This window comes from Ziziphus jujuba, chromosome 6, assembly GCF_031755915.1.
Source record: "Ziziphus jujuba cultivar Dongzao chromosome 6, ASM3175591v1".
Taxonomy (NCBI): domain Eukaryota; kingdom Viridiplantae; phylum Streptophyta; class Magnoliopsida; order Rosales; family Rhamnaceae; genus Ziziphus; species Ziziphus jujuba.
The window spans coordinates 17,663,596-17,735,684 of NC_083384.1; the positions used below are offsets into that span (position 1 = coordinate 17,663,596).

At 31.1% G+C, this 72,089-nt stretch overlaps 1 protein-coding gene and 1 pseudogene across 1 annotated transcript; both read right to left on the minus strand.

The window, feature by feature from the left end:
* Window positions 1-30,635: 30,635 nt before the first annotated feature.
* Window positions 30,636-31,323, minus strand: LOC132804032 (cytochrome P450 714C2-like). Its single transcript, XM_060817913.1, has 2 exons — window positions 31,260-31,323; window positions 30,636-30,976 (listed from the first exon to the last, which is right to left on the minus strand). Exons 1-2 carry the CDS (start codon window positions 31,321-31,323, stop codon window positions 30,636-30,638), a joined length of 405 nt encoding a protein of 134 aa, XP_060673896.1.
* A 14,056-nt stretch (window positions 31,324-45,379) lies between these two features.
* On the minus strand, window positions 45,380-47,676 carry LOC107435639 (laccase-17-like; annotated as a pseudogene).
* Between the last annotated feature and the right edge of the window lie 24,413 nt (window positions 47,677-72,089).

Consider the following 72,089-nt stretch of genomic DNA (forward strand, 5'->3'; position numbering starts at 1 on the left):
GTGTTTGGAAGTGATTTCTCCTAATTTTACACACTTTTGGAACTATTCTTGTTTAAGAAGCGGTAATGAAGGAATTATTTAACTGTCTGTGTTTGAAAGTGATTTCTAAAAATTACTTCAATTAATTTTTCAATAACTATCTAATTAATATTTATATTAAATTACTAAATAGGTGATTTTTCAATAACAAAATTATTAAAAAGTGATTTTACATTTTTTAACAAAATTATGAATCTTTTTTATCCATTTGGAAGTGGTTTTAACGGACATTAATTGTTCCTTTTAGAATCACTGAATAAAAGATTTTTTTAAATAAAATCACTTAAAACGATTTTAGATTTTTTAATTTTTTTTTTCCCAAATATTGTTGGAAGTGCTTTTACTTTCTCTGCTTTTAGGCTTCTAAATATCACTTTCAATTGCACCATTAATTACAAAAATATCTATCTGGTCAAAAAATCATCAACCGTTTATTAATTTCTATTAAAACTAACGGTTTTAAGACTAATAATATAATTGCGTCTCTAAATAAGCTGATGAAGTATTGGGAAAAGTGCAAAAACTTCCCTATCATTGTTATTGGCCTTCTTCTATACTCGCTTCCTTCCATCCCATAGGATTTAATTTCTCGTGCATGGAATTGAAGCTTGGCGCCTTTGCTTCAACACCCCCAAGGACCATTGTTCTAATCTCATCAAAGCCTTAATTTCAAAACCTCTTCTTCCAACCACTGCCGCCTAAACTCAAAGTTATTCTAGTCACTGTTCTTAGTTGCCCAAAAAGAGGCTTGTGGTTATTTATTGGTTTATTTTCTCTACATTTGGAAACTGAGAAAATAAAGGGAAGAAAGCTGTAGGGGTTTTTGTTTTACATGGTAAAGCAGTTTGATGGGAAATGTAATTTTTACACACTATCATGCATTATGGTGAGTAATCCATGTACTAATGTATTTCATCAAAGTATTTGATAAATCATCCTACTTCTATATTTAATCCTTCTAAGCATGATAAGATCCTTATTTATAATTAAGCAATTAATTAATCAGTTAAACAGAAGTTATATCTCATTCAAAATATCGTTAAATTAGACTCATCTAATGGCCAAGCTCATTTATTAAATATCCTGGTCAACTACCTTGTTACAAGCAACGCGACCCAGGCATTATTTACACAATTAATTCTAAACATGCATCTGACTTATTCACCCAAAACACAAAAAAATAAAAATAAAAAAATAAAAAAAATAAAAAACATTCATCTGACTTGAGCCATGAGCATGGTTACGCCTATTGCCACACCTTCTTGACCTCATTTGTATTATGTGGCAGCATCACTTGTTCATCAATAATAAAGAAGCGTGTCAAACATTGATTCATATTTTTTTTTCAAATCAACAAATTCTTTCTTTTTATTTGGTAGATTTGAGTTTGAGGTACTGCAGTCAGAACAGGACAAAATATCGTGTATGCATATAAACAAGGGACCAAGACGTCAAATTAGAGAATTGTTAATTATTATATATATAGGGATTGTCTACAATAAGAACCGACCGCATGGTGAATTTGCGGACCAAAAACATGCCAAAATGCATAGCCATTGAATTGTTAGACTTTGACATGGATGGCACATATTTAATTGCAACTCCTGTGAGAAAAATTGCCTAGATTCCTCTTTTTATTTTTCATTTTCTTTGTCAGAGATATTCAGACATGAGCAGTGAGCCGCATTAACGCTCTTTTTCCAATTTAATGGCGAGATCAAGCTGAGCTGAGCCACATCAAGTGGATGGTAGTCTAGTAACCAAGGCACAAGAAAAGCTAGGCTCCACAGCTGCAATTTTCTTTCAGATTCTGGTGGTATGGTAACCAGGGCAAAAGAACATCACACGTCTCCATGCAATTTTTTATTTTTATTATTATTTTTTTTCAGATTCTGAAAGTGCTTTTAGATTATTATTATTATTATTATTATTATTATTTAAGATCCAAAAGCAAAAGCTAAAGAAACCAGCGGCTTTGGAACAATGAAGAGTTTGACACTCTGAAAAATAGTTTATTTCATAATACAAAAGGTGCTACTGCTAGAAAGTAGACAAAAAATACACAAGAACAAAGGGAGAAACATAAAAAGAGTAATAAGATGAAGAAGTTAAGGACAAAGAGGTAAAAATGAGGGGAGCAATGAAAGAAGACTTAAGAAGTAAAGGTAAAGGGTGAGCATATCTGAAAAATGTGTCAGAGAAGGAGATGGTCAGGTCTGCCGCTGGAATGGTGGAAGTGTGGAAGCAGAGGATGGGAGGAGAAGAGGAAGGTAGGGTGGGAATTTTGGCAACGGTGGTGTGAGCCGGAGCAAGCTGGAAGGGGAATTTAGACAATTTTTCTCACATGAGTTGCAATTAAATCTTAGTCATCCATGTCAAAGTGTAACAATCCAATGGCTATGCATTTTGGCATGTTTTTGGTCCGCAAATTCACTATGCGGTCGGTCCTTATTGTAGACAATCTATATATATATATATATATATGAGTCATTCTACAGTCAGGACCGTCCGGATAAAGTTGTATGTGAACCCATAAAAAGCAGACGCTACACAAGAAAAAAATATCGGTTTTTCTCTCAAGAGCAAAGTAGACGCTACACAAAAAAAAAAAAAAAAAAGTCAGCTTTTCTAAAAAACGCCGATTTTACATCTGCTTTGCTCCTGGTCCGCATGAAACTCTATCTGATCGGTCGTGACCATAGAATCTATATATATATATATATCTTCTTACATGGTAACCTCTTAAAACAATGCTTGCCCTAGGGATTTTAAAATTACTTCTACATGGCATATAGCTTTTTATTTATTTATTTAATTATCTTTTGTCTGAATGTGACACTCAATTATATGGGTATTGAAATTTTCTAATTTGTATGGTAGGACGATGAGTTAGCATTTAAATAAGCATGGAAGAGTTCAAATAGTTTTTGAGATCAGAAAAGGGGAGTTTGAGTTTCATCTTCCTTCTGATTCTATATAGCAAATATGGAGTTCCAAATGCATTACAAAGCTTCTAATAAACGATATTATTGTTTCGGCATTGTTTGGTTGGTGCCAAATTTGGTGGAAATCTAATATCTTTTGGAAAAGTAAATTTTACGTGTTTGAATGGTTTTTGCAGGAAGGAAAGGTGGGCGAATGAGGAATCATTTTTCCAATGATATGATTAATCTTACCCTTACTTCTAATGCATATGTTTTTAACTGTATTAATCTAAATCTTGTCTTTTTCTTAATCGCCAAACACTATGAAAGAAAATTGACTCCTTATAAACTAATTCATAAAAAAATAGTTAATTTTTCTCAAACTTTGTCAAGTTCAAAACATGAAGCCTTATTTGATTTGATAATTATAAAACTTGTAATTATGTTCTATATTTATAAAGGAAAGAATAACAAAAATCAATTCACACTTTTTTTTCTGATCACACATTTTTTTAAATTATTGGTGCTGAGTTATTAAAAGAAACTTATTATGCAAAAGAAATAATTAGCATAAACTATAATAAATAAGGGAATGAAAATAAATAAATAAATAAATAAAGGTGATAAAGAAAACATCGAGTAATGGGCATATAGTTTGTCATATTTTTTGTACTAGAAGATCTACACCATGTTCAAGATGTAAAAGCAAACCATAAATAGGGGAGTGACGATATTTGGGAGAAACAAAGAGAGTGAAATTGGATACAATGAGTGCAAAGAGTATTTTCAGTTCCACCACAGCTAAGCTCTGTCCGGGACATACTTGGCCACCAACACCAAATGGCAAGTAGGCATGAGGACACTTGCAAGCCCCTGAAACTCCATTGGCAAACCTTTCAGGATTGAACTTGTGAGGATCAGGACCCCATAATGCAAGATCTCTGTGCAACTCTAGCATTCATATCCATATGTTTACACCTTTCGAGACCAACATTTCCCCCACCTTCACATCTTCCAAGGCTTGCCTTGACACAAATATGACTACTGGGTATAGTCGCAACACCTTTTGATTAACCATTTCCATCTGCAAAAGACATTTAATTTAATTTATCAAATATTTATCAGTTACACGAAGTAGTTGTTAAATTATTATTTTTCACAAAAATTTAAGATATTAGAAAATGTATTATCTACGATGTAGATATACAATTTTCATCTTGTTAAGCATATTAGCATCGATGATGTTATGACCGCCGCCACAAACTTGCTGAACCTCTAAGCGTAGACACGCTTGCCACTCGGGATGCAAAGCTAATAGCATCAAACCCCACATTGCCACAACAGCAGGAACTTCAGATCCTGCCAAGAAGAGATTTTTCCGATTGTCTACTATATATTGATCCTCAGCAGTTGGCCCAAGCTTAGCATTCTTGACACCTTCCATGATCACTTTTAACATGTTCTCATCATGATGAGGTCTTCCAATATGTTTGTTCTTTATGTCAACGATTATGGACTTTATTTCTTTTTCTAGTCTCCACACTTCCATGTTTTTGCTGGTGGGAAGAAATCTGCCAAGGTTAAGCAGAATTATTCAGAAATTTGTAGGTCCAAACATTAAAAATTGAGTCTAGTATATTATAATGAATTAATGTAGGACAAGTTTATAGACCTTGAGAAGGGAATCCCATTGAGTATTGTAGGTGAAGACATGGCCTTAAGAAGAGCTCCATGCTTGGGGAATATGGTGTTTCCTTCTTCATAGTTGCTTCCAAACAAAATCTTAGATATTACAGTTGAAGAGAAGCTTCTCCCATAGTCATGGATAGGAAAATCTATAACCCCATCATCTGTTTGATTAATTTTTGTGAGTAAAATAATCCTCAAATCTATCAGCTATATATGTGTTTACAAGCTATTGATTAGAGAAGAAAGAAAAGGAGATTTCTAGGTTCCAAAACGACAACACTTTGCTGCCACATCAGTTAATAAATGGAAGAAAGGTTATTTCACAGCTTGCTTGTCTTGAACAGCTCCACAGCTTGCTTGTTTCGGATGTTGGAGTTGCTTATTTCACAGCTTGTTTGTTTCAGATGTTGGAGCTGCTGGGGATTAATTGAACGGACCGTTTTCTTATCTCGAATAAATAGATGGGCATTTTTCTGGTCTTCTTTTATAGAAGGAAAACAGGGGATGAAAAATAGAGAGAAATTGCAGACCCGTGTAAGCTTTGTGCAAGAAGAATCCTTTGAGTTTTAACAGCCATTCTTTCTTGTTTTTCTTTGTATTCTCAACGTGGGTTTGAGAGAGATCTTTGTGGAGATCGAAGAGTGAATGGGTGTATTGGGTTCTTGGGTTTTGGTTTTAGGAATTCTTGTGTGAATCCTTCATTAAAGAATCTGTAATATCTTGTAGACACTACATTTACATAGTGCAGAAAGCTCAACACCTGAGCAACGAGATTTTTGGCCGAACCTCGATAAATTTTGTGTGTTCTTGTTAGTATTTTTCATTCTGAAATTAGTTCCAAAATTCTACAATAGTGGTATTAGAGCTTGTGTTATAATCTTGGAGAACATTCTTCTATTCGTGTCTTTTTGCAATTTGGGTTCAACAGTCAATTCTCGGTCAAATTAATTCTGCAATTGGGTTTTCTTTTCGATCCTCAACAATGTCAGCCAAGTTGGAATTGGAGGTCTTCAACGGGGAAGGTGATTTCCTTTTATGGCATAAGAAAATGAAAGCAGTCTTGGTACAGATGAAGGTGGCCAAAGCAATTGACAACTCCTTTTTCTGAGTCAATTATTGAAGGAAAGAAGATAGAGATGGATGAAATAGCCATGAGCACAATCATCTTGCATCTTTCAGATAATGTTCTGAGGAAGGTGGATGACATCCAAACCACGGCTCAGATGTGGACCAGATTGGAATAACTCTATCTGGTAAAATCACTCCCTAACCGAATCTTGTTGCTTGAGCAATTTTTTGATTTCAAAATGGATGTAACTAAAGACTTAGATGCCAATCTTGATGCTTTTAATAGATTGATTTTAGATCTTGCTACTTGTAAGGTTGTCTTTAGTGATGAACATAATGCTGTGATATTGCTTAATTCTCTGCCAGAAACGTATAGAAAGGTCAAGAATACAATTAAATATGGTAAGGATGAGTTGTCCTTAGAAATAGTTGTGAGTGCCCTAAAGTCTAGAGATTTAGAGTTAAAATCTGAAAACAAAGGGGAAGGACTTAATGTAAAAGGTAGGAGTGTTAATAGAAGTTGGGGTCATAATGACCATAAGCAAATCTAAAGACAAATACAGGTCTAAGTCTAGGCTTAGAGGTAAGAAGTGTTTCTATTGTAAGAAAGAAGGTCACTTCATTAAGAGTTGTTTTAAGAAAAAAAGAGATGAAAAATAAAAAGGCCAAGAAAGTAGAGACTTGGCCATAGTCTCCACTAATTCAGACCCTACTGAGGTTCTCGCTATAACTTCTGAACAAAATTGCTTTGAGTGGGTTTTAGATTCTGGCTGTTCATTTCATATGTGTCCAAGCTTGGATTCCTTTCAATCCTACACTAAGTGTGATGGTGGTCAAGCGCTTCTAGGTAATAACCTGTCCTGCCAAGTTGTTGGCATTGGTTATATTCAATTACAAATGTATGATGGCACTGTGAAAACTCTTTCTTCTGTGAGACATGTACCAAGTTTAAAACGAAATCTGATTTCTCTTGGAATGCTTGATGATTTTGGTTATTCATGTAAAACTGAAAATGGTGTGATGAAAATTACTAAAGATGCATATGTTGCCATGAAATGTGTTAAAAAAAATGGTTTGTATGTTTTACATGGAAAAACTGTAATTAATTCTACTAATGCATCTGTTGGGTCATCTATGGATAAACAAATCTATGGCATAATAGATTGGGCCATATTAGTGAAAAAGGTTTGTATTATTTGAGCAAACAGGGTGCATTTGGCAAGGATATGATCAGCAAACTTGATTTTTGTGAAAATTATGTTTTAGGAAAACAACACAGGTTGAGTTTTAAGTTGAGTACAAGTAAAGCTAAATTTGTGTTAGATTATATGAATGCTGATTTATGGGGCCCTACCAAACTACAAACCCAAAGTGGAAATAGATATTTTTTATCTATTATTGATGATCATTCTAGAAAGGTATGGATTTATTTGTTGAAATCCAAGGATTAAGTTTTTACAAAGTTTAAAGAATGGAAGTTACCTGTTGAAAATCAAACTAATAAACTTGTAAAAGCTTTAAGGACTGATAATGGTTTGGAATTTTATATAATGAGTTTGATATTTTTTGTAAAAACCATGGTATTTTAAGGCATAGAACAGTAAAGCACACACCACAACAAAATGGTGTAGCTAAAAGGATGAATAGGACACTGCTTAATAAAGTAAGATGTATACTTGTGTCTTCTAGATTATCAAAATTATTTTGGGATGAAGCTGTTATGACAGCCATGCACTTGGTTAGTTTGTCTCCATCTACTGTTTTAGAGTTTAAATCCCCTGAACATGTTTGGTTTGGAAAGCAACCAGATTATAATAATCTTAGAGTGTTTGTTTGTGTTGCTTATGCACATCAATCTGAAGGAAAGCTTGAACCTAGAAGTATCAAGTGTGTTTTCATAGGTTATGCTCAAGGTGTCAAGGGATTTAGGTTGTGGGTTAGAGAAAATTTAGATTTTAAAGTCATAATAAACAGGGATGTGATATTTGATAAAAATACTATGCCTTGTAAAGTTACTAACCTTGCAGGTACACAATCTGAGAATGAATTGGAAAAGAAACAGCTCGAATTATCCAATGAGGTGGAGAACCAAGATAGTGATGATAATGATCAAGGTGCTGATGAATTAGAGAGATAGCCAGCTAATGAAGAAAGTAAATTAATTGGATCAAAGACACCAACCACATCACTTTCTCATGAAGACACAATTGAAGAGCAAATGATACAATAATCTCCAAGGTTGAATCAAAGACTAGTAGCATCACCTGGTTATTTGTTAACTAACCCTGTAGGTACTAACCCTGCAGGTACACAATCTGGGAATGAATTGGATAAGAAATAGCTTGAATTATCCAATGAGGTGGAGAACCAAGATAGTGATGATAATGATCAAGATGTTGATGAATTAGAGAGGCAGCCAGCTAATGAAGAAAGTGAATTAATTGGATCGACGACACAAACCACATCACTTTCTGATGAAGACACAATTGAAGAACAAATGATACAGCAATCTCCAAGGTTGAATCAAAGACTAGTAGCATCACCTGGTTATTTGTTAACTAACCCTGCAGGAACACAATCTGAGAATGAATTGGATAAGAAACAGCTCGAATTATCCAATGAGGTGAAGAACCAAGATAGTGATGATAATGATCAAGATGTTGATGAATTAGAGAGGCAGCCAGCTAATGAAGAAAGTGAATTAATTGGATCGACGACACCAACCACATCACTTTCTGATGAAGACACAATTGAAGAGCAAATGATGCAATAATCTCCAAGGTTGAATCAAAGATAGTAGCATCACCTGGTTATTCGTTAACTAGAGATAGAGCAAAAAGGAAAATTAAACCCAACAGGAGGTATAGCTATGCAGATTATATAGCCTATGCTTTGGTTGCATATCAAGACTTGGTAGACAATGAACCAAGGTCTTATTTGGAGGCTGTGAGATCCAAGCAACCAACTCAATGGATTGAAGCTATGAAAAAAGAGTTTAAGTCACTTCAAGAGAATAAAACATGGGACTTAGTACTAGCTCCTAGAGATCAAAAAATAGTGGATTGTAAGTGGATTTATAAGGTTAAATAAGGGATTACAAGTGCTGAACTAGTGAGGTTTAAAGCCAAACTTGTGGCTAAGGGTTTTACACAAGTGGAGGGGATAGATTATAATGAAATTTTCTCTCCAGTTGTAAAGTATGCCACAATAAAAACCATTTTGGCTTTGGTAACTCAATTCAATTGGGAATTGGAGCAGCTTGATGTAAAGACAGCCTTTTTACATCGAAGTTTGGAAGAAACTATCTATATAAAATAACTTGAAGGCTTCAAAGTTAACAAAAAGGTGGAGAGCTTGTGTGCCTACTTAAGAAGTCACTATATGGTCTCAAACAATCGCCAAGGCAATGGTACAAGAGATTTGATTCTTCTATGATAGAAGCTAGATTTACAAGAAGTGGTTTTAATAGTTGCCTATATTTTAAAGATACCATGAGTGATAGGGCTGTCTATCTTCTCCTATATGTTGATGATATGTTAGTGGCTGGTCCAAATCTGAAGATAATACAATCGGTCAAGGAGTTGCTAAAATCTGAATTTGATATGAAGGATTTAGGAACAGCAAAAAAGATTTTAGGAATATCAATTTCCAGAGATAGGAGAAAATCAGAGATGAAGTTGCTGCAAACTTCTTACTTGCAAAAGGTTATTTCAAGGTTTGCTATGGATAATGCTAAGGTGGTAAATGTTCCACTCGGAGGGCATTTCAAACTTTCAGCTGATCAATGTCCTACTACAGAGCAAGAAAAAGAGGATATGGTAAGAATTCCATACTCCAATGTTGTTTGTTCAGTTTTGTATACAATGATTTGTACAAGGCCGGATCTTGCGCATGCTATTAGTGTTCTTAGCAGATATATGGTCAATCCGAGTAAAGCTCATTAGGAGGCTATAAAATAGTTGCTTAGATATGTGAAGTAGACTTTGTATGAGGGATTGATCTATAGAGGTAATTAAGAGAGTGTTAAGCTCAATGGTTATTTAGATTCAGATTATGCAAGAGATAGGGACAAAAGAAGGTCCATTTCATCCCATGCATTTATTTTGTGTGGGAATTGCATAAGCTGGAAGTCTCAATTACAACCAATTGTGGCTTTATCAACAACAGAGGCTGAGTATATAGCAGCTACTGAAGCTGCTAAGGAAGCAATTTGGCTTAAAGGATTGCTAATGGAGTTGAAGGTGCTTGATGGAGAGGTTGTGTTATACTCTAACAGCCATAGTGCAATTCATTTATGTAAGGATCCTGTCTTCCATGAGAGGTCTAAACATATTCAAGTCAGGTACCACTTCGTTCGTGACATGATAACTCAGCAAGTTTTTAAGTTGGAGAAGATACCAACTGAATTTAATCCCTCTGATATGGGAACTAAAGTCCTACCTGTGAGCAAGTTTAATACCTGCAAAAGCTTGGTTAGAGTAGGAGCAGGCTGAACTTGGTGAGAGTTGAAGATTGCTGGGATTGTATTATAAATTTCTGCATCTGATGATGATTTGAGGATTAGGTGGAGATATGTGAGTAAAATAATCCTCAAATCTAGTCAGTTATATATGTGTTTACAACCTGCTGGTCAGAAAAGAAAGAAGAGGAGATTTCTGGGCTCCAAAATGACAACACTTTGCTACCACATAAGTTAATAAAGGGCAGAAAGGTTATTTCACAACTTGCTTGTCTTGAACAGCTCCACAGCTTGCTTGTTTCGGATGTTGGAGTTGCTTATTTCACAGCTTGTTTGTTTCGGACGTTGGAGCTGCTGGGGATTAATTGAACGGACCGTTTTCTTATCTCGGATAAATAGATGGGCATTTTTCTGGTCTTCTTTTATATATATATATATCAGATATAGAAGGAAAACAGGGGGTGAAAAACAGAGAGAAAATTGCAGACCCGTGTAAGCTTTGTGCAAGAAGAATCCTTTGAGTTTTAACAGCCATTCTTTCTTGTTTTTCTTTGTATTCTCAACGTGGGTTTGAGAGAGATCTTTGTGGAGATCGAAGAGTGAATGGGTGTATTGGGTTCTTGGGTTTTGGTTTTAGGAATTCTTGTGTGAATCCTTCATTAAAGAATCTGTAACAGCTTATAGACACTACATTTACATAGTGCAGAAAGCTCAACACCTGAGCAACGAGGACGTAGGTGGTTTTTGGCCGAACCTTCGTAAATTTTGTGTGTTCTTGTTAGTATTTTTCATTCTGAAATTAGTTCCAGAATTCTACAACAATTTTGCTTTCCCAATTATTAACTAGTGCATTTGCAGATTCCACCATTAGGTTCACCATATCTTGCATTATATAGGTTCCAAGTCCAATAGTTTCAATACGAAATTAAAATTTATCTTATACATAAAGACTCCCTGCATAGCTGAGTCCAGTAGCAAATTAAGCGACGTCTTCTTGGATAATAATCCCAAATTGAATCTCATCATCATCAAAACAATATTAGTAAGTAAGAATATGGTGACTGACCTTAATTTTGTACATGTATAGATGGGAAGATACAAATTTTCTTTGGTGGGCCCAAAGTGCACCATTTGTGCAAATGAGACCCTTGCCTAATAAAGGACCTCTATCCTACTGAAGATAAGCAGGCTTTCCCAAGTCTAACGATTTGAAGATGCTGAATTCTTTTACTAGTTTAACATCACAAACATACAATATTTGCATCCCTCCAAGGGCAAAAATGAACGTTCTTCCTGTTGTGTATTTGATAAGCTACATCAAACCATAGTTTTTCTTTTCTTTTCACAAAAAGGGCAAAAAAAAAAAAAAAGCCCTATAATTTTTCTTTTCTTTTTCCATTGTATTATTTCGAAAGAACAAAAAACAGGTCATAAAAAATTTGGCATTGAGGATGTAACAATTTAAACAAACAATTAATGAGAACAATAAATTAAATTTATAAATTAGTTAAAAGAACGAACAGCTTATAGTAATATATATTCAGATTTATTAATTATAATTGAAAGTTCTTCAATTACAATGATATCCATCACTAAAATATTTTTATATAATAATGCTAACTTTATTTTTTATTTTTTTTATAAATTGAGAACTGAAAATTTTAGCACCAGGACTTAAACCTAAAACTAAAAATCATTATTGATGGCCATTAGCATTTGGACTTTCTGAAAAAATATATAATAATGATAACCTAGAAATATATGGAGAAAAAATAAAAGCCACTACAATACCAATGGAGTACAATACCAATGGAGCACACTGCAAGTGTGGATAGAACCAATATTGATCATTTTATTACTTTTCAAAACTTTTATGCTTCAACATTCAAGAAATTGTTTCAAAAACAACATCCAGAAACATTTTATATGTATTTTCTTGATTTAGAAGATACACACATAACAGCATCCAAATATCATATTTCTAATATTAAAAAAAAAAATTAAACAAAATAGAAAGTGACATGAAGATTGAGAAATAGTAACACATGACAGAATTGACAATCCCAATGAGAGAAAAAGCATAGAATAAATAAATTAATATACCAAATTGCTTAGCCCATTGCTTTAAATATGGAAAGAGAGATAAAGAATGATCAATCGATAACTTTTTCTTGACATGGTGATTGGTTGAAGTCCGAGACAAAATCTGCTTTATTTGAGGAACATTCCCTAATAAAATGGATGGCAATGGACCATTTATCCCTTGCTTTCGAAACTTTGATCGTATAATTTAAGGCTTCACTCCTAATATATAATAAATATACATCATCATCAATAATAAAGACCCTGTGAAAACCCAAAACATGCTAGTACTTTTTATGCTAAATGCCTCTTCCATTGCACTTCAATTAATAGCTAGACAGTTGTTAATTTACCCAAAAAGGAAAAAAAAATGCAAGACCAGTTCTAGGCTAGCTAGTATTAACTATATGAAATATTCCCACCCCATATATATATATATATACTCCACACACATATATATATACATACACAAATATATATATATATATTGTATATTTAATTGACGGAGGCATAATTGATTGATAATTTAGCAAAGTTGAGCGAGAAAAAAATGTCACACACCTCTTCAATAAAGTAAACGTGAAAAATATGACGGGCCTTTTTCATAAAAGTGAAAAATGTGACGCGCCTTTTTCTTCCCTACCCCTTATCATCATCTGCTCTATTTTCCCTTATTGATGACTGGCTGAGATTCCTTTTGGTATTTTAGATAGGACATGGCCTTTTATTTATTTATTTTTGTTTTTGGCTAAAAAGATTGGACGTGACTTGTTTTTTTGCTGGTTAAAGATTGGGCATGACTTGATATTTCACCTGCTCGTCTACCTTTCGGTCCTTTCTTTTGTTTTCCCCTATTTTTTTTTTTTTGGTAACTATGCTTGTGTCATCTATATAAAGATCCTCTCCAATAATACCCACTTTTCATTTATATCAATAATGATTTACTTGTCTCTCTTTTTTTATTTTTATTTTTATTTTTTGACTTTTTTGTTCATATAATATTCACTTTTCACCTTCTAAAAGATTAATTTTACTATTTATTATTATCATCGATAATTAATAATTTATATAATAAATTTTAATAAAATCATTTAATTTTTATTATTTTGTTATTTTAAAGTTTAAGAAAGAAATTTTCTAATGGTTATATAATATATAAATTCTATTAATAATTATTTATTGGTAATAATAAATAATATTTTTTTAAAGTATACTGTTGATTTCATTTAAAGATCGAATATGATTTTTGTTTTTTTAACTAGTTAAAGATCAAAATAGTTTGTTTTAGTGGTTGAGTATTTATATTTATGTGCATCTGCTTATGTATTTTAGTTATGAAAGGGTAGGGATTTGATAGATTATATGTGGGTACTTTGATTAAAAAATAAATAAATAAAAATTGGACATCACTTGATATCTCGCTTGCTTGTCTCGTTTATTTTTTTTTTATTTTTTTTGGGCATAATTATTTGCTTGTTAGTCTAATTTATATGGATAAAGATCCTTCCCCCACTTCATTTGAAATGTATGTTTCATGTCAATTTTTTAAATATAATGATTAGAGTTGTTTTATATCATTACTATTAATTTGGAGACAATCTCATTGCTAATAGTTTAGTATTAATTTTCTTATATAATTTAGAATTAAAAATAATTTAACAACATATGACTATCCAAAATTTAATTTCAAATTGATTACTTTTAAAGAAAAACAATCCCAAAATATAATCAAAACAATATATAATATATTTGCATGATAATTATCATATAATAATGTTTAAAATTAAATAATAAATTAAATTAAAAAGCAAAGTTGGTTATAAAATATAACATATTTATTTCTCAATTTATGATAATACTAGAGTTACCAAAATATTCATTAAATTTATTAACCGAATGATTGTGGTATGTGATGTAAAAAATTTGATTGGTTTATTTTTTTAATTCATTTATCAATTTAAAGGTTCACTCATCTATATTTAGGTTATATAAATGTGTCAACCAATAATATTTTAACACTTATCATTTGATAAATAAATTTTATAACTAGTTTGATATCTATAGTGTTATTGTTGCATTTTATATATACACAACTGATTACTATTTGAATAATTCTGCCCTCATATAAGAATAAGATAATTACTTTTAAAATTTTGAATTCTAACTTAAAAAAGGTATTGTATAATGGAAGTGTACATTTGACGAGGAGTATATATTGTATATCAAGAACATGAATCTTAAAAGTTATCTTGAGATTAAATTTTATTATCTAATTTTAAACAATATTAAAAGATAGAAAAATATTATTTGTTACATGATCTTTTACAAAGCAAGAACCATATGTCATTAAGAAATTTAATTAGTTACTCTAAAAGAGTTAACTTTTTCTAATTAGGTTTTTGATATAAAAAAATTAATATATAATTAAATACGTTCAATTAGTATTTATTATCTCAACATATATATCATTTCTAATTATTTTCCATTGATGATAAATAGTAAAACTCTTTTAATTATATTTTGAGATTAATTTTTTCTTAACAATTTAATTTTAGATAGTCATATCCTATTAATTTATTTTCAATTCTAATTATATAAGAAAATTAACATCAGTCAATAACTAATGAGATTATTTTCAAATTAATAATGATAGATATAAAATAACTCTAATCATTAAATTTAAAAGATGAAGTGATATAATTTTGTTACTTTGAATTGAGATTCTACATTTCAAGTGAAATGAAGAAGATTTTTTTTTTTTTTTTTTATAATTTAATGGAGAGGGATCCTTATCGCATTTCTATATAGATATATTGACATTGTCACACCCCTACTATATCAATGCTCACACTTTGCACTTTGAATTATTTTTTCTGGTATTTTGACCACAAACTCAGCTGAACCTTGCATCCTTTATTTATTTATTTATTTTGAAATTTCTGTCAAAAGCTATAACAGAAATATATATATATATATATACATAAACAGCACAAATCAGCAATGCAAGGGTAGGACGGTCTTTTAAAATTTTCTCCATTGGCCGACAATCATCTCAACGTGTTCACATGCTTCCAGTTGAATCTGATTTTGCTTCCACAAGAAATCACAAGGGCTATTATCGAAGTGGAAATGGATTGTCTCTCATCATCAGTGTCCTTGATAGCGTAATTGCTTCCAGGAAATATAAAAAAATAAAATAAAATAAAAAAATAAAAACCGATGGCTACGTGTTTGGTAAAAATGGAAAGTTTTTGATAAATAAAAAATAAATGCTTCTAAAAAAGCTCCAAGATTGGTATTTTTTAATAAATGCTCCAGAATGAAAATGAAATAATATAAAGTGTATTAATTTAACTATAAAAATATTGCAATAAAAAAAAACTGTAAAAATACTATAAGTAACTTTAAAAGTATTTTTTATTGTGTATAATTAAACATTTACCACTTATTTTTATAAAGCATTTCTTAATAAAAATGTTACAAAAAAATATCTATCAAATTTCTAATAAATCATTCACACTTTTCGTGCCAAGCTAAATTATTCTTATACTCTTAATAAAATTAAATTCCTTTAAGTGCCCTTTTTTATCCCTTTTTCCAAAAATAATTTTTTTGAAGATTTTTTTTAAAATTAATTTGAAGTCTTGAAAGTTTTGTTACTCTTTATTTTATTTAAATTGTAAGATAGTCTTTTCAATTTGAAAAATAAAAACCCTATGTGATGATTTTAATTTGATAAGCTTTTTTAATTAAGTAATAATTTATCAAATATATTTAACTAAATGTATTAAAATATATTATAATTATCAAATATATTTAACTAAATATATCGTAATTTTTCAAATATATTTAACTAAAGGTTTTTATAACTTAAAAAAGCTTATGTAATTAAAATTATCATATAAATTGTCATATAATTTGAAAATAATTTAATTTTAGTAATGTATAAAGGTAAATTCAAACTACTTTAGGGGTGTAATGATTTTTTTCAAAGCATAAGAGACATTTTTGTATTTACTACAAATTTTAGGAGTTGTAAATGAAATGTTCCCTATATTAAATATGGCCCCAAAATTGTATCACTTTCCTTTTTAAATTTATCACCTTTAAGCTAATTAGTTATCAATTTTTTTTTCCTTAATGGAGTTTATAAAGCTTTTTTTTTTTTTTTTGGGCCTTGATTGAGTTTACAAATTCTTATTAGTTTTTTATTTTTGAAAACAATTCTTATTATTAACTTATAAGTTTTGCCTCATGTGCAATAAATTTTTATATATTACATATTATCTCTTTAACCTAACTTAATCAATCTAGTATATGTCCCAACAAAAATTAAAACCTCTTCTCCCACCATAATACAAAAACAAAATGAAATTGTTTTCTCATATTTAATGACTTTTTTATATATAATTTTTCATTTGTCTATATATAAAAAAGATTAAGTAAGTTTTTTGTTTCTTAGAAAAAAATTTACTTAGATCTCCACAAATTTACCCTTATTGCAAAAATTTACCCTTATTACTATTAGATCCCACGGCTTTAAAAAATCAATACTTAGACTCCATCTATCAGTTTTTTTTTATCATTTATTTTAATAATTAAAGGCCATATTGTATTTTTATAATGTTATTCAATTATGAAATATCAATTTTGAACCTCTTTTTTTTTTTAACTTTTAATTGTAAAAGTTAACTAAAAAAATTACAAATTGGTCTATTTTGATAAATATAAAAAAATAAATGGAGGTTAATGATAATTTCTAAAAATGTAGCATTTAAGTATAATTATATCAAAATTGAGAGATCTAAATAAAATTTACCCATAATTGAGAGATCAAATTATATCAACGTGTCAAAGATAGTCCTTTTTTTTTTTTTTTTTTTTTTTTTTTGAAATAAAAAGATTGACCGCTTGTGCACGTGATTTTTTCTAATACGGCTTTTGACAGAAATTGCAAATATGACCAATTGCAAAATTTGGCTAACTTTGGGACACAAAATACCAAAACAAATAAAAACAAAAATAAAAATTCAATGCATAGTGTAAGAACCGTTATAATTTACCAGATATATGCATATTTTGTATTTTTAGTGGAGCCTCCTTTGTCTTTGTTGCTTTAAATTAGTTTGGTATATTTTTTTGGGATCATTTTCCTCTTTAGAAAATTTACTATTGATATATATATATACAGAGAGAGAGAGAGAGAGAGAGAGAGAGAGAGAGAGAGAGAGAGAGAGAGAGTTCTTACCGATTAAGAAAAAAATATAGACTTCTCTTTATAGACTTTGACATTTTTTTTTCCAACAAATTCAAAAGAAACAAAATAGTTTATTTAGATTAAAAGAAAATAGTGAAATTGGATGACCATTTAATTTCGTTATTTTTATATTAAAAATATCAAAAATAAATATTTTACTAGTAATTATTTAATTTATTATTTAAAATATGTAAATTTCAAAATTAACGATCGTGTTTACTAATAATAATAAATAATATATATATATATATGATAAAATTTATCAAAGATTTTGAAAGATTCTCCAACCCATACCAAAGATTCATTAACCCAAAAAAAAAAAAAACAAAAAAACAAAAAAGATATCAAAGATTTGTAATGACAATTTTTATGCCTTTTTATTTTTTTTCCTTCACCTCCAGTTTCAACTCCAAGAGCCTTCAAACTCTTGGATGCATCTTCCTTTGCGCGGACAACAATTTCGTTTTTTCCTCTACGTTTTCAGATTTTCATCTTTTCCACGAGGCATCAAACCAATGCTTTCGTACAACGGTGTCCTTTGTACAGCGTTTCAATAATATAAATGTAAATTCAACAATTTGTAATTAGTTACAGGTGCATCACAAGTGATCAAAATAAAACATGTAAATTCTGTAAAATATTTAATAATAAACAATCATAATTGGTCTTTTGGTGAATTACAATTATAATTGGTCGGTTAAACTATATAATCTAATAGAGTATAAGTTTTCTTTATAAAAGCAAGGAAGGAATTGGATGGTCTCAAATTACTCTCCGCAAATGGTGGCAAAAAATTTGCAGGTATTGGAGGAACCATGCCCATGCTAAACGAAAGCATGTGCAGTGCAACAAATTTCTTTTAATTTATTTACCAAAAAAGAAATTCGTTTTAAATTTTTTTTTTTTTTTTGTGAATTATTTCTGGCTTTCCATAGGGAAACTTATGGAAAATGTTTTTTTTTTTTCCAAAGAAAAAAAAAATATTTAAAATGCCTTCATAGATAAAAAGGAAGATAGAAAATAAAAAATAAAAAGGAACTTATTTCTCACATGATTTTGTTTAGAAACAGTGTTTGATAACAGAATACCTACAATTTAGTGGAAATAGAAGACCTTCGAGATCTAGCCAAAGAAAAAAAAAATACAAGATCTTAGAGCATTTTTAAAGGCATAGTATTTTGTTATGTCCTTGCGAAAATATGGTAAACAAGTACATTTTGAGTTCTCCATTAGCAAATTATATTTTTTGCCAATATCATTTTTGTGCTAAATTTGGTACTAAATTTGCAATTGGCAAATTTTAATAATAGATCCCATTTATAATAAAGTTTGTATTGCCCACCACTATTTAATACTTATATTATTATAATTTTGCTTTTTGATTGGTAAAGTGGATCCTTTTACCATTTAATAATATCGATAATTTGATAATGCTATTTTTTCGCATATATTACTATAAAACCAATGTTAAAGTTTGGCATTGGTATGGATATTTACCATTAGAGAGCTTATGACAATGCCAAATTTTAAAAATATCAAAGCCAAAATGGCATTTGCAATTGAAGATGTTTTTAAATTAATTAAAGATATTTCTCCACCAATTGTTGACATCTATATTTAGGGAGTTGAGATAACACACTACATGAAAATTGATATCTAGCGACAGTTATTTAGCGATGCTACGAAACAAAAGCGTTTGAAAAAATAAAACTGCAATTCTAAGGTTAATGCGTCAGTAAAAATTTAATAAATATACGACGCATCCCAAAACAATCGATGTCAAACGATTGCTAAAAAAAACAACACGCGACACATCTGTGAAGAGTCGTTGAATATGCAGCTGAATAGAGTTGCTTTTAATAATGTTCATATATTTTATCTGAATTGTATTGTTTAAATGCTAGACTTACGAAAAATTATTAACCATCCACTTATCTATGTTTACATTATAACAAAATTTAATTATACGAAGTTGTTGTTCAATTATATACTTTTTCATGTACAGTTTATTCTTGCAAATCTCTTAAATAATATTTTTTTTTCTTTTTTTTTTAAGATATTGGTAACAGGCGACGCACAATGAAGACTGTGCGTCGCCTGATCTCCTTTTTTTTTGTTCTTTTTATCAATCTAATTTTATTTCAACTATAAATAACCAGTGAAAATATTAAAGTAACATAACTGAGCTCCTTTTTTTTTTTTTTTTTTTAAAATATTGGTATCAAATTAGGCGATGCACATTGTACGTCTCTAGTTAAAAATATATTACCTAAAAAAAAAAAAGGAGCTCGGTTATGTTACTATAATATTTTCACTAGTTATTTATAGTTGAAATAAAATTCGATTGATAAAAACAACAAAAAAGAAGAAGAGATCAGGGGATGCACAATCTTCTTTGTGCGTCGCCTCTTACCAAAACCTAAAAAAATAAAAAATAAAATATAAACCAGCTCAATTATATTGCTCTAACATTTTCATTGCTTATTTGTAGTTGAAATAAAATTATATTAATAAAAACAACAAAAAAAAAAAAAGCAGAACAGGCGATGAACAATCTTCATTGTGCGTCGCCACTTACCAATATATTAAAAAAAAAAAAAAAGAGCTCAGTTATGTTGATTTAATATTTTCACTGGTTATTTGTAGTTGAAATAAAACTATATTGATGAAAAGAACCAAAAAAAAAAAAAAAGGAGACTAGGCGACGCATAATCTTCTTAGTGCGTCGCCTATTACAAAAATCTAAAAAAAAAAAAAAAAAACCAGCTTAGTTATGTTACTCTAATATTTTTACTGGTTATTTGTAGCTGAAATAAAATTATATTGATAAAAAGAACCAAAAAAAAAAAAAAGTAGAACAGGCGACGCACAATCTTCTTTGTGCTTCGCCAGTTACCAATATCTTAAAAAAATAAAATAAAAAATAGCTTAATTATGTTACTCTAATATTTTCACTGGTTATTTGTAATTGAAATAAAATTAGATTGACAAAACGAACAAAAAAAAAAAAAAAAAAAGAAGGAGAATAGGCAACGCACAATCTTCATTATGCGTCACCTGTTACCAAAATCTAAAAATAAAAACTAAAAAAAAAAAGTGCTAAGCTATGTTGTTATAATATTTTCACTGATTATTTGTAGTTGAAATAAAATTAGATTGGTAAAAAGAACAAAAAAAAAAAGGAGAATAGGCAATGCATAATCTTCATTATGCGTCGCCTGTTACCAAAATCTAAAAATAAAAACTAAAATAAAAAAGAGCTCAGTTATGTTACTCTAATGTTTTCACTGGTTATTTGTAGTTGAAATAAATTTAGATTGATAAAAGGAAGGAAAAAAAAAGAAAAGGATAACAGGGGACATACAATCTTCATTGTGCATCGCCTATTACCAAAATCTAAAAAATAAAAATAAAAAAATAAACCAGCTCAGTTATGTTACTCTAATATTTTCACAGGTTATTTGTAGTTGAAATAAAATTATATTGATAAAAGGAACAAAAAAAAAAAAAAAAAAAGAAGAACAGGCGATGCACAATCTTCATTGTGCGTCACTAGTTACCAATATATTTAAAAAAAGAAAAACCCATTTATGTTGCTCTAATATTTTCACTGGTTATTTGTAGTTGAAATAAAATTATATTGATAAAAAGAACAAAAAAAAAAAAGGAAAACAGGCGATGCACAATCCTCATTGTGCGTCGCATGTTACCAAAATACTAAAAAAAAAGAAAAAAAAAAGAGCTTAGTTATGTTGCTCTAATATTTTCACTAGTTATTTATAGTTGAAATAAAATTATATTGATAAAAAGAATTAAAAAAAAAAAGCAGAACAGGCGACACACAATCTTCTTTGTGTGTCGCCAGTTACCAATATCTAAAAAAAAAAAGTAAAAAACAAATAGCTTAGTTATATTTCTCTAATATTTTAACTAGTTATTTGTAATTGAAATAAAATTAGATTGATAAAAAAAACAAAAAAAAAGGACAATAGGCAACGCACAATCTTCATTGTGGGTCGCCCGTTACCAAAATCTAAAAATAAAAACCAAAAAAAAAAAAAGAGCTTAGTTATGTTACTCTAATTTTTTCACTAGTTATTTGTAGTTGAAATAAAATTAGATTGATAAAAAGAACAAAAAAAAAAAGGAGAATAGGCAACGCACAATCTTCATTGTGCGTCGCCTGTTACCAAAATCAAAAAATAAAACTAAAAAAAAAAAAGAGCTCAATTATGTTGCTCTACTATTTTCACTGGTTATTTGTAGTTGAAATAAAATTAGATTGATAACAGGAAGAAAAAAAAGGATAACAGGCGACGCACAATCTTCATTGTGCATCGCCCATTACCAAAATCTAAAAAATAAAAATAAAAAAATAAACCAGCTTAGTTATGTTGCTCTAATATTTTCACTGGTTATTTGTAGTTAAAATAAAATTATATTGATAAAAAAAAAAGGAGAACAGGCTATGCACAGTCTTCATTGTGCGTCGCCAGTTACCAATATCTTAAAAAAAAAAATGTAGCTCAGCTTTGTTGCTCTAATATTTTCACTGGTTATTTGTAGCTGAAACAAAATTATATTGGTAAAAAGGACAAAAAAAAAAAAAAGGAGAACAGGCAATGCACAATCTTCATTGTGCGTCGCCTGTTACCAAAATCCAAAAAAAAATAAAAAAAATTAATAAAAGAGCTCAATTATGTTGCTCTAATATTTTCATTGGTTATTTGTAGTTGAAATAAAATTAGATTGATAAAAAGAACCACAAAAAAAAAAGAGAACAGGCCTGTTACCAAAATGTAAAAAAATAAAAATAAAAATAAACCAGCTCAATTATGTTGCTCTAATATTTTCACCGGTTATTTGTAGTTGAAATAAAATTATATTGATAAAAAGTAACCAAAAAAAAAAAAAAAGTAGAACAGGCGACGCACAATGAAGATTGTGCGTCGCCAGTTACCTATATATTTGTTTAAAAAAAAATAGCTCAGTTATGTTGTTTTAATATTTTCACTGGTTATTTATAGTTGAAATAAAATTAGATTAATAAAAAAAACAAAAAAAAAAGGAGAACAGGCGACGTACAATCTTCATAATGCGTCGCCTATTACCAAAATCTAAAAAATAAAAATAAAAAAATAAACCAGTTCAGTTATGTTACTCTAATATTTTCTCTAGTTATTTGTAGTTGAAATAAAATTAGATTGATAAAAGGACAAAAAAATTAAAACAAAAAAACCTGAACAGGTGACGCACAATGAAGATTGTGCGTCACCTGTTACCAAAATTTTTTAAAAAAAAAAAACAGCTCAATTATGTTGCTCTAATATTTTCTCTAGTTATTTGTAGTTGAAATAAAATTAAATTGACTAAAAAATAAAAAAAATTATGAAAAAGCAGAACATGCGTCGCCAATTACTGATATCTTTAAAAAAAAAAAATACCTTAATTATGTTGCTCTAATATTTTCACTGGTTATTTGTAATTGAAATAAAATTAGATTGATAAAAAGAATTAAAAAAATAAGGAGAACAGGCGACGCACAATTTTCATTGTGCGTCGCCTGTTACCAAAATCTTAAAAAAAAAAAAAAATGAGCTCAGTTATGTTACTCTAATATTTTCACTTGTTATTTGTAGTTGAAATAAAATTAGATTGATAAAAAGAACCAAAAAAAAAAAAAGAGAACAAGAGATGCACAATGAAGATTGTGCGTCGCCTGTTACCAAAATCTAAAAAAAATAAAATAAAATAAACCAGCTCAGTTATGTTGCTCTAATATTTTATCTAGTTATTTGTAGTTGAAATAAAATTAGATTAATAAAAAGAACAAAAAAAAAAAAAAAAAAGCAGAATAGGCAACGCACACTCTTCTTTGTGCGTTGCTTGTTACCAAAATATGAAAAATAATAATAATAAATAAATAAACCAGCTTAGTTATGTTGCTTTAATATTTTCATTGGTTATTTATAGTTGAAATAAAATTAAATTGATTAAAAAAAAAAAAAAGAACAGGCGACGCATAAAGAAGACTGTGGGTCGCCTGTTACCTATATTTAAAAAAAAGAAAAAAAAATTCTAGCTCAGTTATGTTGCTTAAATATTTTTACTGGTTATTTGAAGTTGAAATAAAATTAAATTGATTAAAGATTAAAAAAACAATAATAAAACATGGAATAGGCAATGCGTTTTGTTGGAATTGCGTCGCCTGTTCCTTCAATTGTTTTTTTTTAAAAGAAAAAGCAATTTAATATATTTTCAATTTTTAAAACCAAGTAAGCTATCATTGACCATAAACACATGAAATTTAAGCTCATTGAACATACTTATGTAGATAAATTGATCAATAAATGCTTGTTGAATTAGAATTCTATATTCGGCATCCTATCTCAAATTAGGTCTTGAGATATTTTGTATCTCGTCTATACACATATATGTGAATAATTGAGAAACGCATTGACAAAACTATTTTTTATTTTTAGATCAATGGAATTTATATTCATTGGATTGCTACATGAATATATTTGTAGATGAACAATTAAAAAACTACTTAAAGATTATAAAGAAAGTATAAAAATTGGAACAGGTAACCCTTTTCGACCATAATGCATCGCTTGATCCCACAATTTAAGAACAGGCGACCCTTCTTGAAGAGAATGCGTCGCCTGTTCTCTTAATTAAAAAAAATAAAAATTTTAAAAGATATGTAAATTTTATTTAGAATAAAGGTGTACTTGAAAAACAAAAAAATAAACAGCAATCTTCGATATTTTGCTTCGCATTTTTAAGAAATATTTTCAGTTTTTATTTGTAGATGAAAACTAAAAAATTAATCAAAGAACAAAAAAAAGAAATTGAGAGAAAATGAGCGTTTTTGCCATTTTTTGAAAATTTTTGGCACGTTTTAAAATTTTTTTGTGTGCCTTTAAATCCCTTTTCTTTTTAAAAATTACATATTAGATTTGGAAGCAATCTAAGAGAGACTTGAAGAGTGGGATATTTCGGGTTTCATTTTTCATTTGCTTATATTGTCGTCAGCCGGGAAACTGGATTTCTCTGTGTTGCATGATTTTCTGGATTTCTTCGTTCTTCATCTCCATCATTTAGGTGAGTTTCTTTTCTCTTTGTGGTTGGCGGAGACATGTGGTAGGTTTTTTTTTTTTTTTTTTCATTTTAACTGTAGGTTCGGTTCATTGGGTTTTATTAATCTTACTTTTGTAGAAATTTTGTTTGTGATATTGCTTGACATTGTTTTGCTAAGTTCAACAGGTATTTTATGTTGAAGATCAACTTGATTCGAGATGGTCTGTTGTTTTAACTTCACCACAACTTCGTACTTTTGTTGAAAAAGATGTTCTTGGAGATACTACGATGGCTCACAATCCATTTGTCATATAGTTGCCAAGTATTGATGAAAATTATAATGAGGATGAATGTGAGAGTGGCTATGTTTGTAATGATTGTAAGGGGATATAGATAAACAATATCTTTTAAATAAATTGGTATGTATATTTATTAACCTATGTTTTAAGTAATATTTATAACATTTATTATTATTCATTTAATTATTTTTTTGATCCGCTTCATTATGTGTTTTCCACTTTTAATTAGGAGAAATGCATATCGTCAAATATTAAGAACAATGGTAATATTCTTTAAATTTTCAAATTTAATAATGATTAATATTTCATTTATTTTGCATAAGTGTTAATAACTTTTTTAATTTTTCCATATGCAGTATGAGGGTATAATATCGTCAACAAGAGGACATCAACTTCCATCTCAATGAGTGTACATTCATGGAAGTTTAATTAATATTAAATTTGTTATGAAAAAATACAATAGTTTACAAATTATGTAAAAATATGTCAATGGGATAATATTTAATTTATTTGATAATTAATTTGTTACGAAAAATATTTATTTTAAATTTTTGTATTCTAATTATTTTGGATGAAGCTAGTTTTAGTTTTTTTGTATTTTAATTATTTTTATATTTTTACTATTTTAATCACTTTTCACAAAATTAAAAAAAAGTAAAAAAAAAAACAAAAAGAAGGGACGACGCATTAACAAATAATAATGTCGTCTAATATATTTGGCGACCTTTAATTGCCTATTTTTAGTGACTAATATATTTAACGATGCTTTAAAATAAGTCGCTAATAGCTTTTTTAACGACTCTCCCGAATAGTATAGTTAAATAATGTATCGCTATAAGTGGACCATCAAATGGGTCGTTAAAAGCATCGATGCGTCGCTAAATAGACGACTCATTAGTGACGAATATATTTAACGACACTATATAAAACAGTCGCTAATATATTTTTAGCGACATTGTGATGAAGCGTCGTTAAATAATGCGTCGCTATAAGTGGATTGAAAGAATGCATCGCTAAAAATCAATATGCGTCGCTAAAAACTAAAATATATGCGACTCTCACACTGCATCACTTGTTGTTTTGTGGCTTTAGTGACAGAATGTTAGGTGATACTGTGTGATACATCGTTATTTATTTTGTGCGACGCATTTATTGCATCATTTATCAATGCGATTCTAGTAGTGACAACAATCTCCTTTCATGAGTTCATAAAGTTCCCCTAGATTGAGCTCAGACCAATGGACAATATACACTCTAAACGACCTCCTAGTTCAAAGCGTTCAACAATAATGAAACAGCCTGAGGACCAAAAAGCAATGTTAGGGGGCGCTGGTAATGGAGCCAGTGCAAACCCTCCAATAGTAAGGACAAATCTCCAATCCGCTACTCTGATCGACTTCTAGCAAAGTAACAATAGTGTGAGAGGACAAGAGATAGGTCATGCTTAAAAAAGAAAAAAGGTTCCTTACGAGAGTAGTTTCTACCCCATTAAGGTTGGATCCCCATGGGGATCAAGATGGTCGGGCATTTTGCTAGCCCTATTTAATGCTATCACATTTATCAAAAAAAATAATAATAAATAAATAAAACCTACTTGGAATTACTTGATAAGAAAACTTGGTTTAGACACATGCTTGCACAATATTTTTGGTTTATATCTATATATATAGAGTCAGGCTCGCATAGTACATATTATTGCATAGAATTAGGTTCACATTAAGTCGATCTAATTATTATAGTATCAGAATATTTCTTTATTTGCTTTATATCATTTAAAATGTTGAGATTTAAAAATCAATTAATGACTTAATAGTTAATAAAGAAAGTTATGACAATAAAACACTTTTTTTGGTGGGAGGGCCGGTTTTGATGATAAGGATAATGATCTTTTGTCCCCTTTTTTATGTTCTTGTTTATGTTTGACAATTTTGATATAATCTCACATCATTTTAAAAAAGCAATTATTTTTTTTACTTGATTTATTTAACTTTTTTTTAATGTTTTAAAATAAGATGGCATCATATTATTGATAAACATGGATGGAACCAAAGACTAGACAATAAAACATTTAGTTGACATGTTGCCAGAGACATGCATTTTATATTTAATTATTCTTTCTCATTTTCATTTTACAAAATTGTTTTATGAAAATTGTTTTACAAAACGTTCCTGATGAGTCTTAAACATTTTTTGAAGCTAGGAAGCCAAAAAAGCAATTAAATGAAAATATTTTAGATGTGATTATATAATTGTTAAATATTAATTAAAAAAAAAGACCTCATTTGTTTATCTTGTTGTTTCAAATATATTGATTGAGAATTAATCTTAATTGATAGTGATCTTCTTTCATTTATTTTTCATAAAACTTTTAGCCCCTTTAAGATAGTTTAGTTGGCAATGACTATTGGTAATGAATCATAAATTGTGAATTTAAGACCTGGAAATGAAATCTCCTTTTACCAATTTAAAAAAAAAAAAGACTATTATTTAAATAACTTTTAGTTGGATTATTTTTTGGTAACATACTTCTTCATTTGGTTAAAAATGGGTCATGCTCCAAAGCAAACTTTGCAAGGAAAAAAAAAAAAATACTATGCACGCACCTTCTTTGACTAGAACAAATCCTTATACAGTTAACTAGCATGAACATTTTAATACCAATAACTGTTGTTGCAAAATTTTATGCATGCTAGAAGGCTGCTTGTTCCATCCAAGTACGAGCTTAACAAGCTAAATTTGTGTTGACCTGAGTTGCCGCTAGATCCGATCTCTGAGCTCCAAACTAAGAATACGGCCACCAAAACAACTTGGAAACATAGAAGATTGTTAGAGGGTGCCAATAGGGGTGCTGGCACAAATCCTTCAACGGTCGATTTAGTGAGAAGCTTTAGAGAAAGAAAGAGAGAGAGAAGAGGGGGAAAAAAGATCCCAAGAAAAAGTGACCATATGCCTTTTATAAAGAGGATGGATTTACATCGCATGGCACCAATTGCAGGATGAATGCCACCTAAACCTTCCATTGGGTTATGAAGGATTCTTACTAGATGGGGTAACTTCTGACCTTTCATAAGGTGACATATAGGAATAATGATAAGCTTTGACTAATAAGAGCTCGTGCATTTGTGTTTGGACTTGGGCCATTGGATCTTCCTCTCTAGCTCATCTGAGGAGTTCAAACAAGTTTGGGACAATTGGTGTCTTGTGATTGGTTGGTCTAAAGGAGGTGAAATGCACTCTAATGTGCTAAGTTGTATCTTCATTATTCATCCTTACTTAGGCTTCAAGTTGGTGTCTAAGTGAGTATGTACTTGTCTTAATCATGCATGTCTAACATAAAATGGCAAGACCATTTGTCTTGAGCTCTTTATGTGAAGTCAACCTTGAGATCGCTAAGGTCATATTGAACGAAGTGAGTCGTTTCATTCTCTTCTTAGGTTGTGGAATGACCCGAAGTCATTACACTCCCCCTTTAGGTCATAGGTGGCCTGAGATTGTCTTCACATGAGCTTGGGAGGAAGTTTTGAGGTGATGAGCTCAGAGCTGGATTCATGCTCCTCACATCATAGAGGATGTTAGAGATCGAATATTTCAATGTGCGTGCTTAGGCGAGTTGGCTACAAAATTCACCAACCACAGGAGCTTTTTTCAAAATAATGCATTCCCTATACTATAATTCAAACTATAATGTGCAAGGAAATCATTTAAGTTGTTATTCTCCTATATTGATGATTTACTAAGAGCATCTTTAATAACTTTGTAGATTGTTAAAATTTTATTATCATATTAGAAAAATAGATAGTCATTTGAAAAAAAAAAAATTCTCTTCAAGTGTCTGTCTAATAACTCTGTCAAAATAATTATGAGACAATGTTAGAGAGACCACCTATTAGCAGAAAACCTACTAGATAATACGGCTTAGTAAAATGTTATGAACAATTGTTATCAAGAATAAAAACAATCTCCATCAAGAATATAATTTTTTTTTAAAAGGAAAAAATAGACATGTGCATTAATGTTAGAGAAAATCATAGGAGATTGTTTTTCAAATTGACCATCTATTAACTAGACATTTATATCATATAGATAGCAAACTTTTTCAGGTTTCATGTTACATAGCTCACGATCTATATATCCATGTAAATGCTCCAATAATTTCTCAATCCTTTCCTAAAATTTCTTTATAACCTTCCACAACATTGAAGTAAGGATTAGAAGATTCAATATCCCCATGAATCCAATCCATAATAATTCTTGAATACATTCCTAGGATAACGTTTTCAAAACCATAAACCACCTTTCCCCCTTTATCAAATGCATTTGTTCTTTGCAACCTCTATGCAAGCTTTTTTTTATATAATTTTTTTTAATAATCTTTCCGATTCAATTGTGCCTTTTCCACGTTGAATTGGATAAAACTAATCATGCACAATTAATATATTTTTTTGGAAAATTGTTTTACTTTGTTTATTTCATTATTGACTGGTTTGTAATCTTATTTTCGCCAAATTTATCACATAATTAGACTAGTGTGATAAGAAAAGAAGAGCATAACTTATGGAGCAATCTAACTCTTTTTTTTTTTTTTTTTTTGAATTTGGAGGGGAGGATGGAAAAAGGAAAAAAAATGTAATAATTCAATATTATAAAGAGAAATCAACACTTTAATATTGAGAAGTTCTTTTCACAATTCTAAAAGAATTCTATATATTATCGTTATTTACAAACTACCCTTTAAATATATAAAAAATATAAAATAATTTTATACAATATTTTAATACCTAAAATACGCGGAAATTTATAAAATCTCTACTAAGTCAAAAAATAAACTTTTTTTTCTTTCTACAAATCGCTTGCAAATCAAACCTTAACATTCTTGAACGAAACTGATAGTTATGGAAATTCTGCAAAAAAAAATTTTTGGTTAAAATAATTTTGAAAAATGGAAAGATGTATTTGTTAAAGTATTTGGTCTCAAAATTATAAACATCTATAAAGATGTTCAATGGTTTACGTTTGAACACTTTTAAAATATTCAATCATTTATTTTCAACATATTTAAGATGTTTGTATTTGAAGACGTTAAATTGCATACTTTAAAATGCGTTTTGAGATGTTCAGTTGCATAATTCTAAACACATCTGAGATAGTCATATCTAAAAATGTTTGATCGCATATTTATAAATATATTTAAGATTTTCAATAACATATTTCTTAATATATTTGAAATGTTCAATTTTATGCATCTGAATGAAAATATGTTTAATTAGGAAATATTATTAGTGATAATTTTAAATGTGCATAAAAATATAAATTTACAATAGGATTGTATAAAGTTCATTTGGTAGTGCAACTAGAATTTCTCTTAATATTTGTCGTATTATTGAAATTAATTTAAATTTCCTCTATTACCAGTTTTTCCTTATCTAGTTATCTATTGCAACATTTTGGTAATGCAATATATTTCTAGAAGTTGGACACATACATTAATTTATTACACAAGTGACACAAGGAAGCACCTCTTTTTGTTTTTGTTTTTGGATTTTTATTTTTTTGGGAGAAGGACAAACTGAAGCACCTAAATGATATTATGTTAGAATTTTATTTGGACTTGGCACAATCAGATGGTCTCACTCACAGACTTTGACATACCAATAATGGAATAGGATTAGACACTTTATTACAATTTTGAGAATACAATACTATAAGATCAAGCAACATATGATCATACAATTCTCTCATATTTTTTGTATTAGAAGATTTACACCATGCTTAGGCTGCAAAAGCAAACCAAAATTGGATATATTTAGAGCCAAAAGGATCTTCATCTCTACCATGGCTAAGCTTTGTCCAGGACATACTCGGCCACCAACACCAAATGGCAAGTAGACTTGAGGACACTTGCAAGCCCCGATGACTCCCTTAGCAAACCTTTCAAGGTTGAACTTGTGAGTGTCAGGTCCCCAAAGTTTAGGATCTCGATGCAACTCTAGCATCCATATCCATATATTTACACCTTTTGGAACCCACATTTCCCCCACCTTTATATTTTCCAAGGCTTTCCTTGACACAAATATCACTGCCAATTATAGCCGCAAATAACATTTAGCAACTTAATTTAGAAAATTTGATGCTTTCAAAGCAGTTGTATTTAAATAATTATTAAATAACTACGTTTCTGAAAAACTTAAAGCTATTGAAATGTAAATTAGAATCAGACTAGTTAATGTAACAATATAGATATACCACTTTCTTCTTATGGAGTATGCTAGCATCAAGAATGTTTCGGCCGCCACAAACTTGCTCGACCTCAAAGCAAATTTATGCTTGCCACTCAGGATGCAGAGCTACTAGCATCAAACCCCACATTGCAGCAACAGCAGGAGCTTCAGATCCAGCCAAGAAGAGGTTCTTGCAATTGTCCATTAAATATTAATCCTCAGGTTTGGCCCAAGCTTTAGCATTCTTGGCACCTTCCATGATCACCTTTAACAAGTCCTCATCATGTGGCCTTCCAATGTGTTTGTTCTTTATGTCGTTGATCATGGAGTTTATTTCCTTTTCCAATCTCCTCACTTGCATATTTTTCTTGGTGGGGAAAAATCTGCACAGTCAAATGAATTGTGGATTACAAATTTAATTAATTAATCAGAATGAGATTAATTATTGTGGGACAAAATTTATAGAGACCTTAAGAAGGGAATCCCATTTTATACTTGGGGAATATCATGGGTGAAGCCATGGCATGAAGAAGGGCTCTATACTTGGGGAATATCATGTTTCCTTCTTTATAGTTGCTCCCAAACAAAATGTTGGAAATTACATTTGAAGAGAACCTTCTCACATAGTCATGGACAGGTATATCTACAGCACCATCATGAGTTGTTTTTATCAATTATGCTTTCCCAAGTCTTAACTAGTGCATTTGTAGATTCCATCATTAGGTTCACAATGTCATGCACATTTTATAGGTTCCAAATATTCCAATTTTGTTCAAGTAAAAATGAAATTAAAATCTAATTAAATTTATATAAAAGCTATATTAGAGCATGGAAAACCGACCTTAATCTTATACATGTAGAGGTGGGGAGCTATTGTTTTTCTCTGGTGGGACCAAAGTGTACCATCTATTGTAATGAGGCCTTTGCCTAATAAAGAACCTCTATCCTTCTGCAAACAAGCAAGCTTCCTCAAGTATAGTGATTTGAAGATGTTTAATTCTTTTACTATTTTAGCATCGTAAACATGCAATAATTGTACTCCTCCAAGCACAAACATAAACGTGTTAAATATTTTATGTGGACTAGCCATAATCATATGACTCACTTACAGGGCTTGTTTATACCAGTAATGGGACTAGCTTGTTTATTAACCTTTTCATTAGAGCCCTTGGCCACACACTCTCTGTAATACTTCAATTGGCCCATTGGACTGAAGGAGCTATTATCTCTAGAAACCTAATCGATTTATTCCTTGATTTATTATTATTATTATTATTTATAATATATTATTTTATTTCTATTATTATTCCTATTATTATTTTACTAATTATTATTTATATATATATATACATATAAACAAGTTGGGAATAAGTCATGTCTAATAATACGACTCATACAATTGAGATTAGGATTTTGAGGTATATATGATGTCTATTTGATAAAAACTTGAGAGAGAATGGTTAGAAAGTAGTGTGTCCATTAGGCACTACTTCTACTGCTCCTGTTTTCTGTTTTGTAGGTAGATTTTGATAAATCAATGGCTGCGTTTAAAGGTTAATAAAATAATTAAATACAGTTTTTGCAATTATGTGTTTGAAGATCTTGGGATGACAGTACTATAGTTGATGCATATTAAATTATTCATATTTGATAGCACTAACAATTGGTATAAGAGCTTAATTACACAAATTCATAAACTGTAACTTTTTGTGTATTTTACATGTTTTGTATTTCATGGAAGCATTCAGATTCTATTTCTAGAGATGATAGTGGTTTGATCCAAAATTAAATTTTGAATTTTATTGATTGATTTCTTTCCATCTTTTTGGAGGCCTTCAATTGAAACTTGTGAAATTTTCTTTTGTGAAATTGTGCATAATAAGCAAAAATTTTTGTTTTAGTTCAAATAAGTAAAATTCTTTTTGTTTTGATTTGTATTGTTTAAACATCCAATTGGATCTGAAAACTCTTTAAAAAAAAAATGAATTGAACTCGTAGCCGAATGCGTATTTTGCATTTAAAAAAAATGAAAATTTTGTGAAAATTTGTTTTGCATGAACTCATGACCTGGGTTATCTTAGAAATTTTTTTTCGGGTCGGATGGATTCCTTTTGGAGTTCCTTTTGGTTTGAAAACATGTGAAAATTTGGGCAACATTGTATGTCCATGGCCGAATAAACCTTGAGGTTTGGGCATTATTTTTTATGAAAGATTAATTGAAATTGACAAAATATTTTTGATGCCCACACCAAGACGAATCAAATGCCACGGGAATCAATGAAAATGGTGGTTGGATTTTGAGGTTTCCATTCGGGTTGGAGGAGCAGGTCACGCGATCCGTTTATCAGCAAATCAGGTCGAACCATGACCCGACTGAATATCAAAGGTGAGCTGATGTTAGCACACTCATATGATAATGCCAGCAGCCGATTAAAAAAAAAAACAAACCTTATTTGTTTTTCTTATTAATCTTATAATTTTATTTAGTTATTTTTTATTTATTTCTGTTTTGTGGAGATTTATCTCCATTTCAAATTCAAATTAAAATTTTTAAAAAATAATAAGTTTATTTATTCAATTCACTCTTAAACTTTTTTGTTATTTATTTATTTATTCATTGATTTTGTTATTATTATTTTATATGAAATAATCTTCATTCTCAGTTTGATTAATTAAAATGCCTAAGATTAAATTAAATATTTTTGGTTAAATTACCCATTGAAAAGCTTTATACTATGCTTGACATAGTGGTGAGGATTGACTTAGTGCTTGCCCATAGCAAGATTTGGTATGTCCAAACCATGAATTCTCAAAGGCTGTGTGCCTAGTTGGCAGAGTGGTGTGGAATTTTAAGTACTCACCTGTCGTGAGGCTTAATTTGTCTATATCATGAAATTGTCAATGTAATAAAAGTTGTCATAGCAAATGTAATTTTATGCACTCACCTAAGTGGGGTTTTTGTGTTATTTATGGGTGTAAACTTGGAGTTGGCATAGTAGATAGGATGCTGAGTATATACCTATTGTAAAACTTAGCTTGCCTATATCATAAAATTTCCAATGTGACTCATATTCTCTCCCACTTATGAACCAAGGTCCATAAGGGTGATTAGGCTACCTGTTGGTGATTTGATTGCTAAGTAGGATGCTTGGAATGGCGGTGGAAGTTGATTGACTACCATGAATCGTAGGTTTTGAGTTACCCTGTCGGTGACTTAGTTCAATGCATTTGATTGTGGTGATTTGGTTGACGGTGCCTAGCCCATATATGGGTATCCTTTGTGCTACAAAGACCCTAGCGGTATTATGTGTTTTGATATGATTGATGAGGAAGCTGGGAAGATAGTATTTGCATAGTCCTTTGTGATATAATGCATTCTTGTTATTTTCTATTTCACAACTGGGAGTGCCCCTAATACTCTGCCTGTGAATTCCATGATAAATTAAATAAACTAGTTGTCAAAAACGGTGAAAGTTACTGATAATATTTGACTCTCACAAAGCTAGATATGGTTTTGAAAATTGGACCTCCGAAGATACCATATATTTATAATATTGTTGAGATTAAATATTGTATAAGGACCTTAAGTACTTGTTTAAGTGTTAAGTGACGGTCATGGAAAATCACTTGCATGATTCTATATTTTATGTATTACGTTCTATGAGTATTGTTCTTAAGTTGTTTGATATTAGTAGAAAATTTATCAATTTGATAAATTAAGAAACACTACTATTTGAATTTACTAAATTCTATTGTGTATGATGAAGTTAGTGGTGTGAATGAGCTTACCTTGAAACTTTCCTCTTATTATATCAATCTCATGGGCTTTGATAAGGCATAATAAGTTGCTTAAGACTTTATGTGGTATTTTATGGTAATTTAGTTTATAAGTTGTTTCTTGTATTAATTTTCTTCTTTTGTTGTTGTTACTCCTATAGTTGCTTTTGTACGTGCTAGAATTTTGTAATAATTCTATATGTTGTGATATTAATCTCTGTATTCTTTTTCACCACCTGTTTTGCAAGACTATAGATATTTTATTACCTATATTGATTATTTCTTATATTATGGATTCATTGAGATTATTTGTAAGAAATTAGATATCGTGGTTGTCTTTAAGGAATTCAAGATGAAAATGAAGTTTAGAAGAATAAAAAGTTGAAGGCTATGAGGTTTGATAGGGTGATGAATATTATGGTATGCTTGATGAGATTGGATAGAACCCAATGTCTTTCGTAATTTATTTGTTTGAATGTGGAATTGATTTATATTTTACAATACTTGGTACTCTTTAGCAAATGGCATAAGAGTGGGAAGGAACTACACCTTTGAGGGATATAGTGTTGGCAAACTTTAATTTGGCATTTTTCCTTGTGGGTAGCAAGTTATGCTTAATTTACACAGTTTCTTATATATGGGGTTCTAAAGTTGGAGTTATGATGTATTTTCGATATTAAGAAGTTAGACTCTAAAACCTTTCATAGTTATTTTATAGGTTCTTGTAAAGGATCTAGAGTTTTTGAATTTTATTATTCATCTTTCGTAATCAAGATTGTTAAGCCAAATATGGTTATTTATTTTAAGGAAGTTTAAGTTCTAATGAGAGTAAGGGTCCAAACATATTTGTTTTTTAAAGAGGAAAGTGTATTGATTCCCACTGTTGATGTCCTTGTCAGAGATATTATTGATTCAATAATTTTGTAACTAGTAGTCAGTTAGGATTAAACCCTTTGAGATGGAATGAGATATTTTAATCACAGCTGATGCTGATGTGTGCCTTTTGAGAAGGTCACAGCAAGTTCAAAAATTTATTATATTTGATGACTGTGAGGTTTATTTGCAGGAACATGAGTTTAACATAAGTGATGAATTGGATCTAGTCACTTATAAAGAAGCCAATAAGCAGTTCGGTAGCTCTTTTTATTTAGTTACCTGAAGATAGTAAAATTATTAAATACAAATGGGCCTATAAAACTAAGAGAGACTCTAATGGTTAAGTGAACAAGTATAAGCTAGACTTGTTACTGAAGGGTTTAACCAAAAGGAGGAAATTAACTATAAAGAGATATTTTCTCATATATCCGCAATGGATTCTTTTACAATCTTTAAGGTAATTGTGGCTAATTATGTTTTCGCGTTGTATTATATGAATGTTAGAATTACTTTGTTAAATAGAATTTTGTATCCAATTGTGTATGTATATGGTCCATCCTATTGTCTTCCAAGTAATAGGGAATGAAATTTTATTATATAAGCTTAATAGAGATTTATTTATGATCTTAAGTAAGCCTTTTGGCAGTGGTATTTCAATTTTGAATGGAATTGTCACCTAATATGGTTTTTAAAAAAATGTTGTTAATTTTATGCATATATTTAGGGTCAATGGGAGCAATTTAATATTTATAATATTATATGTTGAAGACATACTGTTAGCTTTCAGTGATACTGACCTATTAACTAAGACAAATTGTTATTGTGTAGCCATTTTTTATATGAAGGATCTTAATATGGTTTCATTAGTACTAGAAACAAAGATTATTTGAGACAAGGCTAATTATGTATTATAATTGTCTTATTTAAAGTTTATGTTGATGGGATTGTGTTGGGTTTTAATATGTACAATATTCTCCTAATATGGTTTCGGTGGCATTGGTAATAAGCTCTCTAGGGATCTGTGTTCCAAGAATGAAAGAGTGCTAAAAGGGACAAATTATGATAGTCCAATATTCTTTTGCATTTATTAGTTTTCTGTTCACTCAAGATTGCACATCATTGGATATTGTTTATATTGTAGGTATGTTCTTGTAAATGTTTGAATAGTCTTGATTATGTGTACTATGAAATAAGTTATTTTTGGTTTTGACATCAGCGCACCACTACGTTGATGCAGTGGGGTTTTGTGAGCTGATTATAATGACTAAATATATGTATGTTTAAATGTTTAATACTAGGAATGTTATTTATCATTGTAGTAGAAGCTATGTTGTGTATTAATTTTGGAGAAACACTATAGCTTCATTGATTGTAGAGGCAGAGTATATGGCGTGTTTTGAGACTATGATACATGCTTTTGAGTGCACTTTTGTTATAAGGCTTCTAATGTTGTTATGTGGTAATTCCACAGTTGTATCATTTTGATGAGAGTTTCATTTTGTTGTGTACATGCCTATTACAACACGGTGGCAAACCCACTAACAAAGGCTAGCCTATAGACTTGTTTAAGGAGCATATGTTTCTGTAGCAGTTGAGACTGCTATAGCTCAGTGGGAGTTTTGTAATACGTAATAATGTCCATGTTATATGTAATATATGATTGAGTATTGCCTTATGAGTAACACATGCATGTATGTGCATTATTATAATGTAACATTTGTTACACTTATTGTTGCTCTTTATGCTAGCAAGTCTGTTTGAGATTTTAGCCTTGGTATATATGTGTATGCTGATCCACAGGTACTATAATAAGTATTTACTATCTAGTTTGAGTATGTTGTCGTACCCTGTCGGTATGCAATGTGCTTGAATGAAATGCTATCATGTGTTAGGGGATTGCACATGGTAAGGTAAATCTCTATTACGTAGACTGAGTTTATGGCATGCAAAGTATTCAGTTGAAATAGTATCTAGTTTTGGGAGATTTATTGAGAGAATCTCTACTATCTAGTCTGGTATATTGTTGTGCCCTGTCGACATGCTCTATGCTTAGACAAAATGATGTTTTGTTTTGGAAGATTCTGTAGTAAATGAGTTTGTTGTTATTTGTGATGATTATGCAGTTTAAATGGGAGACTGTTAGATATTTTGTGTGGACTAGCCATAATCATGTGACTCATTTACAAGGCTTATTTATACCAGTAATGGGATTAGCTTGTTTATTGACCTTTTCAGTAGAGCTCTTGGCCATACACTGTTTGTAATACTTCAGTTGACCCATTGGACTGAATGATCTATTCTCTCTAGAAGCTTAATTGACTTATTCCCCAATTTATTATTATTATTATTATTATTATTGTACTAAATTATTATTTATAATATATTATTTTTTTATTATTTTACTAATTATTTTGTATATATATATATATAAACAAGTTGGGAATAAGTCATGTGTAATAATACGACTCATACAATTGAAATTAGGATTTTGCAGCATCTATGATGTCTATTTAATAAAAACTTGAGAGAGCAATGTTAGAAAGTATTGTGTCCATTAGGAACTACTTCTATTATTCATGTGTTCTGTTTTGCAGGTAGATCCTACTAAGTCAATGGTTGCGATTAAAGGTTAGTAATTAAATACAATTTTTGTAATTTTGTGTGTGAAGATCTTGGGATTACAGTGTTACAGTTGATGCCTATTAAATTGTTCATATTTGATAGCGCTAACAAAACGTCCTTCCTATTATGTGTTAGTTAAGATATATTTACAACTAGCTAGTTAATTACATTACACATAATCTATTATGTATATTTTCAAAAGAAATAAATTAACAAAGTAAAGTGATTATTTGGTGGTAGACATTAGTATTTCATTGATAAATTTTCAATCATGACTTGAAATTTTTATGGCCTAGTCTTTTTTGTAAATGATAGTAGCAATTAAATCAGCGGGTATAAAATATAACCCGTAATTTTTTCTTTTTTTCTTTTTTATTCTATACAACAATGTATGTATTGCTGTATAATTAACTTGATTAATTATTATTATTATTATTTTGAACAATTATGTTGGATGAATTGAATTGTATGTACACGTTTTCATATTGCATATCTTTTTAAGTTGGTATGCTTCCAAAGAAATTCTACTACATACAGGTGTTGGAGGACTATTCTATCAATTTAATAAGATCCATGAAAACTTGGAGGCAGCAATACCAATACCAACAAACTAGTCAAGGAATAATACTTTCTTTCTTTTTTTAATTTTCAACTCTAATGTTAAATAATGTTGGCGTAGAAGAGATAATAATATAAAGATCAGAAATAAAAGCGACTCCATTACGAAAGGGGACATTACAAATGGGCACAAAACAAGTGATCATTTTGTCATTAATTTCTTTTGCAATCTAGAAAGCTTCAGCAAATTGATTTTAATTAAAACAAAAATAAGACAGCAAAGTATATATATTTGACTTTATAACATAATTAACATGACAAAATTATGGTCGATCACCGAGAGAAAAAGCATATAATAAATAAATGAATATTACCAAATTGCTTGGTCCACTTCTTGAAATATGGGGAGAGAGATAAAGAATCGTCAACCAGCTGCAAATTATTCTCCTTGACACCTTTGTTAGAAGCCTCAGACATTATCTGCCTTATTTCAGGAACATTCTCAGTGCAATGGATGGCAATGGCCCACTTATACCTTGCTTTCTAAGCTTTGCTAGTATAATTTCAGGCTTCACCTCCTCCATAATTCTCTGCAATTAATGGATCAGATCTAAGCAAGCTAGTAGTATTTAACAATGCCAATGACAAACACACATAATTTCTATGTGCATAAATATATATATATATATAGAGAGAGGATGTCGTATGGTTCATCTGATGCCCAACTCAAACCCATATATTTTGAAATAGCACGAAATGGATTTAAAAAAAAAAAAAAAAAAAAACCAAAAGGAAAGGGGAAGAGTCTCACTATTTTTAACTTTGACATATGAATGTTGTGGTGATGTAAAGACCATACCAGTAACATTGTACCTATTTTGAAATATTTGGTTATGTAAAAAGCTAATCTCTTTTGCTGATGTATATGTTAATTGGGACCGATTTATGGCTCTAGAATAACGGCCAATAATATTTTGTCTATTTAGGTTATCATGTAGATATTAAGGCAAAGTTTAACGTTAGAGATAAGTTTCAAATTTATTTGTAAAGGTAATGTTTATTTTGATGTAAAAGCCAACTTTTGTTGTAGTAATGTAAATGTCAAGTTTAAGTACATAGGTTGCAGGTCTATAGTTAGGCCTTTATTTTGAGAATGTACAAGTTGATATATGGTAGGTACTTTGAGAATGAACTGTTAAACAGAGTTTGATCAATAAATGTTTGTATTTAGTATTTATTTCAATTGTGTTATTTTAATTGAGTATTAGTTTCCATTGTGTGTTTAATGAATTTATTACACACAAACCATAACTTGTAAGCCAGTTACAAATGAGTATTACTTTATGGTTAATTATATCACATTATTTAAACACAATATAACAAAGAAAAACCATTATAGATAACAAACAGCTCACATGCAAACCACAAATTCCATAATACATAACTATAATTCATGGTCACTTGCAAATTGGTTACATGCTACATGCCATTTCAATAACAAAAACCTACCATTAATTCTAAATTACCTATAGCTTACAAATCAAACTAGCTGGTTTTAAACTGTTCAGATACATTAACTTCCCACTTGACATAGTTTTGCATCCATTTTTATATAACAACCTATAAATAAAAAAGAAACTTGTCCAAGATACAAATAATACAATCCATAACTTATTAACTGTGCTTGCATTTTTCTTACACATATCATCAAGTCTCACATATTTGTTCTCTAATTTTCTAGAATGGCTAACCCATTTTTACAAATCTTCCAAATGACTTACTTCTCTTATCTTTTATTCTTCAGTCACATTTTCTAAATTCCTAATTTCGTCATCTTTTTTTTTTTAACATTCCTCTTAATCTGCTTACAACATCTTCACAAAATACGTGAAAACAAAAGATAAACCACAAAGGACAGCCTTGTAAAACATATCATACACCAAGTATACTACTATACTGTTTATTAATAGTATAATTTATCCCTCCACCAGCCAAGATTATTAATAATAGTCCTAATAATGATAAATTAGTTAAATTAATTCAGTATGAAGATGAATAGATTCAAAACTAAATCAGTCATATAAACTATAAATATTTTGCAATTTAACAAGAACCATCCATTTTTCCTGCCTTAACTATGGTTCCCCCCACCTATATATATTAATTATGTTGATCAAATTTAGGTTCTAAACTATCACTCTTCTAGTAAAAAAAATAAAATAAAAAAGAATCACATTGAAGGGCCTCATTTCTGTCCATTTTGATGTAAAAAAAGAGAAAATTACAGGAATTCTGATGTTTAAAAAAAAATTGAGGGAGATTATAACAATAGCAGTAATCCCAAACCATATCAGATAACGATCAGTTCATATAACTTGAATCAAAACTCAAGAATAGAAGCAAGTAATGTTAACATACCTTGTGAGTGGCACAACAGTAAAATTTGTTGTGAGGATTTAACAATGATGAAACCAAGGTCTTAGGCACGTGAGCATCACTTGGGACTACTTGTAAAATTTTTTTTATAGTTTAATTTAATTTTATTCACCTTTTATTAGGATTTATTTGATTAATTCCACCAAATGAGTCACGCAGGTGCATGACCATTTTAACAACATCATTAACCAGTCGCCAAATTGAGCCAATTTGTTTTAATTTTAAAAGTTCAGGGTTTATTTTAGGCAAGTCAAAAGTTTAAGGTTTGATTTTCACATTGTTCAAACTTCAGGGTATTAGTTGGTAATGAACCAAATATTCAAACCTTTTTAAAATTTTGCACTTTACTATGCCATTGTTTTTGAAAGAAAAAAATTGGTACAAATTACCTGAATAGTATTAAACTGTACTTTAAAACTAGTTTTAAAGTTTTAACATTTTATATTATTTTAATTTAAAATTTGATATGATCTCATATTAGTCATATGAAACATTTACTAAGTTTTATCAATTAAAACTCAAAGGAGCCGAAATTACAACAAGTAGAAAAATCAAAAATCTAAATTGTTGGATCAAAAAGCTAAAAGCCTAAACTATAAAACTTTATTTTTTGGAGTATCAAAATACACAAACTTCTAAGACAAAATAGGCAACCAAAATCCAAAAACATAAAAAGTATAAAATGAGCATTGAGATACGGTTTTTAAATGAAAAATAAAATAAAATGAAATCCCTCTTGGGGCCAGTTTACTAGCAAAGTTTGTTGAAGTGTGGCAATTTTTCCATTTGATGGTGCATGTCACCGGCTAGCATGCACACCTTGGTATCAAATCCTTTCCTTTTATGAGTTTATATTTTTTGTATGTTTTAAATTGATTCAAGGTATATTTGGATAATGTTTTGTGCCTAAGTTATGTATGCAAAATTATAGGCAAAATTATGCACAAAAGAGTAGGAATGTTATGCTTGAAGTGCCTATGGTGCTGGATTCATAATTTCCAGCAACATAGTTCCACTATTTATCTTATATCTCAGGTTGCAAATGGTGTTTTGGGCTGAAATTTTGAGGGATGTCTACAGACATATATAGAAGACTATGGTTTAAATTTCAGGTCAAAATGACATGGCAAAGTCCATTTTCTATTCCAAACAGAGTGCTGTATCTGATGGGCCCAGTATGCAGAGTATGGGCCAGTTTTGGAGTTGTTTGGCCCATGATCCGGTTCCAGAACTTTCCTAGCTCTTGGAACAATATTTATTGATGACCAAGGATGCTTCAAACCAAGTTTCATAAGCAGATACAAAGGGGAACTAAGTAGGTGAAGCTAGTTTGGTTGTTTACCCAAACTAGTTAAACAATACTTAGTTCAAACCATGTGCCACTTTTTACTATATTTGGAATAGACATGTTGCAGCTGGTTTTTGACTCTTTTGTGTATGAAAAGTTAGGTGTTAACCATTTTATTTTTTAAATTTCAAATACTTTACTCATTTTGTAAGCTCACATGCTTGGCATGTGTGAACTAGTTGTAATTTCAAGCTTATATTGTAAAATGAATGGAATGGCTACACATCTAAGCCTTATTTTCAAAAGCCAACGTGTTCCTCTTCTTCTTATCTCTTCTTCAACACCTTAGAACACTTTAGGAACCCTAAAAACCAGAAAACACCATAACCAAAACCTAAAAACACAACTCACACACAACCATTCCCAAGAGCATCACCAAAAGCTTGCTTGTTGCTAACACTTCAAGCTAGCTTGCTCTTGGTCATAACCTTCTCACCCCAACAAAGTTGTAACTAAGTATTGTTTTGTTAAACAATAATTATGAATTTATTCTCCACATCTCTCTGTTAAGAAAAGAGCGGGAATTATTACCTAGAAAAGAAAAATTGGGATTATTTTTCCTTTCATGAAAAATTATATATAATATATGATATAATAGTTTTTTGGATATGCATGTTGAATATATAAAGATGGATCCTTTTGATGTAACTCCAATTCGTTGATTTCTTCTCAAAAGCAAAAATTCATTGATTTATTTCAATACAAAATATGACTGGACAATGACAAAAAAATATCATGCCTTATGATATGGGAGCTTAATCCTTTGTTGCCATCTTCGCGTTTATGAGAAAGAGCAGGTAGGGAGCAGAAACAGAGGAAATAAAATAAAATAAAATATCTCATTTACTGCAATGGGGCCCAGCAGAAGTTGTAAAAAAGCATCTTTCTGCTCTTGAGAATGTCGATAAAGATGAAACCTAAAGGAAATAGAATTAGAAAATAAAGCTAATGGAAAAATGAGTTAGAATTTTAAATGCGGTTTCATATTTTAAGTATTCGGGTCCATGCCTTCCTATCAAAATGTTTTAATAATCAATTAACCCTGGAAACTTTAACTATTTAAAAATGTTGAGATTTGAAATTAATATATTGGTAAATTGTAAACAAAATAAATTTTATATGGATTTTAAATAAGCCATTAATATATTTTTAAATATCAAATTTTAAAAGCAATTTCATAGTTGATAAAAGAGGTTCCATAAAAAATCAAAACTTCTAAAATGAGAATTCCTAAATGTATGCCATTAATTACTAGTTAGCTAGTCGAAATATTAGTTAAGATAATATATCCATCAAGTAAGGTTTAGTGGTTCAATCTTAGACGTACTAACCATATATGAAATATCATGAAAAGAATCATAAACATTGTAGCAAATCTAGTAGTGTTAGTAACCCATACATATATATCGTAACTAAGCAACGTAGAACAATTTTGGTTTCAAAACCAAATAGCATTGCGCATGATTAATCATTCAATATTTGTTTATTGTATTGTTCAGTAACGTCCCGCATGTAAGAATAAAGATAAAAACAAGGCATTTTAGGATCTTTCGTGATCGTTTTCTTTGTTCATTCTTGGCCGCTGGATTAAGAGATAAATTATTTGGACTAACCGGAGATGATCTAATTCTATGCGGAAATTAACTTATATTCTATTTTGGATGAGGATTCCATCCTTATTTTTCTGTTTCAATTTTTACAAAATCAACTTAGAAGGAAAATAAAATTAGTTTTTAAATGATCAGATGGCATATATTTTTGGTCAAATAAGGATAAAGACAAGACAATGACACAGAATAGTAAGATTTTTGCTCTTTTTTTATTATTTTTTTTATTTTTTAATTTATGAATAAGAATAGTCAGATCCCTATTGTGTGCACTTTGCTACAACGGTTTATTTATATCATTCAAAAGAAATATGAATGATTTTGATAATTATTATGCTCTTTGATAATTATGATGCTCTTTGCACCTGAATTTATCAAGTGCCTAATTTGAAAGATTTTCCTTTTTGTGCTACAAAGTACAAAATTTATGTTTCTTCATGTTACCTTAATAATTAGGTATTAATTTTCCGAGTGGTAAATCATATATGTCATATGACGACCAAAGTCTTACTCTTCTATGGTATATTCATATAGATTTTGTTAGACAGAATAAGAAACGGATAATGTTATGTTATGGTATAGATATACAAATATAGACTTTTTTAGATAGAATAATAAAGGAGAATGTTTTGCTGATACCATAATATAGCAAAGTTATACAGGCCAAATCTTTGAAGCATCAAACTGTTCTTAGTGATGCTCGGTTTCTAATTTGTTTGGTAGAAAATTTTGGAATCATGCGAATACATCCATGCATTAATAACATTTACTTGATTTTTATATTTTCATATTAAAACATAATTTTTTGCCAATATTATTGAGCTTCTTTCTCAACAAAATATTTTCATATCATTATCACAAAAAAAGGGTCTCACTCTTTTCCTTTCCTTAACGGCATATAAAATGAATAAAAAAATTGTTGAATTTTTTCAAAACTTAAGTGATACAAGCTACCTAAGAATGAAGTTGGATTACAAAATTATCAAGGAAAAAAATTCTTTTTTTTGGGATAAATATTCTAGCAGAACATGAGTCAGTCAAACATCAACGGGAAGATCTGCTGGTTGAGGAAGTAATTTTTGATGAGGAAGTTTGCCATCTAGAACTAATCAAGGCATCTTTAACCCCCAACTTGTGTAGATCTCAAGGTGACAATGCATGAACCATACACCTATACGCACAGATATTCATCATCATTAAAGTAGTTAAAAATTCAAGATCTAAACTAAAATAGTTTCACTGATCTTTTTTACATTTAGTCTTAATTTAAGTCCATGTCAGTAAAAATTGCTATTAACTGGTGTCTAATTGTATAACATATAGCTTGAAAAACTAGGATCCTTAATTGATCAACTTTACATATATATAACAAAATCAATTTTATAACTATTACCCAAAAAAAAAAAACAATTTTAATCTCCAAATCTAATACAACTATTAATTATAATAAACTAACCCAGATTATCTGCTAGGAACCAAATAGCAACCCACCCACCAGAAGGCACACCCAAAGTACTATCAATAGGATCAACCAAATTGAAATTTGAAGGGTCTTTATTTGGATCAAAATTCCTAAATCCTTGGCCAACAATAAAGAAATTAAATCTATGATGATGGAGAGGGTGGTTTCAGCACCGATAATGCTTGTGTCCTGCATGACCAACTTCACACTAGTATTAAAAGGAAGAACCACAAGCCTTGTCCCATTACTTGCCATTGTATTGTTTGTTAGAGTTCCTGTATAATTAAGGAATTAAGGGACTAATTGGAAAATCCTAAGAGTAAACACCAAATGATTGTCCAAAGGAATGGCTTTGGAGTAAGGTAGTGTTTAGGAGTACAAAAGAAATGTTATTAATTGAAGTAGCAAACATTGTTCCAATAGGCCCTTGGCATGTTTGGTTATGCTAAGAAGTACTACAGGGGTTTGTTTTGAGGCCTAGTGTGAATGAAAAACATTTATCAACCTGTTTTGGAACATTAGCAGGGAATTGAGCAATGGCTAAGCTGCGAAATCTTGATGTAAAATTTATCGCAAAAGAAGTGTCATTTAGAGCATGCAAAATTGGTTTAAAAAGAGGAAGATTTTTCATTGAAAATGTTGAATGAGTGGCATTGGATGGAGGTTTATATTTTAAGATACAAGCAACCGTAGAATAGGTTTAAAATGTAAGGTCTAGCAGTCATGAAAAATGTAGCATTTGGACACTTTGGTTTGGTTTTAAGAATAACAGTTGTGGTCTATCGAGGGTGTTGTGATCCTTTGATCACAAAAAATACACAAAACCAACATAAAAACAAGGAAAGACAAAAAAAGTATGAAAATCAAGAAGAAAAAGATGCATTATTTACTATGAAATTTGTACACAAAAAAAACTTCTATAAAACTCTCTTTGGAGTCTCAAAAACCTGTGTTGTCTCTCATATGTGTTATATAATACAATACTGAAATTAATCATCTATTTATAATGCTCTCTAGGGTTGAAAATCCTAGTGGGCTGGGCTTTAGGAGAAAAGAGGTTGGACCCCCACAATTCTCTCCTTCCAACTGCATTTCAAAAGCTTGATGGTCACCTACCATCTATACCAACTACGTTTCTACACAGCTTCAACTTCTCTAGTGTAACAACCTTTGTAAACATATCTGCTGGATTCTCCTTTGTGTGAATCTTCATTAATATGAGCAATTTATGCTCTATCACATTGAGTATCCAATGATAGCAAATATCAATATACTTTGTTTGGGAATGATACATTGTATTCTTACTCAATCGATAGCACTCTGGCTGTCATAATATATTTTATAATCGTTTTGCTTGATGCCCAGTTCATGGAGTAAACGTTTTAACCACATTATCTCCTTACTGGCTTCTACTGTAGCAATGTACTCTGCTTCTATCGTGGATAAAACTACACACTTTTGCAATCTCAACTGCCATGAAACAACTCTTCCAACAAAAGTGTAAAGATAACCTGAAGTGGATTTCCTACTAGCAGCTCCTCCGGCCATATCTGCATCTGTATAGCCTTGTACAACTAGATCACATTACCTATAATACAAGCATACTTTTGATGTACCCTTAAGATACTTGATAATCCACTTGATTGTTTCTCGGTGTTCCTTTCTAAGATTTGAAAGAAATCTGCTCACTGTACTAACTGCATAAGCAATGCCTAGTCTAGTACACACCATTGCATATATTAGACTTCCCACCGCTGAAGAATAAAGCTTTGAAGTCATCTCCTCTATTTCTACTTTGGATGAGAGGTATGATCTCTTACTCAACTTGAAATGGTTTGCTAATGGAATACTGACTGGTTTAGACTTCTCCATGTCGAATCTCTTTGTCACTCTTTCAACATACTTTTCCTAATATAGCCATCACTTGTGATTCTTCCTATCTCAAGCTATTTGCATTCCTAAAATCTGTTGAGTAGTTCCCAAGTCTTTCATATCAAATGACTTAGAAAATTTCTTATTCAGTTGACTAATTTTCATTGCATCTTGTTCGACGATCAGCATGTCATCAACATATAGCAAAAGTGCAATGAAGTTTCCATATGGAAATCTCTAAATATAAACAACTGGTCTGCATCTATCTTCTTGTATCCTTGATTCACCATAAAAGAGTCAAACTTTTTGTACCACTGTCTAGGTGCTTGCTTGAGGCCATACAAGCTCTTTTTTAGCTTGCAAACGAGGTTCTTTTTCCTTAAAATCTCAAATTCTTTTGGCTACTCCATATAAGTCTCCTCATATAGATCACCTTGAAGGAATGTTGTTTTCATATCCATCTGCTCAAGCTTTAGGTCTAGAAAGGTTACTAAACCAAAAACAACTCGTATCGAAGTCATCTTCATCACTGGTAAGAAAATCTCATCAAAATCAATTCATTTCTTCTGAAGGAAACCTTTGATGATCAATCAGGCTTTGTGCTTCACCATATGTCCGCTGCCATCTTTCTTGAGCTTAAATACCCATTTATTTTTCAGTTCCTTTTTTCCTTTTGGAAGCTCAACCAACTTATAAATATGGTTCTTTTGCAAAGATTCCATCTCATCTTGCATTGCATGTAGCCATTTTTCTCTTTCTTAATGGGAATTAACTTCTTCAAAACTCTCTGGCTCCCCCTATTCAGTAAGCAGAATATATTGAGATTCTGGATATCTTCATGATGGAATATGGCTTCGTTTAGATCTTCGAAGAGTGTACCATCATTTGACTATTGTGATGGTCCCGCAGCTTCTGGTGTTTAAGTATCTCCCTGCACCTTGTCATCTCTTCTGTTCTGCTTCTGGTAATTCTCTATGCACCTCGTCGTCTTCTATGATGGGTTGTGTTGGTGCTGGATCAGGAATGAAATCATAGGCACTAGTACGAGAAGAAATCATGGGCTTTTCAATGTTTTCTATAACGTGGTTTTCATGGAATACTACATCCCTGTTTCTAATAATCTTCTTTGCCTTTGGATCCTATAATCTGTATCTGAATTCATCTTATTCATCTTCATATCCTATAATCTTCTAATATACTACATTCCTTGCATTGAGCTTCTGTCTGAGCTCCTTGGATACATGTGCAAATGCTAAACATCCAAATAATCTTAAATGAAGGTATAAGGGATTCTTACTAGATCACACTTTCTCCAAAATTTCAAAATTCAATGGTATTAATGGTGATTTGTTAATCAAATAATAGGTGGCATGAACAACTTCTACCTAGAATGACTTTGTCAACTTAGCCATATTGATCATACTTCTGACCCTTTCCATAATCGTTCGGTTCGCTCTCTCGGCTACACCATTATGTTGTGGGGTGCGAGGGACCATCTTCTCATGCCGAATACCCTGTCTTCTATAGTAAGCATCAAACTTTTGAGAAGCATACTTACCTCCATTTTTTGAGCGAAGACACTTCAACTTCTTTTCTGTCTCATGTTCTACCATGGCATGGAATTCTTTAAAGTGATCTAAAACTTAATCTTTCATCTTCAAGAAATAAACTCAAACCTTTCGAGAAGTATCATCTATAAAGGTCAAGAAATATTTATTGCCACCTGGAGATTCCTCCTCCAAAGGACCACAAATGTCCGAGTGCAACAGACTAAGCAACTCTAATCTTCTCGTTGAAGAGGATTTAAATGAAATGTGTTGCTTACCATACAAACAATGATTGTAATGAGCTAGCACAGAATCATTGGAAATAGTGATAAGCACATGCAACCCATTCTCGCTCATGTGACTGAGTCTTTGGTGCCATAGCACCTTTCGTTATTTTCCATGTACTATTGTAAAAGTGGTGGCCGAAGCCTTCCTTGTCAAAGGCTATTCTTGAAAGCAGATTGAGTTAAAGGTCTGGAACATGTTGGACATCCTTCAAACTAATTATATGTCTAACATTAATTTTTATCTGAACATCATCGGTTCCAACGATCTTAGTGAAACTGCTATTTCCCATCTTCATTGTGCCAAAGTCTCCTGCTTTGGATGTTTTGAAAAACTCTGTATGTGGAATAACGTGTTAGGATGCTGCAGTATCTACTACCTACTAGACCTCTTGGCTTGAAATGTGAAGGCATGATTCATCATATGTGGAGTAATATGCCATTTCTCCTCTGACAGTGATCAACTTTCACCATCCTTTTTCAGCTGATTACTTTTCTACCCCATCTCTTGCAACATCTTCCAATAGTACTTCTTCAAGTGACCTTCTCGGCCACAACAATGACAATTATATGTTGGCCTCCTTCCATCTGTGAATCTGCCTTTACTCTAGCTCCTGCCTCTCCCCTTGTCATGACTACCTTCTTGCTGTCTCCTTCATTTCTCTGTGACAAACACATGTGATTAATCATTGTCAATGTCCTTTCATCTTGCCTCCTCATTAAATAGGGTATTCATGACCATAGCAATAGTAAGTTTGCCGAAAGATTTAATTACTAAACCTATTTGAAATGTAGGACTAATTTGGATTAGACTAAACTTAATATTCGAGTTAATTTTGGGCACTTTTAAATTCAACCAAATTTGATTGACATAATTTCAAATATTCTAGTCCAATCTAACTCAATCATCCATTTAAAACTGGTTTTAAAAGTTTATGTTAATGCCTTCTATCAAATCAAGAAGTTTATCTATGGTATAGATAGGGAAGTTTGCATAGTTCAACTTCAACTCTAACTTCCCTTCCTTTCCCTTTCACCAAACCAAGAAGTTTTCTATGTAGAGATAGAGAAGGTTGTACATGAGTTCATCAATGGAGGACCAAAACTTGAGATATTGGAGTAGTATTGGAGTTATGGATTCAATGGGATGCAATGGTTATTGACATGCAAAGTAAATTTGTTATTTTCCACTGTGTTCCTGAGTTTTAGGAAATATTACTGATGGCTATTATCGCAATTACCAATAATCCATTGGTAATTTAGGTTGTGCAATTTTATTTTATTATTAATGGATCTCTTTTATTTTTCTTTTAAGTTTCATTTTTTTTAGTACAACAACTTCTATTATGGCTACACAATATAAATAATTGTAACACCACATAAAGCATTAAATTTTTTTTACCAAATGCACAAATTTGTAAAAAAAAAAATTATCGAAAGATGTATCAACAATACCGATAGGTGTCATCGGTAATTTTTTCAGAAAGTATATTACTCTCTAAAAAAATTACCAACGGATACTATCGTGATTACCCACAAGACATTGGTAATTGCTGCTGCAAAATTATTTTGTTCAGTAAAAGGGTTAATTTGTTGTTTTATTCATTCCTTAACTTGTGATTCAATGTATCAGTACAAATTCTATGATGCCATATACAAAACTAATAATTGTACTACCATATGGAGTATTCCAAATAAATAAATAAATAATTATCACGTGCACAAATTCGTAAACAATTAACGGGAGTTTGATATTCTAATATTAGATCTATATATATGATCTACATGCATGTGCATCGGGAGTTTGATATTCTAATATTATTATTATTGGGTTATGATTTGATCTGAAATTATAAACTTAATATCTCATTCGTCTTTATCAACTATATTTGTTAATAGCTAGTAACTTTGGAAGTAATTACGCTTAAATCTTAACATATTTCATTATCATTAAATTGATTTTTTTCCACTCTGTTTTTTACAAAAATACATTTAATATTGTTCATTTATTATCACCAATTTATAAAATCACCTTTTATTATGGAAAAAATTTAAAGCCTTACAATCTTGCTAAATAATTGAAGGTGGTGCTAGAAAGAAATTCATTTCATATTCATAAATTAACTTTTCCAATCAATGACATGAATTTCATTGTTACTTTTTTATGATGGAGCTTAGAATTTAAGTAAAAAAGGTACTTGGACATACCAAAATCTAAAAATGAAGATTGCATATGTAAAAAGGAATTCTACATTGGTAGAACTCAAAGATATTATCTACAATACTCTCAATTTTGATGCTAGGTATCTTTGTCATGTGAGCTGTATATGGTAAACAATGATGATGATGTGCAAGGTTTTATAGATGAGTATACTTCACATAGACCTCAAGATAGATCTCCACTTATTCTTGATGTGTCACCTAAGATCCCACAATTTAACAATCATGAAGACAGTAATATGCATAGAATACCTCAAAATATGCATGGAAGACATTTGCTTTAGGTAGTGATCACGCACTATTGCGGTCACTAAAAGAGTGAAATCTATTGCCTCACCAAGTCAAGTTCCAGAGCCAACAATATATATTCTCGAAGCTAAAATATAGTCCCTAGTGATTGAACATCATATTCTTAAAACTAATGTATGAGCCCTGAAATTCAAATTCCTAAAAACAATGTGCAAAATATGGTATACAATTATGAGTGTGAGTGCTTTAAGATAAATGATTTGAATGAATATAGTAGAAATGATGATGAGAACCCACCCATATCCATACCAACAACTGTACGCTAAGGTGCTGATTCTATGCAACTAACGATCGGGCCAATTACTAGGGCTCAAGCTAAGATAAATGGACCCGAGAAGCTATTTTAGTGCATTTGAGGACTCTGGGCAGCAAGGGATAAGTTTGTAAGTTTATGAATGTGCTTGAGCTTTCTGGAAGTCACAAAATCATGTCAAGGCTGTGGCAAGAGTGATCAAGTACGCATGAAGGTGCACAAGCTATACGCATGTCGATTTTACTTATTTTGGCACTGGGAAGGACTTTTCTTGAAATCCAAGCAAGTTTTGATCATTCCAATCAATGGCAACATGTGGGGAACAGTTATTATCCTATTTGGCATCTTACATGGCATGTTGGATCTAATTTGGAGCCTAAACTAGCTGGTGATTGGACAAAAACAGCTTATTTGGAAAGGTGGTCAAATACTTTCCAAATATGAAATTTGACTTTTGTTTTAGGAAATAGTCTTTTATTATTATTTTTATTTAATTAATTGCTGGAAAATTTAATTTAGGAAGGCCAATATTTAATATTTTTTATTGTAAATTAATTAATTCCTCATTAAAAACTAAAGAATTAATTAATAAAAATTAGATTAGGAAAGATACATAAAATTTGGCCACATCATTGTTCCAAGCTTATTGGCCGGTTTTAACCTATTGGTTTTAGGGTTTTGTTTTGTTACGCTAACCTATTTAAGGGTTTATTTTCTCAATAATAAAAATAGCATTATCAATACAAAAAATTACTTGTGAGAAAGAATTCTCTTTGTTCTCTTAGAACACCTAAAACACCGAATAGAGAATGAATGTTTTAGTTTGACTTTTCAATAGGATCATCCATAACCTATTTTGGTGTCTTTGATATACCAATATTTCTAATCACAAGTTGATTAGGAGTCAAGGTGACCATTAGAATCTAAACTTAATTTCGATCCGGGCTAATTAAATATGGGTTTAGGAGCAAGTTGACCTAGGTTCGTATCATAAGATTATGAAAATGATGTATAAAATGAGGTAAACAATGATCTAAATGAAGATGGGGTTGCATGAGATAAGTTGGACCCAACATTTGGAATATATCCATGATGATAGTTGTCATGGTGATGCTCCTTATGGTAATAGTCCAATTGGTAATATTCATGATGCTAATATTGATGATAGTAATATTCCTCGTGATTATACGAGTAATAACAACTATCATGACGATGCTACTCCTGATAATAGCCCGATTAGTAATATTCATGATGTTAACATTAATAATAGCAACATTCTTGGTGTTTATACTAGTCACATAAATGATTCGGCTCATAATGACAACCATGTGCAAATTATTTAGGTTTCAACTTCATCAATATCTACACATATGGCCAACCATTGTGTGTTATTTGTTTAATGAAGGAGAAGCCATTTAGGAAAACCAATTATTTATTAATAAGAATAAGTTGCAAAAAAGCTTTGTTTAATATGCAATGAGGAGAAAGTTTGAATTCAAGTTGTAAAAATAAGATAATGGTAGATATGAGGTAGTCTGTGTGAATGATAATGCAAATGGTGATGAATGCTACAAAGGTACAAGGAGAAAATTTTCAAGTTTGTAAGGTATGCCTAAAGAATCATATGCAAAAATCCCTTTATAGAGTTATGTTTTAAAGAGCAAAAATACGGAAACTTTTACTCAAATTGAAACTAGCAATCAAAATAGATTTTGATATTCTTCTTATGGCAGTTGGAGTTAGCATTTGAGGGTTCTGCCAATGAGGCATATTGTAGCAGATGAAACTTCACTGAAGAATGGATACAAAAGGTTGTTATACATCACATCATTTTGGGATGGAAATAATCAAATTTACCCACTTGCTTTTGGAAGTGACCTAGGAAGACTAATATGGCCTGCACATGGTTTTTTGAGAGATTTAAAGAAGTGTGTGATGATGACCCCACTTTATCTTTTATATCGGATAGACATAAGAGTATTACAAAAGTGATCCATGCAGTTTTTCATAATAATCACCATGACCACTACACATATCATCTTTGTACAAATTTACATGCCAGGAAGTAAAAAAGTGATGTTAATGCTATTATGTCATTATTTAATGATGCATTCAGAACATATATTGTCGAGGAATTTGATATTGTTAAGGAATTTAATGACACGAGTAAAAAGGGTTAGTATTCAAGTCGTACAATATCTCAAATAGGTAATTCCTGCCAAATAGGCAACACATTTTCCTGCAATAGGTAAAATATTATGACCGCTAACATTGTAAAGTGTGAATTTTATGCTTCTTCATGCTAGCAATAAACCCATGTTGCCACAACTAGATCATATTCATGATTTATTCTAGAGGTGTTGGTATGAATGACAAAATAATGCAGATGCAATGTAAACTCCTGTTACTAATTAGTTGGAAAATATTATGCACCAAAGCTTAAATGATGCAAGGAGACTGCTTGTCATTGCAATGAATCTATATGAGTTTTAGGTTGTTAACCATGGCTTGTTGGTTGGAGTAGGCAATTTAGAAAGTAAGACATTTATGTGCAAGGAATTCGACATGGATGGATTTCCTTGCCTTCATGTATTTGCAACATGTAAGTATTGACATATGTCTCTATATACCCCTTGCTTTACACATTACTCAATTTATTCTCTCCACGATGTCTATGCAAAGACCATATATCCACTTGGAGCCAAATGTAGTGGCATGCTTCAGATGATATCATAAATCACATTGTACTTCCATCTGAGATTGCCAAAATGTTAGGAAATCCAAGAAAGAAAAAGATCCTATCTTAAGGGGAAGATCATCATCAATATAAATGATTCTCTCCATGATGTATATGCAAAGACCATATATACACTTGGAGACAAATGTTAGTGGCATGCTTCGGATGATGTTATATATCAAATTGTAATTCCACTTGAAATTGCCAAAAAGTTAGGAAGTCTAATAAAGAAAAAGATCTTATTTCAAAGAGAAGACCATCATCAATTTAAATACGAAAGGTGTAAATAGATTAGTCATAGTTAAACAACATGCTCGGCCTATGTACCACTTGATAGCACTACCAACCGTCAACATCATTTAGGTCATAATACTAAAGGAGGAAATTTGTCTATGAGTATGTTCTACAACTAGACTGTAAATTTATTTATGCTATCTTAATAGTTGGAATGTACCTTATTACTTATATCTTACGCTGGATGTGTATTTTATTTATGCTATATAAGAATTAAGCAATGTTCTTTACATGTTATTAATAGCTACTGGATGTGTACTTTGTATTTAGTTTATGCTATCTTAATAGCCATTGGAAAAATTATCGATGGCAATTTTCTTTAGTTTTAACTTCCTTTTCTTCTTACTTATTCCTTAAGTGACATTGATTCAATGTATCAATACAAATTCTATATTATCATACATAATAAAATAAAAAACTCAATGCAAATTCTATGATGTCATATATAATATAAAAATAATTGTAATACCACATGGAGTAGTATAAAAAAAAAGTACCACAAAGAAATTACAGAAAAAAAAGTATCAACAATACCAATAGGTGCCATCAGTAATTTTTAAGTTTTAATCATATGTATCAATAGAAATTCTATAATATCTTACATAATATTAAAATAATTGCAATACCATATAGAGTATTATTTAAAAAAAAAAAAAAAAAGAGTATCATAAAAATTATCGAAATGTATATCGAGAATATTGATATATGCAATACCATTTTTCCAGCAAGTATGTTACTTTTTAAAAAAATTACCAATAGAAGCTATCGTAATTATCGATAGAGCATTGACAATTTTTGATTGCACAATTTTTTTTTTTGTTAATACGTTAATTTGTTATTTTTTCCTTTTATTTTTATTCATTCCTTAAGTTGCATGGAATAAATGTATAAGTATAAATTATATGACATCATATATAATATAAAAATAGTTATAATACCATATGAAGTATAATAATTTAAAAAAAGGTATGATAAAGAAATTATCAAAAGGTATATCGGGAATACATATAGGTTCCCTTGCTAAATTTTTCAGCTAGTATTTTTCTCTTTGGAAAAATTAGCAATAGATACTATTATAATTACCTACAAGAAATTGATAATTTTTGTTGTACAATTTATTTTTTTGTTAATGGTTAATTTGGTCAATTTTAATTTCGTTTTCTTTTGATTTATTTGATTAATTTTGATTAAATGTACTAATACAAACTATACATCATTAACGAAAGAGAGCTTGCAAATGTGATTTTGCCTCCATAACAAAACCCTACATCAACATATGAACTTCACATTAATCAATTTGAATAGTAAAAGTGGAAAACATAGTATCTAAAGTGAAAAATTATTAAAATACAATTCCATAGCATATTTCTTTCTAAACAAATCCAGGTCACTCTTCTTAAATAAAAAAGCTTCACCACTGATTTTATACTCGATATAGATCAAAGCAAATAAGCCATAATAATCCCTGTAGTTTTCAAAACACATATAGGGTCAAGGAAGTAGAAAAATAAATGTCTAAATATTGTAAAATGAATACAATATATAAATGGACAAAGAGCCTATAGATGAAACCATGGCTATATGAAAAGTATCCTTTTTTTTTTTTTTTTTTGACTGGACAATATTATCAACAAATTGAAATTTCAAAGTATAACATATTTGTAACCAATGTCTTCGTGGGGGTGCATCCTTGATGATTGTCATGGTGAATGGATCAACACTCGCAAGCACCTCTAGTTTGATGTTATAATATTTCAGTTCCTTTAATAAGCAAGGCAGTAAATACTTGATGCATTCAGTATTTTCAAGTTCTTTGTTTTGGGAATATTTATTTCTAACATTCGAATCATACAAATCTATATGGAGTACTTTCAAGTCAACCCAAATAGAAAGCTAGTGAGAGTCTCCATTATTGATAGGGATATACAATTGAAATGATCAAGAAAACCTCATTGCCTACAGCAGCAGTAATTTTATTCATCTTTTGTAACGTATATATACTTACATAATCACAATTCCACCATGGCATACTATCTCTTGATGAGGTCCCATATACATAACTAGCAGTGTCACATATATGTGTGAGGAGATTTCTTTAATATAGGGTAACATCCTTTTCTTGATACCAAACAAGGAATCGGAAGGATATAAAAAAACTTTTAAATCCAATAAAGCATGTTCTAAATAATAAAAACCAACGCTGTAGGTTTACATAATATTACCCAAAATAAAATATGTCCATTGCGGCACATCATTATGTGAATATATTGCGATGCTTAAATTGTTTTCTCCATATATACAATAAAATAATGTCTATATAATGTAAACAATATGAAAGGATATCATGTGCATATGAACTATATGATTATAAGCTATGTTACTTGCATCAGAAGTCAACCATCCAACACGAGTAAGTAAAATGTTGAAAAACGCTTTGTCCAACAGCAAATAATTCATAATCACCTTTGATCCACTTATTATTGCTCTATACCATTCATTAAACATCCTCTCCTTGATTGAGCCAATAGGTCGTTTAAGATTCAACTTCATTTTATTTTTGTATGGGTTGGTATTTGCGGAGGTGACATGTTGTTAATGTGATTTTTCTGTAAGTATACAAATCATACCAAGTAATAGAGTGATGAGAGAGTATTGTTCCCACAAGAGTTTATTTTAATATTAAATTAATTATCAAAATTTTGATTAATGTTTTTATCAAGGCACACAATTGAAATGAGACAGTGAAAATAAAAATAAGACAAGAAATTAAACAATAGAAGTTTAAACTAAATAAAAATAAACGACAAAAGAAAAGAAATTCAAGTCACAAACACACAACTCAAAAACTTAGTATGGAATTGCAATGAACTTACAAACCTAGGATTTTGGTTCACCCTTTGCCCTTCCTATATTTGATTAATTAAGCTGACAAAAGACCAAATTTTATCCAATTTTTAGCCTAAAGAGTCTCCAATTTAATCTAATACCTTTTCCCAAAGTAAAATTAGAATCTATGTGTCCTTAATGAAAATAAAAAAATTCTTCCTAAAATTCCTAAGTCCTCCAATTTAATCCAATTCCCAATTAAACTTTTCAATATCAATGAGGACATAGGTTATGTAAATCTAGTGACCAATTCACCAAATTAAACTGTTCCATGTATAAAATAGTAAATCTACCCAACACCCATTCAAATTCCTAAATGCAAGAGTATATCAAACAATAAATACAAAATTCACGCAAGAAAATTGAATAAAAACAAAATAAAAATCAACCCATTAATCAAATAGTATCAAAGTAAAGGTTCCATCAAAATCCTATATATAGATTTAGCGACATGTGTTCACAGTAATAACCATAACCAAAATCAAAGAAGAATTTATAAAGGAAGACATAATCTTCAATAGATAATTCAATAAACCCAATACAACTTAGAAAACAAGAGATTGAAGAGAAAAAACTAATTAGATGAAAGATCTTGGCGCTTCAATGTCTTGATAGGCTTCAATCTCCTTCGATCCAAGCTTTTTCTCTCTAGTTCTTCTTCATCTCTCTCCAATCCTCCTTGATATTTGTGCCTCTACTTTTCTCATCTCCACCCAAAATTAGCCCCTTACTTTCTTAAACCCTACTAATATAGAATATTAACTCTCCATTGTAATCAAAAGCACTCCCCATTTGAAACCTCATCATCATTTTTTTTATGCTCCTGTGAGAGAAAGGAAAAATAGTGAAGTGTGAAAAAAAGGGGATCTGCATGGCATTGAGCTTAAAAGAGAATATGCCATTTTCGCATAGAGCCACACCACTGAATCTATCAAATATAGCTATCCCTTTGTGTGGAAATGAACTGTGGCGTGAATGTAAGTGTGAAGCTGATGAACGACCATGAAGGAAGATGAGCATGGAGCTTCAAGGGTTACATGCCAACTTAGCGTAGCTTGACGCCATCTTCACTATGAAGATGCTCTTTCTTTTTGCACGAAGCTTCATCTACTGTGTGGAGTGAGGCTTGAAGAGGTTTGAACATGTCCATCTTGACGTAAAGCTTGGCTAAATATGCTAGCTTGGCATGAATAAAAGCATAGATCATCTCTTCCTTTAATGAAGCAAGGCATGGAACTGTAGGGGTTCACTCCATTTTAGTGTAGAGCATGGCGTAGACTTTGAATCTACTCCTTTTTTGCATGGAACAAGGAGAAAATGGCATGAAGCATGCTTTCACATGGGATAAATGGTCTAGGGCATGGCATGGACCTTGGGTTCACTCCATTTTAGCGTGGAGCATTCCCATGGTTAGTAAAATTGCTCCAAATTTGGTATTTTCCTAAATAACATATGATCTCAAATCCAATCTAAAGCTTATCTTCAAAATTTTCAATAAAATGTGCTAAACATAAAATGAAGCTTGAATTTTTTTATGAGAATCCGTCCGTACACGTACAACTGACTATCCGTTGGGGTGCTGATTCTGTACAAATGAAGATAGGACCAATCGCTGGGGCACAAGCTAGGAAATTCAAGGACAATCTGGTTAGCTTAATCCAAGGAGTGATTCAATCTCAAAGGGGCATGACAATACCAGAAGATCCAAAGCCTATCTTGTGCATCCAAGTTATGAAGGATGAAATAGACCTAACAAGTTGTTTTGGTACTTCTATGGACTCCAGGCAGTAAGGAATGGATTCGACATTTTATGAAATCAATTGATATCACATAGAGACCATGAAATCATATCAAGGCAGAAGGAAAAACATCCAAATTCAGTTTATGCGCATAAGCTTTTTTTTTTTTTTTGGTTGAAAATGCTCATTTTGGTGCTGGCTTTGACTTCTTCTGTTGATCAAGCAAGTTTGACTTATTCCAATTAAGAGGCAACATATGGAAATCAATATTAATCCTATTTGGCATCCTACATGTCATATTGGAGCTTAAACTAGCTGATGATTGGATAAAGACAGCTTAGTTAGCAAACTAGTCAACCAGTTGCCTAATTTGAGTTTGACTTTTTGTTTTAAGAAATTAGTCTTTTATTTTGATTTTTATTATTTTTGTGATGAACAAATCACTTTAGAAGGTTGATAATTTATTCTTTCAATTGTAAATTCACTACGTTTCCTAAACGCATGGTCGGTTTGTCTATGTGTTCTAGGGTTTTTATTTTGTAAACCTTACCCTATTTAAAGGCTTATTTTTCAATAGAACAGTAGCTTAGATTATTATTCAAAAATTATTTTGTGAGAAAAAAATTTTTTGTTCTCTTTGAACACCTAAAACACTTGATATAAATAAAGTGTTTTAGTTTGACTTATCAATAAGACATCCATCACCTATTGTGGCGTCTTCATCATATACCAAGGTTTCTAATTACAAGCTGGTTAGGGGTTAAAGTAACCATTAGAACCTGAATTTAATTGTGATCTGGGCTAATATAATACGGGTTTAGCAGTAAGTCGACCTAGGTTTGTATCATTTGGTATCAGAGTCAAATTTTGTTAAGGTTTAATATAATCTTATTTGTTTTATATTGTTTTGTGTTAATCTGCAATTTTAGCATTAGGTTAATGTTGTTTCTATCTTCTTCACGTTCTGCATATTTAAAAAAAATAAATTGAAATAAAATTTCTACATAGCTGAATTAGTTTATTTGCTTAGCCGAGTTTTTACTTCTTAGTTTGTTGGTTGATTTTGCATATTAGTTCTTAGTAATTTAGTTTATTGTTGATTTTTCTTTGTTGTTTTAATCTTAATTAGTTGCATTCATATATTCAAAAGAGAGAGAGAGAGAGAGTTGAAAGCATATTGCATTAAAATCTATAAAAAAATTGTGCAGTTTGTTCTAAATTGAAGTGGGGATCGGGTTTGGTGAGATTTTAGCATTGGAATTGCAATTTTGGTGTTGTGTCATGCTACTGGAGTTGGTGTTTATATTCTATGAGTGATTTAAAAAAAAAAAAACAAGGAAGAAAAACCGAAGATAAAAAAAAAAATTACCACACAAAGGCTAGTTTTGGTAGATCATTATTGGAGATTGTTTGTTTTTTGGGAAACAAAATTGTAACTGCTGGGTTGTTGATTATTTGGTTGCTGGATTTTGACTTTTGGGATTGGATTAAAATTGGTTAAAGAAATTGAGACAAAGACTTGAATTACAAAAATGACAACCAATAACTACTCTATATTTTGTGTAATTGTTTCTTAATCGTTGTTAAATTTTTTTCTATAATTTATCCATGAATTGTTAGTCCTTATTATTCCAATTTATCTCTTGTTAAATTCGAGCTTTTGCCTTTCTAATTTTACCTTTGTTTTGGTTAGTTAAGTTGAGACTAGGTTTTATCAATATGTTTAGTATTTGTTTAATTTTGTGGCTATTTTATCGATAAGTTTAATTAGAGCATACTTGTGATCTAGTTGCTGTTTTGTGTGTGTTTTAATAGAAATTTAAGATATTCTTGTGAGTGGGAAAAGGTAAGAGAGTGTGATATTAAAAGAGGGTTAAAAGTCAAAACTAATGTGGATACACGAGTGTTGAGATCTTGTTTGAGTGAAACACGTGAAGGAGGGAATTTTGTGAGGATTTTGTATTATTTTTGCTAACATGGTAGATTCAAGGATGAAAAGAGGAGATGGTTCATTAAGGAATTTAGAAGAAGAATCCGTAGGGTTCAAGGGTGAATCTCGAGCAACAGGAAGTGAAGCTGAACCTACTGACATGGTGGCGATCTTGGAATAACTCCAAAAGATGAATGCTCATTTTGATCACCTATATCAAAGAATGGATAGATTTAACAACTCACAAGGTGGGCTGAATCCTAGGGTGGATTGATATGGAGGCCAAGGACGAGGTCGAGGAAGCCGTGGATGTCCTAGGGAAGGATTTGAGGAAGGTCATTTTGGAGACGATCTAGAGGAGGAGTTTAATGATATTTTTACATTCCAAGGAAGGCAAAACCGTGGGAGGCAAGCTAGAGATGAAGATGATAACCTTGAGAATGTTAAAGTGAACATCCCACCATTTTTGGGGAAAAGTGACCCGGAGGCATATCTAGAGTCGGAGGAGGGTATGGAGATGATATTCGATTGCCATAACTACTACGAGGCAAAGAAGGTCAAATTGGCTACTTTGGAATTTGGACATTATGCACTCCAATGGTGGATTAATGAGTAAAGTACCTGAAGGAGAGTTGGTGATGAACCTATTACCACTTGGTGACAAATGAAAGGAGCCATGAGAAAGAGATTTGTGCCGACTTACTACCATAGGTTGCCGCATCAAAAATTTCAATCATTATCATAAGGAAGTAGGACCGTGGAGGACTACTACAAAGAGATGGAGATGCTCATGATGAGATTAAGTATGAAATGAGGACTGTGAGGCAACCATGGCAAGGTTTTTGGGAGGTTTAAATCTTGAAATAGCCAACCAAGTCAAGTTACAACAATATGTGGAAGTGGAAGAGATGCTTCATATGGCCATTAAAATTGAGAAACAATTCAAAAGGAGAGCTACAAGCTCATGGCTTGGAGGTGTTTCAAACAGGGGGAGGAGTAATTCAAGTGTTGGGAGAAGCAATCCCACCTACGAAGCAAGGATAAAACTGAAGCATGGAGATGAGAGCACCAACTGGCCAAAGAGGGATGTTAAGGTCGAACCTGCACAAGTAATAAAGTTTGAAGGTAAATCTGATCCTAAACCTTCAAGTACTAGAGATATTTTTTGCTTTAAGTGCCAGGGATGAGGACACATTGCCAATCAATGTCCAAATAGAAGATAATGGTGTTGAAAGGCAATGGAGAATTGGAGTCCGAAAGTGAAGAATCAGAAGTAGAGATCGAATTTATTGATGAAGAAATTGGAGATGAAGAGCAAGAAGAAGCCGAGACACTTAAAGCCTCAAAATCCGAATTGAGCTTGGTATTAAAAAGGGGTCTAACCATGTATAAAGATGAGGATCAAGTCCAAAGAGAAAACATATTCCATACCCAATTTGAAATTCAAGATAACATTTGTAGCATGATAATTGATAATGGAAGTTGTACTAATGTAATTAGTAATGTGGTAGTTGAGAAATTAGGGTTAACAACCATTCAACATCTCAAACCATATAGATTATAATGGCTTAATTATAGTGGTGAGATGGAAGTAAACAAACAAGTTAAAGTAAAATTCAGCATTCATAAATATGTAGATATTGTTTTATGTCATGTTGTTCCCAGACATACTGGCCATATTTTATTGGGTAGGCTATGACAATTTGATAAAGATACCACACATTATGGTAAAGAGAATTCCATTGTATTTAAATCTTAAGGAAAGAAGATTAGTTAAATCCCAAAGGAAGTATTTAGGGACCAACTTCAAATGCAACAAAAGAGGGAAAGCATGGCACCTACGGCTTCACCATTTTTTAATGAAGGTAAGGCCGACTCATCCATCCTAGGTAAGTCTTCAAAAACTGAACTTGAGGGAAAAAAGATAGATGAACCCGAGAGAGAGAAAAATGGTGAGAAAGATAAGAGTGAGGGAAAAATAGTGGTGGCCGAGAGTGGGAAAGAAAAAGAGAGGAAAGAAAAGAAAAATAAATAATTTTATCTTAGTTTAGGTTAGGTTAAAAAGGAAATTTTGAGCAATACACCATTGCTGGTCATGATGTACAAAGACATTTACCTAAATGATCAAGCTAACCTTGAAGAGCTTGAATTGCCAAGTTCTATTTCTTCTCTTTTGCAGCAATTTAATGGTGTCTTTCCGAAGGAAATTTCTAGTGGTTTACCAACTATTCAAGGGATTGAACATCAAATTGATTTTGTTTCAGGAGCAGTAATTTCTAATAAGCCTGCATATAGGAGTAATTCTGAGGAGACAAAGGAACTACAAAGGTAAATGAGTTGTTAGACAAGGGTTATATTCGTGAGAGCATAAGTCCTGAGTCCATATGTTGTCCCTGTTTTATTAGTACATAAGAAAGGTGGATCATGGCGCATGTGTGTAGATTGTAGGGCTATTAATAATATAAGCATTAAATATAGGCATCCAATTCTTAGATTAGATGATATTCTAAATGAATTATATGGAGCATGTATGTTTTCAAAGATTGATCTTAGGAGTAGCTATCATCAAATTAGAATGAAAGAAGGAGATGAGTTAAAAACCGCATTTAAAACTAGGTATCGTTTGTATGAGTGGTTTATCAGGGCCCGTCCAAAATCCCTTGCTAGAACCCTAGACAAGCCCTGATCCAAGAAAAACACCACCGAACCTTCCAATGGAAAATACGGCAGCATCTCCCCTAAGGGTAGGACTTACCATAAACTTTCCTGCATAGAAAACCCACTCTTAACAATATTTCCTTATTCCTCTCACCTTACTACAATTTAATTTCCACAAATTTACAGCACTTTAAATTAAATAGGGAACTAGTGTAATATTATAAATAAACGTCCAATAAATATATAGAGCATTCATAAATTCTAGGTAGAGTAGTTATTACAACATAAAGTAGAAAGGAAAATTTGAAGATAGAAAATGAAGAACGAAGACTTCTCGAGTTTTCGGAAAAGAACAAGTCGTCGAGCTCACCTGGTTGATTAATGCCTACAACTTGAGCCTGGGGGAATGAAATTTAAAAACATGAGATGCTAATCATCTCAGTGAATGACCCCATCTATTAAGCAATAAAGATAAAAAATATAACTAGTAATTATTCGAAAATAACATTTGCTCTTAAAATTCTAACAATTCACTCAGTTAGAAAGGTTTCTCTTTTAAAAGATTTTCACAAAACCCCATAATTTTACACCCCAAAAATTAAGAAATCCATAAATAAATAAATGCAATATTTTGAATTTAAAATGTATCTTCAAAACAATTTAATAAAAATTGATTGAATTTATAATAAATTCTCACAAGATCAAATAAAGTCACAACAATAAATAAATGATAGCATTCATATTAGAAGAATTTAGCATAAATTGAATTAATCAAACAAGAATTAAATCAATGAAATGATCAAGATATATTAAAAATAAAAATGCAATTAATATTCAATAAATAAAATAATGAGAGACACAAATTTAAATAATTAATAAAAATCACAATTAATTACTGCTAATTTCAAATAAAATTTGAAAACATTTGGTATTGAAAATCCGGTCGGAAAAATAACTTGACGCACACACTATATACCAGTGATGCTCGACGGTTTCCAGCATCCCAAAGCACCGCTTTACGAGGAGGTTCAAGAGAGAAACCTACATCTAGGTTGTCTTAGCATCCCAGCAACGTCGATGCTATAAACCTCAATCCCGGCCATGGAGGGGGGTAGCTATGGCCAATATCAACTTGCCTACCTTTGGTCCGATGGCAACCACGGAAGAGTATAACCATGCGCGCTCATCGCACTCCACCCACGTGCTAATCACATCCACAACTATAGAACACCGGTATTGCGTAGTGCATCTTAAAAACCATATATATATATATATATATACCATTTTCAAATACCAAAATCTTATCATTACTGCTTGATTTAATATCTTCTCCACATCCATAAATTCACGTTAAAATCCATTATAATTTCATTGATGAAATATACCAAAATCCCAGTGGCATAAAATCAATACATAATTTTAAATCCAATGGTATATATATAAATGTATCAAAAATTTTCCAAAACCATAAAATAATTTTCCCACCATTGTTTCAATGCGTAATAATTTTAAATAAATATTTTCATCCAAATCCATAAAAGCCAATTCATACCAAAATAACATTGAAACCTCATAAATTTCATATAATATTAAATCCCACAATTCATAATTTTCGATAAATTAATTCTCACAATTTATCAATGCATAAATTCATATAAATGCACTTTTATCAAGTACAAGTAATCTACAATTAAATTCAACAATAATTTTGAATATAATTTCTTTGAAAACCCATAATATAAGTTTCGATGCACAAGTCCACATAAAACATTATCAAAATTTAATTAATAATTTCCATAAATATTAAGAATAAATTACACACTTTTCAAGAATCAATTAACATCGTATATATATATATATATACACTTTCACAACCCCAAAATATAATTAGGTAGCACCTCACATATAAATATTACCACAAATGAGCAATATAATTTATATAACCATTTTTATTATAAACATATATATCCAACACATACAACATATTTTTAAATTAATCAATTAATACAAAATATATATAATTTAATGTCCGAAAATAAATTTGAAGGTGAGTTACTCACTTTGAGCACACAATTAAATCAAAATCCTCCACCTGATTGATTCCACAATTTACACGTGCTTCTAAAATATCGATATTACACAAAATCGATTAAATTAATATTTTAATCGGGTATATTAAACACAGGTACGTAGGGGAGCTAACACAAATGGTATCCAAAATTCATAAACAATATACTGAATTAAAGCTTACAATGTAAAAATTACAGATCAGGTCTTACCTTTAGGAGATCGAACCTGTGGTGGTTGGGATCTCACCAGAAAGTTTCCGGACATAATGTCCTTAGATCTCACAAACCATTGGGAGTTAGAGGAAAAGGACATCGGATTTAGATTTAGAGAGTTCAAATTCATGGGAAAAGGTAGGTGGGGTCATCGAGAACTCACTAGAGGTGGGTTTTCTGGCAAGCCACCGTGACCACCAGAATCCACCACCGCCGACGGTGCATCCGGGGGCCAGTGGCCGTAAAATTTGGTGGGGAGGTAGATCTGGTGATGGGTAAGCCAATGGAACTAGCGTATAAGAAAAATGAGGTATGGTTTGGGAGAAATCGATGGTGGAAACTGGCGGCGTTGTCATCGGAAAATGCCCCGATCCCAGCGCATCGCCAGCTATCTAGCCGTGATTTTTGGGTAGCTGGCCGGCTTTCAGGTAGGCATCATGGTGGTCTGGCACATGTACTATTCGGGTGGTTGGAAAAGAGTGAACGACGATTGGTTGATCCTCCCTCTCTCTCTTCCCTTTTCTCTTTCCTTTTTCTCTTTTTCTTTCTCCTTATCGTTCCCCCTTTCTCCTCTTCTCACCCAACCAAAATGTCCGTGGGTTCCACTGTGCACTCATGGGTTCGTCCAAAATTATGACACGTGGCATATTGTTCACACACACAGGTTGATGAATAGTAAATGTTGTCTCGACAAAACTTCACGGGTTCGTAACTTTCAAACCACATATCCAAATTAGGCGTGCCGCTAGTCTATGAGCTTGTGTCGACGAGTACTTCATAACTATATGTGAGTCAAAGCTTAAATGTACAAAAAGAAAAAATCAACTTCGATACTCTCGGACAGTTCGGACTTCAACTTCTTTTGCTCGTAACTTTCAAACCGTATCTCTATTTTCGATGTGCTACTAGTCAACGGACTTGGGTTGATGCGTACTTTAAAAATATGCCCTGCCCAACCTAGAATTATATCCAAATCAAAAATTCAAAGTTTGACCCCTCTCGGTCAACGACAATCAAACCTGGTAAACTTTGGGCAACTTGAGAAATTTTTGATGTATTTTGGGATAAGGTGTTATATGGTTAGTAATGCCTTTTGAATTAACTAATGCACCTAGCACTTTCATGAGATTAATGAACCATGTCATGCATCCATTCATTGGAAAAATTGTGATTGTTTATTTTGATGATGTTCTTATATATAGTAAAAATTTAGATGATCATGTAGGATATCTTAGGTTAGCTTTAGAAGTGCCTAGGAAAGAAAGGTTACTTGCCAATATTAAAAAGTATGATTTTTACCAAAATGAGCATGTGTTTCTAGGATTTGTTGTGATAGTGTTTGACTCAAGAGATTGGGTTTGGTTGCGCTTAAGAAAGAAGATGTTTCCAGAACAACGAAAGTCAAATCTTATGCCTCGAGGAGATGGACCCTTTCAAGTCTTTGAGCGGATCAATGAAAATGCTTACAAACTTGACTTACCCAGTGAGTGTAATGTGAGTGCTACATTCAATATTGTTGATTTATCTCCATTTACTGCAGGTGATGATTTTGATTTGAGGACAAATCCTTTTCAAGATGAGCGAAATGATGAGAATCCGCTTGTACCCATACAACTGACTACCCGTTGGGGTGCTAATCCTGTACAAATGAAGACAGGACCAATCAATAGGGCAAAAGCTAAGAAATTCAAGGAAAATTTGGTTAGTTTCATCCAAGGAGTGATTCAATCTCTAAGGGCATGACAATACCAAAAGATCCAAAACCTGTCGTATGCATACAAGTTATGAAGGCTAAAATGGACCCAGCAAGCTATTTTTGTGCTTCTATGGACTCCGATCAGCAAGAAATGGATTCAAGATTTTATGAACTCAATTGATATCACTAAGAAGCCATAAAATCATATCAAGGCAGAAGCAAAAGCATCCAAATTTAATTTGTACGCATAAGCTTTATTTTGGGACGAAAATGCTCATTTTGGTGCTAACTTTGACTTCTTTTGTTGATTAAGCAAGCTTGACTTAGTCCAATCAAGGGGCAACGTATGGAAATCAATATTAATCTTGTTTGGCATCCTACATGTAATATTGGAGCTGATTTGTAGCTTAAAATTGCTGGTGATTGGATAAAGACCACTTAGTTGGCAAACTAGTCAACCAGTTTCCTAATCTAAGTTTGAACTTTTATTTTAGGAAATTAGTCTTTTATGTTCATTTTTATTTATTTCTTTGCTGGACAAATCACTTTAGGAAGGTTGATAATTTATTATTTAAGTTGTAAATTAGTTAATTCCTATTTCAAAATTATAGAATTAATTAATCCAAACTAGATTAGGAAATGAGGAAAATTTCGACCATGCTAAGTTTCCTGAACCTATGGTCGATTTCTCAATATGTTTTAGGATTTTTGTTTTGTAAACCTAAGTCTATTTAAGGGGTTATTTTTCAATGGAACAGTAGCTTAGATTATTACTAAAAATTATTTGTGAGAAAAATTCTCTTTGATCTCTTTGAACATGTTGAGGATCCTCCCGTGTCCGCACAACTAACTACCTGCTGGGGTGCCGATCCGATACGGATGAAGATTAGGCCAATCACTAGAGCTTAAGCCAAGCGATTTAAGGACAACATTGCTGCCTTTATACAGGGACTAATTTATTCTCAAACGACTTGAAAATATCCGAAGATACAAAGCATGTTTAAAGCATACAAGCGGTGGACACCGTTATGTACCTGGATAGTTGTTTTAGTGCAAATATGGACTCCAGACAGCAACGAATGGATCCAAAACTTCTTGGATTCAATGGATATCAACAATAGAATATGGAATCATGTCAAGGCAGAAACAAAAGCATCTAAAACCAGCTTGTACAGACAACATCTCAATTCGGCCAAAAATATGTTGTTTAGCTGCTGACTTTGACTTTTCTTCTTGTTCAAGCAAGTTTGACCTATTCCAATCAAGGGGAAACATGTGTGATACAAACCTAGGTTGACATGCCCCTAAACCAGTATTATATTAGTTTGAATCTCAAATAAGTTCAAATTTTAATGGAATGACCTCCAACCTATGATTAGAAACTTTAGTATAACGAAGATGCCACAATAGGTGATGGATATTCTATTGATAAGTCAAAACTATAACACTCACCCTCTAATAGTGTTTTAAGTGTTCAAAGATAACAAAGAGAAATTCAATCTCACAGTTAATTTTCCATAAAATATTCAAGCTACATTCTCATTGAAAAATAACCCTTAAATAGGTTCAAGACATTAAACAAACAAACCCTAAAAGGCTAGGACACAACCGGCCACCAAAGAATAGGAAACCTAATGTGGGCCGATTCTCACTCCTTTCCTAATTCTAATTTAGATTAATTAATTCCTTTATTTTGAATTAAGAATTAATTAATTTACAATGAAAATAATAAAATAATAACTTTCCAAAGTTGATTTTTCTAGCAAATAAATAAATAGAAACCAAATAAAAGGCTAATTTCCTAAAACAAAATGTCAAAATCAAATTAAAAAACTAAGTATCTTTTTGACTGAGCTGTCTTTGATAAATCTTGGACCAATTTAAGCTCCAAATTAGCTTCCATATGCTTTGTAGGATGCTAAATAGTATTATCATTGAGTCTCACACATTTCCCTTGATTGGAACAAAGAGAAATGCCAATTGAGCAAAATACAGTAAAGCTAGCAATAAAATGTAATGAAACTGGCCAAACTTCTTGTTATGCACACACCATCTGTTTGGATACTTTAGCTGCTGCCTTGTCTTGATTCTATGACCTGTTAGAGATATTCATTGAATCCACAAAGTGCTGGAACCATTTCTCACTGCCCGGAGTCCATATTTGTACTAACGCAGCTACCTAGGTCCGTATCGGCCTCCACTACTTGGATGCTTAAAATCGGTCTTGCATCTTCGGGTGTTGACAAGCCCTTTTGAGAACTAATTACTCCCTATATAAAGGCAGCCAGCCAGGTCATCTTTAAATCTCTTAGCTTGAGCTTTAGTGATCAGTTCGGTCTTCATCTGTATCGGGTCAACACCACAATGAGTTGTCGGTAGTGCGGGTACAGGCAGATTCCCATCAGTGTGGGAATCATTATTAATCATATTTGACATCCTACATGGTATATGGAAGCTGATTTGGAGCTCAAACAACTGGACATTAGTCAAAGATACCTTAGCAGTCAAAGTAGTCAACTATTTGATTTTGACTTTTTGTTTGAGGAAATTAGTCTTATATTTGGTTTCCATTTATTTATTTGCTAGACAAATCAACTAATGAAAGTTATTATTTTATTATTTTCATTGTAAATTAATTAATTCATAATTAAAATTAAAGGAATTAATTAATCCAAATTAGTTTAGGAAAGTAGGTGAATTTTGACCAACATGTTTCCTTTTCTCTTTGGTGGCTGGTTTTAACCTAAATTTTTAGGGTTTATTGTTTTGTGACTCTATCCTATTTAAGGGCTTGTTTTTTAGAAAGAACACACCTTTAATAATATTCAAAATTTATTTTGTGAGATAGAATTTTCTTTATTCTTGTTGAACACCTAAAACACCATTAGTGAATGAGTGTTTTAGTTTTGACTTATCAATAGGACATTCATCACTTATTGTGGCGTCTTTATCATATACAAAGGTTTCTAATCACAAGTTGGTTAAGGGTTGAGGTGACTATTAGAATCTAAAATTAATTGTGATCCAGGCTAATATAATACGGGTTTAGGAGCAAGTCGACCTAGGTTTATATCATTTTTAAGCCATTAATCATTCATTAGGGGTGTCAAATTAGTGAGTAAAAATCTCACTTATCAAACTCTCCCAAACGTGATCAATTGCTTTTCCTCAAGCAAAAACAACACACTTATTCAAATAAGAAGGCACTTCTAAATGGAATATACAAAAGGCAAAAATAAAGATTAATTTCTTAATAAAAAATCCAAGTTAAGGTAGATGTTATAATTTGATGGCCTCAAAAATAATTTAATGCAACCCTATATGAGAACTTCAAAGTATAATGTCATCCAACTACCTTATATTTCACTATATATTATTGTTCTCAAGGTGTGTGTGTGAATAGATTTAGGCATTTAATAGCAAGAAATTGAATCAATTCATACAACTAAGGTCTTAAAAATTTAGCTTAGCTTCATATGCAAAACACAATTTCAAACTCTCCACTAATGTAGAATTATTGTCATGGTTAGGATCAAAAGGATTTTAAAAGCTTGTAATGAAAAGGTTTATTACAGAAA

Excerpts from the sequence above, each read along its gene's own strand:
- LOC132804032 (XM_060817913.1), bottom strand. The coding sequence starts at position 31,323 with ATGGACAATTGCAAGAACCTCTTCTTGGCTGGATCTGAAGCTCCTGCT. Across the intron at positions 30,977-31,259 it reads TGCTGTTGCTGCAATGTGGG|TGATATTTGTGTCAAGGAAA; the intron begins GTTTGATGCTAG and ends TATAATTGGCAG.